General features: G+C 46.2%; 1 protein-coding gene and 2 long non-coding RNA genes across 3 annotated transcripts; 2 read left to right on the forward strand and 1 right to left on the reverse strand.

Annotated features, from left to right (window-relative positions):
* Window positions 1-31323: 31323 nt before the first annotated feature.
* On the reverse strand, window positions 31324-60411 carry VANGL2 (VANGL planar cell polarity protein 2). The gene is made up of 8 exons (XM_081486168.1): window positions 59990-60411; window positions 44051-44311; window positions 43792-43912; window positions 41327-41934; window positions 40452-40588; window positions 39802-39937; window positions 35640-35871; window positions 31324-34849 (listed from the first exon to the last, which is right to left on the reverse strand). Exons 2-8 carry the CDS (start codon window positions 44119-44121, stop codon window positions 34589-34591), a joined length of 1566 nt encoding a protein of 521 aa, XP_081342294.1. The 5' UTR covers window positions 44122-44311; window positions 59990-60411; the 3' UTR covers window positions 31324-34588.
* Window positions 33183-39646, forward strand: LOC145504844 (uncharacterized). Its single transcript, XR_014052551.1, has 2 exons — window positions 33183-33231; window positions 37621-39646. It is a non-coding gene; the product is annotated as an uncharacterized LOC145504844 (long non-coding RNA).
* On the forward strand, window positions 48943-52929 carry LOC145505449 (uncharacterized). Its single transcript, XR_014053051.1, has 3 exons — window positions 48943-50415; window positions 52211-52269; window positions 52737-52929. It is a non-coding gene; the product is annotated as an uncharacterized LOC145505449 (long non-coding RNA).
* Window positions 60412-62866: the final 2455 nt, after the last annotated feature.

Below are 62866 nucleotides of genomic sequence, written 5' to 3' on the forward strand. Positions count from 1 at the left end.
AATTTCCAAAATATACAAACAGCTCATACAGTTCAGTATCAAGAGAGAAAAAAAATAAGCAAAAGACTTAAACAGACATTTCTCCAAAGAAGAACATACAGATAGCTAACAGGCACATGAAATGATGTTCAACGTTGCTAATTGCTAGAGAAATGCAAATCAAAACTACAATGAGATATCACCTCACACCAGTTAGAATGGCCATCATCAAAAAGTCAACAAATAATAAATGTTGAAGAGGGTATGAAGAGGGAACTGTCCTAGACTGTTGGTGGGAATGCAAATTGGTGTGACCACTAGGGGAAACAGTATGGAGCTTCCTTAAAGAACTAAAAATAGAGTAACCATATGATCCAGCAATCCCACTCCTGGGCATATATCTAGAAAAGATGAAAACACTAGTTCAAAAAGATATATGCACCCCAATGTTCATAGCAGAACTATTTACAATGGCCAAGACATGGAAGCAACATAAATATCCATCAACAGATGAATGGATAAAGAAGATGTGGTATATTCATATAGTGGAATATTACTCAGCCATTAAAAGGAATGAAATAATGTCATTTGCAGCAACATGAATGAACCTAGAGATTATCATACTAAGAGAAGTCAGAGAAAGATATCATATGCTATGATTTATATGTAGAATCTAAAAAAGATTATATAAATGAACCTATTTACAAAGCAGAAATATACTCATAGACATAAAAACAAACTTATGATTACCAAGTGGGGAGGGATAAATTAGGAATTTGGTATCAACAGATACATTCTACTATATATAAAATGAATAACCAGAAAAGACCTGTTGGTAGCACAGGGAATTATATTCAATTTCTTGTAATAGCTTATGATGGAAGAGAATCTGAATTATATAAATATATGTAACTTTGCTGTATGCTTGAAAAACTGTAAGTCAACTATACTTCAATTTTTTTAATTAAATTTTTAAAAAAAGAAAGAAACTGAGTGCCAGGTTTATGTTACAGCTAGTTACACAAATTTGAAATTTTTCTTTTCTGGATCTGTTTCTTCATATTTAAAATTAGGATTTTGTCTAAATGTCTCTAAAACTCCTTCCAGTTCTAACTGCATGTGAATCTATGCATACAGCTGAACTCAGGCTAACCTCATCCTGTCTGTGACTATCTTGGCCTTCTCAGTCTGACTCGTTATCAGTAGGGAAATTCCCACAACCCCAAAATAGCCATTATTTTTTTAATTCAAAAATTAAAATTCAACAACCTAGATGGACCTTAAGGGCTCTATGCTGAGTGAAATAAATCAGACAAATATCATATGATTTCACTTACATGTGGAATCTAAACCTTCCCCTCACCCTGCTCCAAAGAACAAAAACAAAAAACAAGCTTACAGATACAGAAGAGAGATTTGATGGTGTCATTTGATGGGAGTGCTGCAAAATAGGTGAAGGGGGTCAAAAAATAAACACTTACAGTTGTAAAATAAATAAGTCATCAGGAGGCAATGTACAGCATGGTGACTATAATTCATAATACTTTATTGTATATTTGAAAGCTGCTAAAACTGTAGTTCTTGTTCAATGCATGATACAGGGCACTCGGGGCTGGTGCACCGGGATGACCCGGAGGGATGGGATGGGGTGGGAAGTGGGAGGGGGGTTCTGGAAGGGGAAAACATGTACACCCATGGTGGATTCATGTCAATGTATGGCAAAACAAATACAATATGGTAAAGTTAAAAAAAAAAAAAAGAAGCTAAACGCTTAGGTTGGGTTGAAATCCACACTCCCACAATACTTTATAACTGCCTCACTTTTAATGTTTATCACACATTATGTTGAACTTCTGTTGTGTTGTCTCCTTCTAAGCTGTTAGCCCCTCAAGGTAGAGGACTTTGTCTTATTCATTTGTGTATCATTGATGTCTAGCATAGTGTTGGCCACATGGTGCAGCCACAAAATATTATTTGTTGACTTATATTGAACATATATCAGTGTCCAGCTAGACTTAAATGTCTGTTTTTCAATCCAACCACAAATGTTCAATGATTACTGCTATAGATTGAATGTCTGTGTGCCCCCCAAAATTGTATATTCAAAATCTAACCCACAATAAACAAATTTATAAAAAAATAAAAATAAATAAATAAAATTTATTTTAAATATAAAAAATAAAAATAAAACTAGTTCTTAAAAGTTCACGTCATGAGAAAAAAAAAATCTGTAACTACTTTTTTTGTATGGTGACAGATGTTAACTAGACATAGTGTAGTGATCATTTCACAATACAAACAAATATTGAATCATTATTTTGTACACCTGGAACTAATATAATGTTATATGTCAATTATGTCTCAGTTTAAAATTAAAATTAGCAATTGTTAAGTTTGAAAATCTTTTCAAAATTTATATATCACTTAATATCCTTGAAAAGGCAAAACTGTAAGGACAGAGAAGAGCTCAGTGGTTGCCAGGGTTTGCGAGTGGGAGACAGGCACATATGGACAGCACAAGGGGATTTTTGAATATGATGGAACTGTTTCATATCTTGAGTGTGGTAGTGGTTATATGACTATGTGCATTTGAAAAGACCCACACAAAGATTGGATTTTACCATATGTAAATTTAAAACTAATTAAATAATTCTTTAAAGAATGAGTGAATAATTTCAGTGGTGATTCACTTTCTTTCTTTTAAAGTTTACATCATTTTAACATATTCCAGGTAACTATCCAGGTATTAGATTTAACTTCTTATTTGAAAATCTAGTCTCTTTAAAATATTCTAGCATATACTTCACACATATATAATGTGTAATTTAAAATAAATACATTTTTTTAAATATGACAGTGTATGTACTCAAGAAACTTTTAAAAAACATTTATTGAGGTAAGTTACACATCATAGATACATCTGTTTCAAGTGTATACACTTCAATAATTTTTAGTAAATTTAAAAACTTGTGTAATCATCAGTATAATCTAATTTTAAAACATTCCACCATCCCAAAAAGATCCCTTATGCCCATCTTCAGTTTAACGGATTTTCAAGAAAGTAAAGGAGGAGGAGTCAACCTGATAACAACTTTGCTAACACAGAATCACCAGACTCTCAGCATTGTAAAGCTCTTAAGACCATCTTGCTCACACTTCCTCCACATGATCAAATGCCTCTATAGTTACTGAGCCTAGCTGGACAACCTTCAGTGAGAAGTGATTGTCTTACTTAACAACCCATTTCATTCTTGGGCAAGTCGATTTATTGCAGTTATTTTTTAAAGCTTTGAAGCCTCACATGGGCCACCTCCCATAAGCCCTAAACCTCAGCTCAAAAACCTCAATAAGTCCTAACTCCTGAAAAATTAAGACTGTAAAAATCAAAACTATCTCTATTCTAGGAAAATCATTGGGATCTCTGGAGCTGAGCATTAAACTACTATCCAAGGGAAGTACCAGGGAAGGTTTCAGTCAGTTCAGTTTAGTCACTCAGTCATGTCCAACTCTTTGCGACCCCATGGACTGCAGCACGCCAGGACTCCCTGTCCATCACCAACTCCTGGAGTCTACTCAAACTCATGTCCGTTGAGTCAGTGATGCCATCCAACCATCTCATCCTCTGACATCCCCTTCTCCACCTGCCCTCAATCCTTCCCAGCATCAGGGTCTTTTCAAATGAGTCAATTCTTCCCATCAGATGGCCAAAGTATTGGAGTTTCAGCCTCAACATCAGTTCTTCCAAAGAACACCCAGGACTGATCTCCTTTAGGATGGACTGGTTGGATCTTCTTGCAGTCCAAGGGACTCTCAAGAGTCTTCTCCAACACCACAGTTCAAAAGCATCAATTCTTCAGCCCTCAGCTTTCTTTATAGTCCAACTCTCACATCCATACATGACTCCTGGAAAAACCATAGTCTTGACTACATGGACCTTTGTTGGCAAAGTAATGTCTCTCCTTTTTAATATGCTGTCTAAGTTTGTCATAGCTTCTCTTCCAAGGAGCAAGCATCTTTTAATTTCATGGCTGCAGTCACCATCTGCAGTGATTTTGGAGCCTGAGAAAATAAAGTCTGTAACTGTTTCCACTGTTTCCCCATCTATTTGCCATAAAGTGATGGGACCGGGTGCCATGATCTTAGTTTTCTGAATGCTGAGTTTTAAGCCAACTTTTTCACTCTCCTCTTTCACTTTCATCAAGAGGCTCTTTCGTTCTTCTTCACTTTCTGCCATAAGGGTGGTGTCATCTGCATATCTGAAGTTATTGATATTTCTCCCGGCAAACTTGATTCCAGCTTGTGCTTCCTCCAGCCCAGCATTTCTCATGATATACTCTGCATATAAGTTAAATAAGCTGGGTGACAATATACAGCCTTCTCCTTTTCCTATTTGGAACCAGTCTGTTGCTCCATGTCCAGTTCTAACTGTTGCTTCCTGATCTGCATACAGGTTTCTCAAGAGGCAGGTCAGGTGGTCTGGTATTCCCATCTCCTTCAGAATTTTCTACAGTTTATTGTGATCCACACAGTCAAAGGCTTTGGCATAGTCAAGAAAGCAGAAATAGATGTTTTTCTGGAACTCTCTTGCTTTTTCGATGATCCAGCAGATGTTGGCAATTTGATCTCTGGTTCCTCTGCCTTTTCTAAATCCAGCCTGAACATCTGGAAGTTCACGGTTCACGTATTGTTAAAGCCTGGCTTGGAGAATTTTGAGCATCACTTTACTAGTGTGTGAGATGAGTGGAATTGTGCGGTAGTTTGAATATTCTTTAGCATTACCTTTCTTTGGGATTGGAATGAAAAGTGACCTTTTCCAGTCCTGTGGCCACTGCTGAGTTTTCCAAATTTGCTGGCATATTGAGTGCAGCACTTTCACAGCATCATCTTTCAGGATTTGAGGTAGTTCAACTGGAATTCCATCACCTCCACTAGCTTTGTTCATAGTGATGCTTCCTAAGGCCAACTTGACTTCACATTCCAGGACGTCTGGCTCTAGATGAGTGATCACACCATTGTGATTATCTGGGTCTTGAAGATCTTTTTTGTACAGTTCTTCTGTGTATTCTTGCCACCTCTTCTTCATATCTTCTGCTTCTGTTAGGTCCATACCATTTCTGTCCTTTATCGAGCCCATCTTTGCATGCAGTGTTCCCTTGGTATCTCTAATTTTCTTGAAGAGATCTCTAGTCTTTCCCATTGTATTATTTTCTTCTATTTCTTTGCATTGATCACTGAGGAAGGCTTTCTTATCTCTCCTTGCTATTCTTTGGAACTCTGCATTCAAATGGGTATATCTTTCCTTTTCTCCTTTGCTTTTCACTTCTATTCTTTTCAGAGCTATTTGTAAGGCCTCCTCAGACAGCCATTTTGCTTTTATGCATTTCTTTTTCTTGGGGATGGTCATGATTCCTGTCTTCTGTACAATCAACCCAACCCTTTACCAAAGCCACCAAGAGTGAGGATGAGCTGCCTTCTTTCCTTTGAGGCCTGACAGAGCATAATTTGTACAATACCACTGGACACTGTGGACCCATGGAGCAAACCAGCCTTGCCCGATCATTCCTAGAGCCCTTCTGTTAATGTGTGCCATGTGATAGGCTATACAAGCCTGGTGCCACCCAGCACCCATCTAAGAAACCCTGAAGATGATCTGGTATCAAAAGAAAAAGAACACAAAGCACCGTAGGAGTCTCTAAGAATTCAGAACATGGGATCTTACTTTGGAGCAGAGCAATATGTGAGAGATTTGTTAGGAGAATACAGTCTGTTGATAAAGATAAAAACAAAGATACCAGGACTTCTCTGGTGGTCCAGTGGTTAAGAATCCGCCTTGTAGAGCAAGTGACACAGGTTCCATCCCCGGTTGGGGAAATAAGATCCCACATGCTGCGGGGCACCTAAGCCCGTGTGCCACAACTAGAGAGTCTGCACCCCACAATGAAACATCCCACATGCCACAACTAAAACACAAGGCAGCCAAATAAATAAATATATATATATATATATATTTTAAAGAACAAAGATAACTATGAATAGAAAATGACCACAGCCCTGGTTGTGTTATTAACCAAAGAAACCATTTCATAATAATCAAAACAAAGTTAGAAAAGAACTTGAGAAATGTTTTTTTGTCCAGAAGCGAGAAACCCCTGTTTTTACAATTAATGCAATGCCCAAAAGCATAGGCAAAGTCAGTCTAAAAGTTAATTTTGAGAAGAGTACCCACTTTGTTAAGACAATATTTTGCCACCTGACAGAATATGCAGAAACAAAAAGACTCTTCGTCTCCCCTATAGAATGCTTTCACTTCAATTTTACACTTTTTTAAAACTCAAAATACCTTTGTAAAGAAAAACCATACTTGTGTGTTTCTCTTTTACTCTCACACTATTACACTCACAACACTACACTTCTGACACACCAGAGTATGGATTTCCTGCATGTCAAACAATTCTCTATGACACCAGCTGGTATCCTGCAGTCCTTTCAGTCCTGACACTATCTACCTGGAGTCAGCATTAGATCCCACCAATGAAGGGCTCAGTCCCATGAAACTACCCCCACTTTACAAGTCTCAGGTTATCACCTGTACTTCTGAACAACCAGCCATAAACCAGGGTTCCTATGACCCTTTTCTTGGGTTCAATACCTTGCTAAAACATCTCACAGAACTCAGTGAAACACTTATGTTTATCCGTTTATTATATAATAAAGAATATTAAAAAAGACACAGATGAACAGTTAGATGAAGACATAAGGTGAGGTCTGGGAAAGTCCCATGGAATTGGGGTGGCCCCCTTTCCCAACTGGTGAATGTGTTCACCAACTCGGATGCTCTCTGAACCCCATATTTTGGAGCAAGTGGTGGACAAGAACTGAAGAGTAAGAAGCTACCTGTTCATGCAGCTGAGATGTGCCAGTTAAGATTGAGGCAAGCTGTTCAAACAGTGTTTGGCTATTCCTTTTCTGCTGAGAGAGAGGAGGAAGGGATGTTATTGCAACAGTGTAACAGCAAGCCCCACAAGTATCAGCCAAAAAGCTATAAGGAAGTGTTCACTTAATCAAAGTATCCCCAAAGTTGAAATTAATGCTGTTAGTAGTGAGGAAATAAGAGTTTTTGGTAGACCAAAACCAAAGTTCAGTTCCTCAAGCCTGGGTCCATCACGTGAAAACAGTAACTGCAAAACCTCACATTCCTGACACAATGCATGCTAAGTCACGCCAGTCATGTCCGACTCTTTGTGACCCTATTGTCTGTAACCTGCCAGGCTCTGTCCATTGGATTCTTCAGGCAAGAATACTGGAGTGGGTTGCTGTCCTCTCCTTCAGGGGATCTTCCCAACCCAGGGGCTGAACCCACGCCTCTTATGTCTCCTGCATTGGCAGGCGAGTTCTTTACCACTGAGCCACCTAAGAAGCCCGACTGACACAGAGCCGCTCTCAAGAGTCTGGTTAAGTCATTGCCCTCTGCTCCGCAGAGAAACGTTAGGCTTGTCTTTCAAGGCTATTAGAGGTTGAGCTACTTTATATTAACTGTTTATAGAAAGCCTCTCTGGGAGGTGACATTAAGCTGACATTTGAATGACAAGAATCTGGCAAAGGAAAGTCAAGTGATCAACATTTCAGGCAGAGAATACCTAATACAAAGACCCTTCATTGAAAATGAGCAATATGTGTTCCAGGAACAGACAGAAGGACTGAATGTGGAGAATGAAAAAAAGATAAGCCATATGTTTTTTAGCTTGAGCATGTAAGTGGATAGTGGTGCTGTTTAATGACACATAATCACCAGTATGAAATAAAATTCAAATTTTATGGCAAGATGAGAAAAATACAAACATAAAAATTCTTCTCTGCCCTTTGGCCTCGCCTCTCCCAGCACTCAGCCTCAGACAAATGGTGGTGCCTCAGACAGTAAAGAATCTGCCTGCAATGCAAGAGACCCGGGTCAGGAAGACTCCCTGGAGAAGGAAATGGCAACCCAGTCCAGTATTCTTGCCTGGGAAATCCCATGGACAGAGAACCTAGCAGGCTACAGTACATGGGGCCTTGAAGAGTCAGAAAGGACTAAGTAACTAACACTAACTAACTCTCCGAGCACTATGCATTGTGTATCCACATAATGCATTGACCAAATCTCCCTCATCAGCAGGAATACTTGCTCAACCATAAAGAGCAGCATTTTTCTGGCATCAACAAGAGAACTCTTGAAAAGATACCTTTCCTTCTTGATCACTTATCTGTAAGAGAGAAAAAAGTGGCATCCACAGCCGTGGCTTCTTTCCACTGGAGGCGTCCCTCCCTGCTCCAGATGGGGGTGTAGACAGACTTTCCCCCAAAGTTTTCCTTCCCCAGCTGGACTTAGTCTGTCCCTTACCAACGCAGGCACCTTACTCGTCCCTCCTGGTTCTACCACTGAGGCGGGTGGATGCACCAGGAGTAGACCTGATGACATCTCAAATTGATTTCTAGTTCCTTAGCACCAAGACCTTTGTTTGATTTGCCCTTTTCCTCTGATGCCACCCAGGGTGGAGCAGACTAGCTTTTCTGGAAATGTTTTCCAAGCTGGGCCTACCAGGGAAAACATCCGTCTTCCACGTGCCCGTGCACATTCCTGAGTACAGTCCTTACCAGAGTAGAAGCAGTCAGTCATTAAGGGATGAACAACCAAGATGTCCTTTCTGAGTGTCACCACACCAGTATATGTGATAGCAAAAGGGACAGCCAGCGAGGAAAAAGTGATTTTTGTCCTCAAGCTACTAGGGCCGATCCTTCCAGTTCATTCCCACAGATTCCACAAAAGGAATATCTAAGGAGTTGAGACAAAAGCCACCAGAGAGCCTCCTCTGATCCACTAACAGCACTACCAAAGGAAGAAACCTGCCATACTTCCAATCTGGGATTCTCGACCTATATTCTTAGAAACCTCATGCTCGCTAGCAGCGTTTCCATCCATATCGTTTGAAGGCACAGCTATAACAAGGACTCCCTTTTAGAACTCTGGCCGCTGAGGCAGGCAGCCAAGAAAGTGACCTCTAGCCTGAGAGACATTCCTGGAGCTAGAGCTCCGCCTCACTCCCAAATGTGCTCTTGTAACTTTCGGCTCCTAGCAAGGCTAGGCACTTGGGGTCTAAGTAAAAGCACATGGTATGGATCACAATTCCCTTGAAAGTCTATAATCTGATAGATTAGGTTAGTAGTTTTAATTCCCCATGCAATTACAAAATGGTCAAAGAGACCAGGAAAATGTGACCAAGAAAAGAAAGTTCGGTCCACAAGCTTTGCCCATTTCTGGCTGCTCCCCTTGCAGGGATGTTAGGTGTCTCTTGGCACTGGTAGGTCAGTATAAACACCCAACAAGGCTCCCCTTTTGGGGGCTGCCTTCAGTCATTACCAGCACCGCGAAACTGCTGAGCAGAGCTCATCACTTGTTTCACGCAGGGCGTGTCATTCATTCACACAAGCACACAGTAGAGTTAGTAGAGTAAAAGGAGAAACATGTATACTGAGAAAGCAGAGAGGCTAGAGCTCTTGAGTGTTCTTACCTTGTCCTGAAGATCCCGGATGAGCCCTAAGATGATAGCTTACAGTGAACGATGTCAGATTCGTGATCTCCAGAGAAGATTTAGCTTCTGGACCAGGGACCAGTCTCGATCACTCAAGAGCTTTTGTGTAGCAGTTTTATTAAAGTGAAAAAGGAACAGAGAAAGCTTCTGACATAGACATCAGAAGGGAGATGGAGAGTGCCCCCCTTGCTAGTCTTAGAAAGGGAGTTATATAATTTTTCAGTTGGTAATTACGATAAATCAAAAGAATGTCTGAAGGTTGTAAAGGTCTTACCAGACTCACTCCCACAATATACATTTTAAGATAACAGGATTAGTCAGAAGGTTCTCAAGAAGGAGAAACATGTCCTCCAGCAGGATCCATTGTTGTGATATAATCCTTAGTAAAGAGTTTAAGCTGAGTTGTTTTGTTGTGTAATCATCAGCTCTGGACTTAAAAAAAGTTTGTCCTTTTCTCCTCTTTGAGAACTCTAGACTCCTCTCTCCTCCTCAGGGACTCCAGACTTCTTATTGGCTTACCTAGGAATTGACTCTCATCTATCCAGGAATTCTAGAAAATAGGATTTCCATGTGGCTTGTTAAAAATTCAGGGAAAATAAAATTCTAAACTAACAATTCTTAACTCAGGATTTCCTCAAACAGTACACACTGCTTTATCATCTGTTTATAAGATTTTGCAAGGCAAAAATCTTGCCCTCAGGAAGAACCGTGGAAGCTGAGGAAAAGCAAGTATGGATTCTGCGGTCTAAGCATGAGGGATTTCCATAGTCTCTCTTTCCTTTGCATGCATGCTAAGTGGCTTCAGTCATGTCCGACCCTTTGAAACTCTATGGACTGTAGCCTGCCAGGCTCCTCTGCCCTTGGGATTCTGCAGGCAAGAATTCATTTCAGTTCAGTCGCTCAGTTGTGTCCGACTCTTTGCGACCCCATGAATCACAGCACGCCAGGCCTCCCTGTCCATCACCAACTCCCGGAGTTTACCCAAACTCATGTCCATCGAGTCGGTGATGCCATCCAGCCATCTCATCCTCTGTTGTCCCCTTCTCCTCCTGCCCCCAATCTTTCCCAGCATTAGGGTCTTTTCCAATGAGTCAACTCTTCACATGAGGTGGCCAAAGTATTGGAGTTTCAGCTTCAACATCAGTTCTTCCAATGAACACCCAGGACTGATCTCCTTTAGGATGGACTGATTGGATCTCCTGCAGTCCAAGGGACTCTCAAGAGTCTTCTCCAACACCACAGTTCAAAAGCATCAATTCTTTGGTGCTCAGCTTTCTTCACCGTCCAACTCTCACATCCATAAATGACTACTGGAAAAACCATAGTCTTGACTAGATGGACCTTTGTTGGCAAAGTAATGTCTCTGCTTTTAAATATGTTATCTAGGTTGGTCATAACTTTCCTTCCAAGGAGTAAGTGTCTTTTAATTTCATGGCTGCAATCCCATCAGCAGTGATTTTGGAGCCCAGAAAAATAAAGTCTGACACTGTTTCCACTGTTTCCCCAACTATTTCCCATGAAGTGATAGGACCAGATGCCATGATCTTAGTTTTCTGAACGTTGAGCTTTAAGCCAACTTTTTCACTCTCCTTTTTCACTTTGATCAAGAGGCTTTTTAGTTCCTCTTCACTTTCTGCCATAAGGGTGATGTCATCTGCATATCTGAGGTTATTGATATTTCTCCCAGCAATCTTGATTCCAGCTTGTGCTTCCTCCAGCCCAGCGTTTCTCATGATGTACCCTGCATATCAGTTAAATAAGTACGGTAACAATATACAGCCTTGACGTACTCCTTTTCCTATTTGGAACCAGTCTGTTGTTCCATGTCCAGTTCTTTTTTTTTTTTTTTTTTTTTTCTTATAAATTTATTTATTTTAGTTGGGGGCTAATTACTTTACAATATTGTAATAGTTTTTGCCATACATTGACATGAATCAGCCATGGGTTTACATGTGTTCCCCTTCCTGGACCCCCCACCCACCTCCCTCCCCATCCCATCCTTCTGGATCATCCCATTGCCCCGGCCCTGAGCCCTTGTCACATGCATCGAACATGGAATGGTGTTCTGTTTCACATATGATAATATACATGTTTCAATGCTATTCTCCCAGAACGTCCCACCCTCACCTTCTCCCTCAGAGTCCATCAAATTGTTCCATGCATCTGTGTCTCTTATTCTGTCTCGCATATAGGGTTATCGTTACCATCTTTCAAATTCCATATATATGCATTAGTATACTGTATTGTTGTTTTTCTTTCTGGCTTACTTCACTCTGTATAATGGGCTCCAGTTTCATCCATCTCAGTAGAACCGATTCAAATGTATTTTTTTTAATGGCTGAGTAATATTCCATTGTGTATATGTACCACAGCTTCCTTATCCATTCGTCTGCTGATGGACATCTAGGTTGCTTCCATGTCCTGGCTATTATAAACAGTGCTGCGATGAACATTGGGGTACACGCGTCTTTTTCAATTCTGGTTTCCTCGGTGTATATGCCCAGCAGTGGGATTGCTGGGTCATATGGCAGTTCTATTCCCAGTTTTTTAAGGAATCTCCACACTGTTCTCCATAGTGGCTGTACTAGTTTGCATTCCCACCAACAGTGTAAGAGGGTTCCCTTTTCTCCACACCCTCTCCAGCATTTATTGCTTGTAGACTTTTGGATAGCAGCCATTCTGACTGGTGTGAAATGATACCTCATTGTGGTTTTGATTTGCATTTCTCTAATAATGAGTGATGTTGAGCATCTTTTCATGTGTTTGTTAGCCATCTGTATGTCTTCTTTGGAGAAATGTCTGTTTAGTTCTTTGGCCCATTTTTTGATTGGGTCGTTTATTTTTCGGGAATTCAGCTGCAGAAGTTGCTTGTATATTTTTGATATTAATTGTCCATGTCCAGTTCTAATTGTTGCTTCCTGACCTGCATACAGGTTTCTCAAGAGGCAGGTCAGATGGTCTGGTATTCCCATCTCTTTCAGAATTTTCTACAGTTTATTGTGATCCACACAGTCAAAGGCTTTGGCATAGTCAATAAAGCAGGAATACTGGAGTGGATTGCCATGCTCTCCTCCAGGGGATCTTCCTGACCCAGAGATTGAACTCAGATTTCCTGCAGCTCCTTCATTGCAGGTGGATTCTTTACCACAGAGTCACAGGGGAAGCCTCTCTTTCTTTTAGTTTTGAGCAATTCTCCAAGCCAGGTTTCAGCAATGCACGAACCATGAACTTCCAGATGTTCAAGCTGGTTTTAGAAAAGGCAGAGAAACCAGAGATCAAATTGCCAACATCTGCTGGATCATCAAAAAAGCAAGAGAGTTCCAGAAAAACATCTATTTCTGCTTTATTGACTACACCAAAGCCTTTGACTGTGTGGATCACAATAAACTGTGGAAAATTCTGAAAGAGATGGGAATACCAGACCATCTGACCTGTCTCTTGAGAAACCTGTATGCAGGTCAGGAAGCAACAGTTAGAACTGGACATGGAACAACAGACTGGTTCCAAATAGGAGAAGGAGTACGTCAAGGCTGTATATTGTCACCCTGCTTATTTAACTTATATGCAGAGTACATCATGAGAAATGCTGGGCTGGAAGAAGCACAAGCTGGAATCAAGATTGCCGGGAGAAATATCAATAACCTCAGAAATGCAGATGACACCACCCTTATGGCAGAAAGTAAAGAAGAACGAAAGAGCCTCTTGATGAAAGTGAAAGAGGAGAGTGAAAAAGTTGGCTTAAAGCTCAACGTTCAGAAAACTAAGATCATGGCATCTGGTCCCATCACTTCATTGGAAATAGTTGGGGAAACAGGGGAAACAGTGTCAGACTTTATTTTTGAGGGCTCCAAAATCACTGCTGATGGTGACTGCAGCCATGAAATTAAAAGACGCTTACTCCTTGGAAGGGAGGTTATGACCAACCTAGATAACATATTTAAAAGCAGAGACATTACTTTGCCAACAAAGGTCCGTCTAGTCAAGGCTATGGTTTTTCCAGTGGTCATGTATGGATGTGAGAGTTGGACGATGAAGAAAGCTGAGCACCAAAGAATTGATGCTTTTGAACTGTGGTGTTGGAGAAGACTCTTGAGAGTCCCTTGGACTGCAAGGAGATCCAACCAGCCCATCCTAAGGGGATCAGTCCTGAGTGTTCATTGGAAGAATTGATGTTGAAGCTGAAACTCCAATACTTTGGCCACCTCATGTGAAGAGTTGACTCATTGGAAAAGACCCTAATGCTGGGAAGGTTTGGGGGCAGGAGGAGAAGGGGACGACAGAGGATGAGATGATTGGATGGCATCACCGACTCGATGGACATGAGTTTGGGTAAACTCCGGGAGTTGGTGATGGACAGGGAGGCCTGGCGTGCTGTGATTCATGGGGTCGCAAAGAGTCGGACACGACTGAGCGACTGAACTGAACTGAACTGAATTGTTATATAGATATATATATCAGCAGGGCACATTAGCTGCTCCAATTCTCTCTCACTTTAAATTTCCAAAGAGAGTGTTTATTCATTTATTTTTTTGATTTTGAGTTTGAGGTTTTATTAATTTTCACACAATTTTTAACAGTTTCCATTTACAGTCATTGCAAAATGTTGGTTATATTGCTACCCAATATATTGGTTATATTTGCAAATGGTGAAATTTCAGTCTCTTTCTCTTTTTTAATTGAATTTGTATGTAATATATGTTATGTATATAATATGTTTATATGTTTATGTATATGTTATGTATAGATATGTATATGTTATGTATATATGTTTATGTATATAATATAATTTGTGTATATAATATATACTATGTATGTATATAATATAATTTGTATATATATGTATATGTTATACTTACATATGTATATGTTATGTATATAATATGTTTACGTGTTTATGTATATAATACAATTTGTATATAATATGTTTCACAATGTTAGTGATTCACAATATTAAAGGTTATATTTCACATACAGTTGTTATAAAATTTTGGCTATATTCCTTGTGTTGTACAATATATCTTTGTAGCTTATTTATTTTATACATAGTAGTTTGTTCCTCTTAATCCCCTACCCCTATTTTGCCCCTCCTTCTTCCTTCTCCTCACTGGTAACCACTAGTTTGTTCTCTATGTCTGTGCATCTGTTTCTTTTTTATTATATTCACTAGCTTGTTCTATTTTTTAGATTCCACATATAAGTGATATCATACAGTATTTATCTTTCTCTGTCTGACTTATTTCACTTAGCATGATACCTTCCAAATCCACCCATGTTGTTGCAAATGGCAAATATTATTTTTTATGGCTGAGTAGAATTCCATTGTGTATGTGTGTGTGTGTGTGTGTGTGTATCTCACATCTTCTTTATCCATTCATCTGTTGATAGACACTTAGGTCACTTTCATATTTGGAAATTGTAAATAATACTGCTAAGAACTGAGTTTGATCCCTGGGTCAGGAAGGTCCCCTGGAGAAGAGAGTGTCTCCCCACTCCAGTATACTTGCCTGGAGAATTTTATGGACAGAGGAGCCTGGTGGGCTACAGTCAATGGGGTTGCAAAGAGTTGGATATGACTGAGTAGCTGACACTTTCACTTTCTCAGACTTTCAGAAGAACATTGGGGTGCATGTATCTTTTCAAACTAGTGTTTTCATTTTTGGGGGGTATATGTTTAGGAATGGAATTGCTGGTAGTTCTCTTTTTTGAGGAACCTCCATACTGATCTCTACAATGGCGGCACCAATTTATACTCCCACAGTGTACAGGAGTTATTTTTTATCCACACCCCTGCCAACATTTATCACTTGTGTTCTCTTTGATGATGATCATTCTGACTGATTTGAGGTGATATTTCATTGTGATTTTAATTCGCATTTCTCTGATGATTAATGATGATGAGCATCATTTCATGTGCCTGTAGATCATTTGTATGTTTTCTTTGGAAAAATGCCTATTCAGGTCCTCTATTTTTTAACTGAGTTTTTTATATTGAGTTGTATTAGTTCTTTATGTATTTTAGATATTAACCCCTTATCAAACATATCACTTGCAAACGTCTTCTCCCATTCAGTAGACTGCTTTTTCATTTTGTTAACAGTTTTCTTTGCTATGCTAAAGCTTTTAAGTTTGGTTAGATCCCATTTATTTATTTTTGCTTTTGTTTCCCTTGCCTGAGAGGCAGACCCAAAAAGATACTGTTAAGACCTTTGTCAAAAACCGTACTGTTTTTTTCTAGGAGTTCTATGGTTTCTGTTTCTACGTTTAGGTCTTTATTCCATTTTGAGTTTATTTTTGTACATGGTGTAAGTGTTCTAATTCCATTCTTTTACATGTAGCTAATATTCCTAACACTACATAGTGAAGAGGTTGTCTTTTCCCCTTACTTCCTTTATCATAAATTAATTGCCCATAAGTGCATGAGTTAATATCTATGATCTCTATTCTATGCCTGTTTTTATTACCATACCAGACCCATGCTATCTTGATTATTGTAGCTTTGTAGTCATAGTCTGAAGTAAAGGAGTATGATACCTCCAGCTTTGTTCTTTTTTTCCCAAGATTGATTTGGCTACTCAGGGTATTTTGTAGTTGCATACATATTTCAGGATTATTTTTCTAGTTCTGTGAAAAATGTCATGTCTATTTTGATAGGGATTGCATTAAATCTGTAGACTGTTGTGAGTTGTATGGACATTTTAACAACATTAATTATTCCATTCTTTTGGATTCAGTGGGAGAAGGCAAAGGTGGGGTGATTTGAGAGAATAGCTTTGAAGCATGTACATTACCATATGTAAAACAAATGGCCAGTGCAAGTTCCATGCATGAAGCAGGACAACCAAAGCCAGTGCTCTGGGACAACCCAGAGGGATAGGGTGGGGAGGGAGGTGGGTTAGGATGAGGGGGGCACATGTATACCTGTGGCCAATTCATGTTGATGTATGGCAGAAGCCATCAAAATGTTGTAAAGTAATTATCCTACAATTAAAATTAATTAATTAATTTTTAAGAAGTCTTCCATTCTATGAACATGGAATAACTTTCCATTTATTTGTACTATCTTCAATTTCCTTCATCAGTGTTTTATGGTTTTCAGAGTATATGTCTTTCACTTCCTTGGATAAGTTTATTCCTAGGTATTCTCTTATTTCCCTCTCTCTTTTTTATTTTGTTCTTAAAACAAAAGGTTTATTTGTTTAAAACTTTTATTTCAGTTACCATTGCTGACCTGAGTAAAGCAACTCCCTGATTTCTCAAGGAAACCTATTGACAAAGTCCCATGATTTTAACACTCACTTTTTAGCGATTATTTGGACCCAGTTTCCTTATTGAAGAGGAAGAGAGGCTCTTCCTGGTCAAAAAGTTTTTGTGTCCCATGTTTTCAAGCAGAAGTTTTTCCATGGAGCTAAAATGACATTTTTATCAAAGGAAACCTTCCAAGTTGGCTCCTCTTGGTTAGGTTACTATTATAAGGTCCCATTACTCCTTCATTACATTCACTATTTTGTGATCAATATCTGTGAACAAAGACCACATCTGTAGTGTTCATTGCCATATCACCAATACCTAGCATAGTTCCTGACACATAGAAGATACTCAACAAATATTTGTTGAGTGATTAAGTGAGTGGAAAACATTGGACACACATAAGGAAGCTCCCAGCAGCATCAACCACAAGATCATTATGATCTCAAAGACTGCATAGTAATTGCGATGACTTTCATAAAGATACTTGAGAAGGCATTTATTGGTATATTCAAATTCTTGGTATGTGGTGGCAGTTTACTTTCATTCTATACACATGTTACTCAGTCACTAAGTTGTCTCTGACTCTTTGAAACCCCATGGACTGTAGCATGCCAGGCTTCTCTGTCCTCCAGTGTCTCCCAGAATTTACTCAAATTCATGTCCATTGAGTCAGTGATACTATCTAACCATCTCATCCTCTGCTGCCCCTTTCTCCTTTGCCTTCAGTCTTTCCCAGCATCAGGATCTTTTCCAATGAATCATCTCTTCACATTAGTTGGGCAAAGCATTGGAATTTCAGCTTCCAGCATCAGCCTTTCCAATGAATATTCAAGGTTGATTTCCTTTAGGGTTGACTTGTTTGATCTTCTTACACTCCAAGATACTTTCCAGAGTCTTCTCCAGCACCACAATTTTAAAGCATCAATTCTTTGGCACTCAGTCTTCTTTATGATCCAACTTTCACATCTGTACATGACTACTGGAAAACTTTACGGACTTTCTCAGCAAAGTGGTGATATCTCTGCTTATATATATATATATATATATATATATATAGTAATTCAGTCACTCAGTCGTGTCTGACTCTTTGAGATCCCATGCACTGCAGCATGCCAGGCTTCCCTGTCCATCACCAACTCCCAGAGCTTGCTCAAACTCATGTCCATCGAGTTGGATCTCCTTGCAGTCCAAGGGACTCTTAAGAGTCTTCTCCAACATCACAGTTCAAAAGCATCAATTCTTCGGTTCTCAGCTTTCTTTATAGTCCAACTCTCACATCCATACATGACTACTGGAAAAACCATAATTTGACTAGACAGACCTTTGCTGGCAAAGTAATGTCTCTGCTTTTTAATATGCTGTCTTGGTTGGTCATAGCTTTTCTTCCAAAGAGTAAGCGTCTTTTAATTTCAGGGCTCCAGTCACCATCTGCAGCGATTTTGCAGTGATTTTGGAGCCCCCAAAAATAGTCTTTCACTAGTTCCACTATTTCCCCATCTATTTGCCATGAAGTGATGGGACCAGATGCCATGATCTTAGTTTTTTGAATGTTGAGTTTTAAGCCAGCTTTTTCACTCTCCTCTTTCGTTTTCATCAAGAGGCTCTTTAGTTCTTCTTCACTTTCTGCCATAAGGGTGACGTCATCTGCATATCTGAGGTTATTGATATTTCTGTAGGCAAACTTGATTCCAGTTTGTGCTTCATCCAGCCTGGCATTTCGCATGATGTACTCTGCATGTAAGTTAAATAAGCAGGGTGACAATATACAGCCTTGATGTACTCCTTTCCCAATTTGGAACCAGTCTGTTGTTCCATGTCCAGGTCTAACTGTTGCTTATTGACTTGCATACAGATTTCTCAGGAGGCAGGTAAGGTGGTCTGGTATTCCCATCTCTTGAAGAATTTTCCACAGTTTATTGTGATCTACACAGTCAAAGGCTTTGGCATAGTCAATAAAGCAGAAATAGATGTTTTTCTGGAACTCTCTTGCTTTTTCGATGATCCAGTGAATATTGGCAGTTTGATCTCTGATTCCTTTGCCTTTTCTAAAACCAGCTTGAAAATCTGGAAGTTCACGTATTTTTGAAGCCTGGCTTCGAGAATTCTGAGCATTACTTTGCTAGCGTGTGAGATGAGTGCAACTGTGCGGTAGTTTAAACATTTTTGGCATTGTCTTTCTTTGGAATTGGAATGAAAATTGACATTTTCAAGTCCTGTGGGCACTGCTGTTTTCCAAATTTGCTCGCATATTGAGTGCAGCACTTTCACCACATCATCTTTTAGGTTTTGAAATAACTCAGCTGGAATTTCATCACCTCCACTAGCTGTGTTCATAGTGATTCTTCCTAAGGCCCACTTGACTTCACAGTCCAGGATGTCTGGCTCTAGGTGGGTGATCACACCATTGTGGTTATCTGGGTCATGAAGATCTTTTTTTGTAGAGTTCTTCTGTGTATTCTTGCCACCTTTTCTTAATATCTTCTGTTTCTGTTAGGTCCATACCACTTCTGTCCTTTATTGTGTCCATCTTTGCCTGAAATACTCCCTTGGTATCTCTAATTTTCTTGAAGAGATCTCCAGTCTTCCCCATACTATTGTTTTCTTCTATTTCTTTGCACTGGTCACTGAGGAAGTCTTTCTTATCTCTTCTTACTATTCTTTGGAACTCTGCATTCAAATGGGTCTGTCTTTCCTTTTCTCCTTGGCCTTTCACTTCTCTTCTTTTCTCAGCAATTTGTAAGTCCTCCTCAGACAATCATTTTGCCTTTTTGCATTTATTTTTCTTGGGGATGGTCTTGATCCCTGCCTCCTGTACAATGTCATGAACTTCCATCCATAGATCTTCAGGCACTCCATCTATCAGATCTAATCCTTTGAATCTATTTCTCACTTTCACTATATAATCATAAGGGATTTGATTTAGGTCATACTTGAATGGTCTAGTGGTTTTCCCTACTTTCTTCAATTTAAGTCTGAATTTTGCAATAAGGAGTTCATGATCTGAGCCACAGTCAGCTCCCAGTCTTGCTTTTGCTGACTGTATATAGCTTCTCCATCTTTGGCTACAAAGAATATAATCAATCTGATTTCAGTATTGGCCATCTGGTGATGTCCATATGTAGAATCTTCTCTTGTGTTGTTGGAAGGGGTTGTTTGTTATGACCAGTGTGTCCTCTTGGCAAAACTCTGTTAGCCTTTGCCTTGCTTCATTTTGTACTCTAAGGCTAAATTTTCCTGTTACTCCAGGTATCTCTTGACTTCTTACTTTTGCATTCCAGTCCCTTATAATGAAAAGGACATCTTTTGGGGGTGTTAGTTCTAGAAGGTTCTAGAAGGTCTTCATAGAATCATTCAACTTCAGCTTATTCAGCATTATTGGTCAGGGCTTAGATTTGGATTACTGTGATATTGAGTGGTTTGCCTTGGAAACGAACAGAGATCTTTCTGTCATTTTTGGAGACTGCATCCAAGAACTGCATTTCAGACTCTTTTGTTGACTATGAGGGCTTATCCATTTTTTTCTAAGGGATTCTTGCCCATAGTATTAAATATAATGGTAATCTGAGTTAAATTCGCCCATTCCAGTCCATTTTAGTTCACTGATTCCTAAAACGTCGATCTTCACTCTTGCCATCTCCTGTTTGACCACTTCCAGTTTACCTTGATTCATGGACCTAACATTCCAGGTTCCTATGCAATATTGTTCTTTACAGCATCGGACTTTACTTCGATTACCAGTCACATCCACAACTGGGCATTGTTTTTGCTTTGGCTGTCTCTTTTTTATTTCTGGAGTTATTTCTCCACTCTTCTTCAGTAACATATTGGGCACCACCGACCTGGAGAGTTCACCTTTCAGTGTCAAATCTTTTTGCCTTTTCATACTGTTCATGGGGTTCTCAAGGCAAGAATACTGAAGTGGTTTGCCATTCCCTTCTCCAATGGACCACATTTTGTCAGAACTCTCCACCATGACCCATCCATCTTGGGTGGCCCTACATGGCATGGCTCATAGTTTCATTGAGTTAGACAAGGCTGTGGTCCATGTGATCAGTTTGATTAGTTTTCTGGGATTATGGTTTTCATTCTGTCTGCCCTCTGATGGAGAAGGATAAGAGGCTTGTGGAAGCCCCCTGATGGGAGAGACTGACTGTGGGAGAAACTGGATCTTGTTCTGATGGGCGGGGCCATGCTCAGTAAATCTTTAATCCAATTTTCTGTTGAAGAGTGGGGATGTGTTCCCTCCCTGTTGTTTGACCTGAGACCAAACTATGGTGATATCATATATAAATATACTTAGTTATTTAATTAGTAAGTTTTGGCTGTACCAGGTATTTCCTGATGATTTGGCTTTCCTCTAGTTGCAGCAAGCAGGGACTACTCTCTAGTAGTCGTGAGAAGTTGTGCAGTGCACAGGCTTCTCATTGTGGTGGTCTCTCTTGTTGTGGAATACTGGCTTTAGAGCACTGCAGGCTTTAGAGTTGTGGCTCTGGGGTCTAGAACACAGGCTCAATAGTTGTGGTGTATGGGCTTAGTTGCTCCATGGCATGTGGAATCTTCCTGGATCAGGGATCAAACTCGTGTTTTCTACATTGGCAGGAAGATTCTTTACCACCAAGGAAGCCCTGGTATCTCTGCTTTTGAATATGCTGTCTTAGGTTTGTCATAGCTTTCCTTCCAGGGAGCAAGTGTCTTTTAATTCCAAGGCTGCAGTCACCATATGCAACGATTTTGGAGCCCAAGAAAATAAAATCTGGCACTGCTTCCACTTTTCCCCCTTCTATTTGCCATGAAATGATGGGGCCAGATGACATGACCTTAGCTAGTTTTTTTTTAATATTGAGTTTCAAGCCAACTTTTTCACTCTCCTCTTGCACCTTCATCAAGAAGCTCTTTAGTTCCTCTTCACTTTCTGCCATTAAAGCAGTATTACCCACATTTCTGAGGTAGTTGATATTTCTCCAGGTAATCTTGATTCCAGCTTGTGATTTACCCACCTCAGCATTTCACATAATATACTCTGCCTTTAAGTTAAATAAGCAGGGTGACAATATACAGCCATGATGCACTCCTTTCCCAATTTTGAATCAGTCTGTTGTTCCATGCCCTGTTTCTTCTTGACTCACATACAGGCTCCTCAGGAGACAGGTAAAGTGGTCTAGTATTCCCATCTCTTTAAGAATTTTCCACAGTTTGTTGTGATCCACAAAAAAACGAAGATCATGGCATCTGGTCCCATTACTTCATGGCAAATCGCTGGGGAAACTATGGAAACAGTGACAGACTTTATTTTCTTGGGCTCCAAAATCACTGCAGATGGTGACTGCAGCCATGAAATTAAAGGACACTTTCTCCTTGGAAGAAAAGTTATGACAAATCTAGACAGCATATTAAAAAGCAGAGATATTACTTTGCCAACAAAGTAATAAAAAACTGTATAGTCAAAGCTATGGTTTTTCCAGCAGTCATGTATGGATGTGAAAGTTGGACCATAAAGAAGGTTGAGCACTGAAGAACTGATGCTTTTGAAATGTGATGTTGGAGAAGACTCTTGACAGTCCCTTGGATTGCAAGGGGATCAGACCAGTCAATCCTAACAGAAATCAATTCTGAATGTTCATTAGAAGGACTGATGCTGAAACTGAAGCTCCAATACTTTGGCCACCTGATGCAAAGAGCTGACTCAGAAAACACCCTGATGCTGGGAAAGATTGAGTCAGGAGGAGAAGGGGACAACAGAGGAGGAGATGGTTGGATGGCATCACTGACTCAATGGACATGAGTTTGAGCAAAATCTGGGAGATGGTGAAGGACAGGGAAGCCTGGCGTGCTGCAGTTCATGGGGTCACAAAGAGCTAGATATGACTGAGTGACTGAACAACACAGTCAAAGGCTTTAGCATAGTCAGTGAAGCAGAAGTAGATGTTTTTCTAGAACTCCCTTGCTTTCTCCATGATTCAGTAAATGTTAGCAATTTGATCTCTGGTTCAGTGAATGTTAGCAATCTGACCTCTGGTTCCTCTGCCTCTTTGAAATCCAGCTTGTGATCTGGAAATTCTTGGTTCACATACTACTTAAGTCTAGCTTGAAGGATTTAAAGCATAACCTTGGTATCATGTGAAATGAGCACAGTTGTACTGTAATTTGAACATTCTTTGGCATGGTTCCTCCCTATAGCTCAGATGGTAAAGAATCTGCCTGCAATGTGGGAGACCTGGGTTAGATCCCTGCATTGGGAAGATCCCCTGGAGAAGGGAATGGTAACCCACTCCAGTATTCTTGCCTGGAGAATTCCATGGACAGAGGAGCCTGGCGGGCTACAGTCCATGGGATCACAGAGAGTTGGACACAACTGAGCAACTAACACTTCCTTACTTGCTTGCTTCTTTGGGATTGGAATAAAAACTGACCCTATCTAGTCCTGTAGCCACTGCTGAGTTTTCCAAATTTGCTCACACACTGAGTGCAGCACTTTAACTTTTAGGATTTTTAAATAGCTCAGCTGGAATTCTGTCACCTCCACTAGATTTGATAATGATAGTAATTCTTCCTAAGGCCCACCTGACTTCACACTCCAGAATGTCCAGCTCTAGGTGAATGACCACACCATCGTGGTTATCCAGGTCATTAAGACCTTTTTTGTGTAGTTCTTCTGTGTATTCTTGATACCTCTTCTTAATCTCTCCTGCTTCTGCTTAGGTCCTTACCATTTCTGTCCTTTATTGTGTCCTTCCTTACATGAAATATTCCCTTCATATCTCCAATTTTCTTGAAGAGAGCTCTTGTCTTTCCCATCGTATTGCTTTCCTCTATTTCTTTGCATTGGCCATTGAAGAAGGCTTTCTTATCTCTCCTTGCTATTCTCTGGAACTCTGCATTCAGTTGGGTGTATCTTTCCCTTTCTCCCTTGCCTTTTACTTCTTTTCTCAGCTCTTTGTAAAGCCGACTCAGACAACCACTTTGCCTTCTTGAGAGGCAAATTTCTCACTGCACTCACTGCACTCAGTGTGTGAGCAAATTTCTTTTTCTTTGAGATGGTTTTGGTCACTGCCTCCATTATAGTGTTTTGAAACTCTGTCCATAGTTCTTCAGGCATTCTGTCTACCAGATCAAATCCCTTGACCATCTGGTGATGTCCATATGTAGAGTCTCTTGGGTTGTTGGAAAAGGGTGATTGCTATGACCAGCGTGTTCTCTTGACAGAACTCTGTTAGCCTTTGCCCTGTTTACTTGCCTGTTACTCTGGGTATCCCTTGACTTTCTACTTTTGCATTCCAATCCCCTATAATGAAAGGACATCATTTTTTGGTGTTAGTTTTAGAAGGTCCTGTAGGTCTTCATAGAACCAGTCAACTTCAGCTTCTTCAGCATTAGTGGTTGAACATAGACTTGGATTACTGTGATATTGAATGGTCTGCCTTGGAAAAGAACAGAGATCATTCTGTTGTTTTTTAGACTGTACCCAAGTACTGCATTTTGGACCCTTCTGTTGACTATATGGGCTACTCCATTTCTTCTATGGGATTCTTGCCCACAATAGTAGATATAATGGTCATCTGAATTAAATTCTCCCACTCCTATCCATTTTAGTTCACTGATTCCTAAGATGTTGATGTTCACTCTTGCCATCTCCTACTTGACCACATCAAATTTGCCTTAATTCATGGACCTAACATTCCAGGTTCCTATGCAATATTGTTTTTTACAGCTTTGGAGTTTACTTTCACCACGAGACACATCTACAATTGAGCAATGTTTCCACTTTGGCCCAGCCACTTCATTCTTCCTGGATTTATTAGTAATTCCCCTCAGCTCTTCTCTAGTAGCATGTTGCATACCTTCCAACTTGGGGGGCTCATCTTCCAGTGTCATATCTTTTTGCCTTTTCATATTGTTCATCAGGTTCTATCAGCAAGAATACTGAAGTGGTTTTCCGTTTCCCTCTCTAGTGGGCCACATTTTCTCAGAACTCTTCACTATGACTCGTCCAGCTTGGGTAGCATGGCTCATAGCTTTGTTGGGTTATGCAAGCCCCTTTACAACAACAAGGCTGTGACCCATGAAGAAGGCTATGATTTTTGTGTGAGTGCTCGGTTATGGCTGACTCTTTGTGACCCCGTGGACTGTAGCCAGCCAGGCTCTTCTGTCATGGAATTTTCCAGGCAAGAATGTGGAGTGGGCTGCCATTTCCTCCTCCAGGGAATCTTCTCAACCCAGGGATTGAACCAGCAACTCCTGCATCTCCTGCATTGACAGGTAGAATCATTACCACTGAGCCACCTGGGAAGCCCAAAGGGGACTACACCATAGCAATTAATATAAGTATTGAAGTTCTAATACATTAAGGAAGCTCATCTGAGCCTCTCCACACTTGGTAAAACTCTTGAATTTCCTCTGTTCTATTGATTATATTGGCAAGAATTTATGGTCAGATATTTTATATTGTAAACTGTTCCTTTAATTTCTATGGCCTCTAGTGATAAAGTCTAATCAGCTTGGCTCTTTTTAGGTCATAATAAATGTCTCTCCGGGTCAGTTATGTGGTCCATTGAATTGGTTTGCATAAACTCTACACATAAGGCTATACCACAAATGTCATTTAAGAGTCCCATAAATGACAATTTGATGTAGATGGTGCAGTTCTATAATATAAATAACAATGAGTTTCCCAAGCTATTTATTAAAAAAATTTTTTTTAACTTATATTTTTTAATTTTATTTATTTTCTTTTTGTCTGTGTTGGATCTTCGTTGCTGTGTGCTGGCTTTCTCTCTTTGCGACCAGTGGGGGTTACTCTCTAGTTGTGATGCAAGAGCTTCTCGATGGGGTGACTTCTCTTCCTGTGAAGTACAAGCTCTGGAATACAAGGGCTTCAGTAGTTGCCACGTGGAGGCTCAATAGTTGTGGTGAGGGCTTAGTTGCCAGGTAGCATTTGGGATCTTCCTGGGCCCATGATCAAATCCATGTCTCCTGCAATGGCAGGCAGATCCTGCCTGCCACTGGGCCACCTGGGAAGCCCCAACCTTTCTTACTATATTCATGAAATTTAGATCTCAACAAATCTCCTGGACCAAGTATCTTAGTGTTAAGTAAGGCATATTTGGGCCCTTGAAGCTGTCATAGAAACACAAAGCTTCTTTTAGGCTCTTGTTCTATAGAACAACAGCAGCAACACCTGGCACTGTGGACTGAATTGTGTTCTCCCCCAAACTGATATATATTGATACCCTGACTCCTAAGGTGATGGTTTTGGAGTTGGGCCTCTTAGAGTTAATTGGGTTCAGATGAGGTCTTGAGGGTAGAAACCCCATCATGAAATTATTCTTTGTATAAGAAGAGGAAGAGTCCAGACCTCACTCGCTCTCTACCAAAGCCCTCACCAGAATCTGACCACACGAGTATCCTGCTCACAGACTTTCAGCCTTAAGAACTGTGAGAAAATAAATTTCTGTTGTTTAAGCTATCCAGTCTAAGGTAATTCTATGACAAACCGAGCTGACACTTGGGAGCTTGTTAGAACTACTGAATTTTAAACCCTATCTCAGACCAATCGAATCAGAATCTGCATTTTTATTAAACTGCAAGTTATTTTCATCCTTGCTACACGGCACAATTAAAGTTTGAGCAGCTCTATTTTCGGGACCTCCCTCAAGATAGAATAAAAACCATCTTAACATTTCGATTCCAGGAAGTAGGTTCTGGGGTGTCAAATTCTTCAGTATTGTCCCAACCAGAAGAACCAAACCACAGACAGGTCCTTGAAAATGAAATCTCCAGAATTAGTTTTTCCTGCTTCTTTTTAAACCGGATTTCATCTTTGGGGTCAGAAGTAAAGTGTTAAGATAGATGTAGGTAAACAGGCAGAAGACAAGTAGGTTTTCAACAACTGTTTTTTCGGATTTATTGAAGTATAATTGACAAGTAAAATGTTATATATTTAAAGTGTACAATGTGGTGATTTGACATATCTACTTTGTGAAATGATTATCACAATCAGGTTCACACAACCAATATCCAACATAGTTACTTTTTTTAATGTGTGTGATGATAAAGCTTAAGATCTACTCTCTTCACAAGTTTCAAGTACACAACACACAGTCACCATGCTGTAGATTAGACTCCCAGAGCTTCTTTGTCTCATAACAGAAACAACATATCCTCCAACAACAATTCTCCATTGCATATCCTCCAACAACAACTCTTTACTACAGTAAAAACTATCCCAGTTGTCTCGCCCTAAAGTCACACCTTCTTATGAAAAAGAACAAGCATTAACAGGAACTTGAAAGGAGTCAAAACTGTAACTAAGTTAAACCGCTGTGGACTCATGCAAATGATCAACTGTCATCCTGCTAATGGGTCACCAGACCCTCCTCTTCCTTTAGCTTTATCAGATTTCCAAACTTCATGGAAACACCTTGAGGAATCCAGGCGAAATAGTACAGACTTTCTTCTGAATCACAAGTGCCTATATTATTTCTTTTATTGCTAGGTCTGTGTCTAGAACTAAGATTGTGCTTGGTTTTGCTTTGTTTTTAATAGGCTTTATTTTTCCTCCTAGTTTTATTGAGATATAATTAACATACAACACTGTATAAGTTCAAGGTATACAGCATAATGAGTTGACTAACATGTATTCAGACATGATTACCACAATAAGTTTAGTTAACATGCTTCATCTCATGTAGATATAAAAACAAAAAAAGAGAAAATCCCTTTTTTTTCATTGTGATGAGAACTTTTAGGATCTACTCTCTAAGCAACTTTCAAGAATACCGCCCAGCAATACGAACTATTGTCACCATGTTGTTTATTAATACATTCCCAGCACTTATTTATCTTTTAACAGAAGTTCATACCTTTTGGTCAGACTTTATTTTTCAGAGCAGTTTTAGGTTCATGGCAAGATTGAGCAGAAGGTACATAAAGTTCTCATACAGACCCTACTCCCACCTATATATTGCCTCCCATCAGAGTGGTCCATTTGTTACAACTGATGAACCTACACTGACCACCCAAAGTCAATAGGTTACATTAGGGGGGTTTTTTGTTTTAACCATAGCTTTATTTTTTTATTTATTTGACTATTCTGTGTCTTCGTTGCTGAGTGCGGGGTTTGTCTAGTTGCAGCAATTGGGGGCTACTCTCCAGTTGCAGTGCAAGGCCTTCTAACTGCGGTGACTTCTCTTGTTGCAGAGCAGGGGCTCTAGACTCAGTAGTTGTGGCCCACTGGCTTAGCTGCCCCTTGGCATGTGGAATCTCCCCAGATCAGGGATCAAAGTCAGGTCCCCTGCATTGGTAGGCAGATGCTTTACCACTGGAACACCAGGGAAGTCCAGTTACACTAGGCTTTACTCTTGGTGGTGTACAATCAATAAGTCTGGGCAAATTTATAATGACATGTATCCACCATTACAGTGTCATACAAAGTATTTTCACTGCCACCCAAATCCACATTTTTAACCACATATTTATCCCTGGTGAAGCAGCTGCACTGGCAAACTGTACCCAAAAGAAAGCAGAAGGGACAGGACACAACTGAAAATCTCATATTCCTTTTTTCCACCAAAGTGATCCTCTTTCAGGATATCAGAACATCTCGATGTCTCTTTTTTGAGTAGTGACATCAAATTGTTTGCCTATCAAGCTCAATAGACTCCCCAAGTATTGACTTCAATCTGTCCTTGCTAATGATACTGACCACCTCTAGGGAATAGTTTACTTTCTTGGGTGCCAACAGTAAGGAACAAAATAATAAAATTTCCCGATTTTACTGGCCCAAGTTCCATGAACTCCTAGAAGATAGGGACAATGTTTCATCTTTGTATCTGCCTCCATAGCTCACAAGTATCCTTGTATCCTCCTAAAAATACTAGGATGAAATGAGAGGTCAATGCCTTGCCCGACTTTCTCAAATCTCAATCAATATCCTCTCCCAATTTTCCATACATACTTGAATTTGGCATTTGTTGTGAGCTCCTGGGATGACATGTCTGCTATGTCGTTTTTAACAAGGGAAATGGACCCCATTCTCAGCCTACAGAGAAACTGGAGAGCTGTACACGGATGACTGTTTCCCAAGATCTTTCCACTCCGTGGATGGTCCTATACTATCTCTCTAGCATCCGCCATGACCATTTGTCCAGTGATAGCATAATGGTTTTCCAAAGGCAGACTTTCTCTCCTCATAACCTTCTCAGCAGTTGGAATAGTATTTCTATCACTGGCTTAAACTAACAAATAAAAAGCCAGGGGCTATTTTAAGCAACTGGTTTTCAGTTCTGTAGAAGCCATTAAACTGATCTAAATCAAAAAAATTAATACAGAATTGTTAAGAAATGGGTCTAATGATTCATATGGAAAACCACCTCTGAGCAGCTATGGAAAGGAGAAGTCCCAGCCAAGATCCTGACTATCCACCAAGGTGAGTTCCTAACTTCAGTGATAGATGTAGTACTTCCTTAAAAAAAAGAATGTGTCTCTTCAGCTAAGTTACAAATACTCTTTGTTACATGATCAATAAATGGGATTATCTGAAAGCACCTTTGCTTTCAGAAAACCCCATAAGAAAATACAATTCCATAGATTAAATATTGCAATCCAGTCTTAAATCTGTTAACTCCTAGGGCTGGCATTAGAGAAAGAGGTTCATGAGGTTAAGTAGACTCCTCCAGGGTCCACAAAGATGGATTCAGCGAAGCCAGGAACATATCCACTCTTACCAACCTTTAGTCCCAGGCTGGGAATGTCATAGTCATTGAATAGACATTTACTAAAAAATATTTAAAAACAAGAATAATTTCAGAGGCATGGTAAGGTAGAAATTTGGTCACAGTAAGTCAAAAGCTGGCTTTGAGATGAAAACAGAATGTGAAATTAAAAGCCTAGTTACAGAAGGGACAGAGCTATGAGAATGGGGGGATATAGTTTCAAGGGAAGTTTTTTAAAATTTTTTTTACATTTATTTTTGCTGTTTTGGCTGTGTCGGGTCTTCATTGCTGCACACAGGCTCTAGAGCACATGGGTTTCACTAGGTGTGGCACACAGGCTTAGCTGCATGTGGAATTTTTCCAGACCAGGAATCAAATAATGTCTCCTACATTGGCAGGATTCTTGACCACTGAACCACTAGGGAAGTCCAGAAATTTTTTTAACTCATTCTCACATGAGACCTGACTGCAATTTTAAAGGGAGAAGTAAATATATGATCCTTTTTATATATCCCTATTCCCTGGTGGTTCAGTGGTAAAGAATCTCCCTGCAATGTGGGAGATGCAGGATATGGGGGTTCAATCCCTGGGTCGGGAAGATACCCTGGAGGAGGAAATGGCTACCCACTCCAGTAATCTTGCCTGGAAAATTCCATGGACACAAGAGCTGGGTGAGCTACATGAGTCCCAAGAGTCCATGGGGTGGCACAAGAGTCAGACACAACTGAGTGAGCCCACAGCACACACACTGTATCATTAGTTCTTTATAATTCATTATTCACTCAATACACTTTTTAATTGAACACTGACTGTACGTGAAGAACTGAAATAGACGCTAGGAATATGGACAAAGTAGAGAAAGTCCCTCCCCTCAAGAAAGTAGTGTTACTGGTGTTGGTTCTTAAACAAATTACTTAAGTTTCTTAACAGTAGGCTCTCTGAGCTCCTTGGAAACCTGCTAGGGCTAACCTGTGCTCTGCTTGTGAACAGGCCACACAGTCTTGCATTAGGTTATCTGGCTTGTCATCTCCCTGTAGCTTGGATCTTCCTCCAGGACAAGGACAAGACTCTGGTCTTTGCATCCTCAGAGCATGGCAAAGGATGGGGCAGGGGAGAAGAGGACAAAATCTAGTAGTAAATGGGTTAACTTCACACAGGAAAGTTTACATTTGTTGGTCTGTTTATTGTTAACCTTAGAAAGAATGTTCTGTGCTAAGTATTTTGCCCAAAGTCACACAGAAGCTTAGGTCTGGGTAGAGCTGAGAGAAAGCCCCTCATCTCTCAACCATAATTCCAGGGCTTGATTACAAGCACAGGCTCAACTGAACATCCCCACTTTAAATAAATGACTCCTGCTAGAATATTCTTTTGTACAGTATCTGAAAGATTAGAGAGATACTGGTAGAAATAAGGTGATACTTAGAAACATGAGATACACTTCAGGAATGTTTCTTAATAACATGTGAGGAGCTGTCACTATTACATGAAATCATCAACTGTTCTCTGAAATTCCTGTGAATCTACCCAGAAAGGAATCTTTCCCTCCTCATTATCTTGACAACCACCTCAGAAAACAGCTAAGTCTTCCCATTCCCAAGTGTTTCTCTTCTCAGAATCAGAGTTCAGAATAAGCAGCTTCCTTTTTCATTCATCCTGAGACGGGCGGAGCAGTGATGAGCTCACACTGCCCCCTCCTGGCCCACCCATTCCCTAACCAAGAACATACATTCACTCCTTCCTGACCTTCTCAGGCTCTTTTCACTCCTGTTAAAAAAAATGAAAAGAGAGAGAGAAAAAAAAAAACAGAATACCCCCACAAAAGTCAAATGTCTTTATTTTATATATAAAAAAAAATTTGTACAGTTTTAATTCCTATGTTTAAGAAAAAAAAATCTCTAAAATTGCCATAATGTTTAGATCCACTGCAAACTGTAAAAACAAGCTTTTTATATATTAAAAAAAAAAAAAAGAATTTACATTTTACAACTTTCTACATGCATGCACAAGGTCTCAGCTCTGTAACCCAAAAAAAGGGGGGAAAAAAATCTAGATCCAACAATGGAAAATTCTACATTTACAGTCTCACTTGGAAGGAACTCAAAAAGCCCCCTTCCTTGCACACACAAAAGAACAAATCACAACAATCACACACCGGGACCAACTCCATCAGCAGATGCTGCCCCGTGGGGAAGGCAGAGGAAAGAGCAGACAGACTGACAGACACCACAGAGCGGCAAAAGGAGCTCATCCAGGCCCAGAAGAGAAGGAGAGAAGCTTCAACTCTGGGAAACAGCTGTTTCAGATGAGAAGGGATCCCAATGTCTCATCACAGGTATTGCAACAGGGGGAAGTGAAAAGGAAAGGGCTGAAATGGGGGGTGGAGTGGGAAGAAAAAAGAAGAGGCCAAAGGGAAATAAACAAAAACAGAAATAGAGAGCACAAAGGGTAGTGTAAGAGACAGGGGCCAGTGGGACAGCAGCAGAGTGCCGAGGTAGGTGAAGCACCGAGGCACAGCATCCTGGTGTAGAGGGAAGGAGGACCAGCCTTCCCAGGTGGTGAAAAGGAAGGCCGGGCAGGTGTGGCAGGGATGAGCTAGGATGCCATGGGGTCAGAGAAAAGAGCACTGGAGAGACGCAGCCACAGCATCCTTGATGACGGTATGCAAGGTGGGGGTGGTAATGGGTGGGCACACCCCCACAAGGGAAGGATGAGAAAATCCAGCCTGTGATGGGACAGACAGAGTGGGGGACACTGCTCAGAGGGACTGAGGCAGCTACAAACCCTACCTCAGTTCACAGTATGGAGACAACTTCCCATACAGGAGAAGCAAAAGACAAACACAGCCATACACGTGACAATTCATCCTGACATTTTAAAAAATAACAATAAGAGTAATCAAAGAAGACAAAGATACCACAGTTCTGACGCAAAGGACCAAAACACTACCAGTCTCAGTCACAGCCCTTAGTGCTTAGAGAGAGAGTTGGGGGGAAAATGTCTTTTCGTTTTAGTTAAAAGGAATGAAATAATCACAGTGATTAAAAAACATGGCAGGTTCTTAAAATAAACACTCCCCCACCCCTCATCTAGGGCAGCAACTATGATCACAAATACTTTCCCTGTCCCCACCCAACTCTTCCCCAAACCACACCACATCCCACTCCTGCCCACAATGGCAGTGACCCCAGTCACCATCCAGGCCCCGTTTTCCAGGATAGTGAGGTATTTAGAAATGTGACCCAGAAGGGATTCCTCTGAAACCAGGTCTTTGAAGAGAAGAAAAAAAATACCTTCCCAGGACCCCCAGGACAGGATGTGTATCACTCAGGCTTATCCTCAAACCCACAGCCCCAGCCCAAGGCTGCCCTCTAGGCCCTGCCTAAGTCAGCCGTGTAACCCACCCATGTGCAGACAAGGTAAGCACTGGCTGAAGAGCCCTTCTCGAGGAAGTGGTGTGTGGACAGATGTGCTTTTTCAGAAAGGACGGCAGGAGAAGCAATCCCCAGGCTCCGTCATGCCCAGTGTTGCCAATACAGAGAGGAAGCCTCCCTGGTAAGAGTTCAATGGGGATCTTATCTCAGGGTGCCCTCTGCAAGGCAAGAACCAATGAGTTTTCCAGGGGAGAGATGGGCCTACAAAGGGGCATTGTGAGTTATTCTGAGGACTGGCCCAGGGGACTGCTCCAGCTGGGCCATGAGGACACTCCCCAACATGGGTGCTGGCTGGAGGTATGTGAGTACTCCTTAGTTCTATTCCCCTTGGCTAAAACTACATAATTTAGGGATGTCTGATTTCAAGGCTCAGATTTACAGTGAAATTAAGTACTAGAAGGCCAGCAACTTTTGCTCAAAATGAGAGTGAAACTCTCAAGAATTCAGATTGGGTGCAAAGGCTATGGAAGCTAAATGGGGTGAGGGGCTAAGTACCCAACAAAGGCAGCAATCTTGGTCCCTCATCCCATTACAGAGGAAGACCAGAGCCCAGAAAACCAGGCAGAGAGGGAACGGTGGGGGGTGGGGGGGACCCTGGCCAGCCAAGGAGAAGAGACCCCTGAGGCAAAGAAGTGGACTTAAGGCAGGGGATGAGGAGGAGCTGCTGGCTACCCCCCCAAAAAGAGATGAGGCAACAGGTCTCTGGAGCTGAGAGAAGAGACAGCAAAATGGGGGGTGGCTGGTGAAGAAAAGAAAAACGTTTGTCTGAGACCACTGGGGTGGGTCAGGGTCCAGCCAAGCCACTAATTCTGTACAGAAGTCTACGTGGCATCCTTCACCAGGAAGGGGGAGACCCACCCCAGCAGGGTTGGAGCAAAGGTGTGGGCAGTTCAGAGGGTAGTGGTCAGCGATGTTCACGGGGCTCTCTCCCGACCTTCCCCAAGGGGCTGCGTAGGAAAGACCCTGCGGAAGAAAGGTACTGCCCCCCAGGGCCCATGATCTTCCCCTGCTCTGAATATGTGGATGGGGAAGAGGTTTGAAGAGCTGGAAGCAAACAACCCTGGTGGGGAGGCCCCAACTCGGGTTGTGTGGGAGGACACAGGGGGATCCCTGCTTAAGAATTCCGGGTTTGCTCAGGTGGGGTGAGCGAACAGGGAAGCAGGTCCATCTGCCGCCAGGAGGCTGCGGGCAGCGCTGCCCGGGGGTTTGGCACTGTGGCTCTCTGGAGTCAGATCTGCGCCCCCCACCTCCCAGAGAAATCCTTTGGGGAACCACTGGAGAGAACTGCTATAAGAACCTGGGTCCGAGTGGGGCTCTGCCGGGCCCTTCCAGAAGAGACTGCTGGCAGGGAAAGGAGAGGGAGAGAGGCACTGATTCCTGCAGGGCCCGGAGTGATACAAAAGTGAGGGGGTGGGAGAAGAGAGGGGAAACTTCCCAGGTACTGTTGACAGCAGGATGGTCTCTCCAGGTTCACATGGGGTAAATAAGGAAGAGGGAGGAGGCAGGTGGGGGAGGGGGGTAATTCAAGTAAAAAAAAAAAAAACTAGAGCAAGAGGAAGAAGGGCAGCAGGAATGTGGCAGGGCCTGAGAACCATGCCCCCACTGCCACCCTCAGGAGCCCCCCACGTCTCCCAGTCCCCCTGCTGTTGCACAGTCACACTGAGGTCTCAGACTGCAGCCTCATGACAAACTTGTGTGACTTGGGGTCCACAAATTCCTCGGAGAGTTTGAAGAATGGGACCTTCTTGGTGCTGACCACCAGGCTGAAGTCCTGGCGTTTCAAGAGGAAAACAATGCCATCCTTGAGCCCGTTGGTTACCGGCTCCTCGCTCACAAGTGTCCACTGTTTGGCCAGCCATCGTTCCTTGTGATACTGGATGGTGGGTCCAGCCGCCAGGTACCGCTCCAGGAAGGCCTGAGGAAGCGAGAGGGGACTTCTCAGGAAGTTTTCCCTCCCACCTTGCCACCTCCCCTTTACCCCTCTGGGGGTAAAGCTTCCAAAGACCACCAAGATGTCCCAAGCTCACTCTATGCAAATGATCTCAGAATGTTAGAGCAGGAAAGGGCCTGAGATCATCTGCCTGGGACCCTGGTTTATCAATGCAGGAGCGGGAGGCCACAGAGGTGGTGTGGCTCAGCAGGGTCAGGTCTGGGACCAGCTCTCCTGACCCCCACATCCCCTGAGCTTCCCAGGTACCTGCTATGACCCGGGAAAGCCCTCCCTTGTACTCTTTCCTCTCCCTTCTGCTCGAATGAGTAGCACTCAGCAGGGCTGCACCAGCAGAAAGCTAGAGGCATCACAGTTGAAGTGCAACATCTGTAGTGACCTGTTCCCCAAAGATGGCTCAGGGGAGGCAATTCTAGGAAGCTGGCCATAAAACTGAATGGTGGAACTGGCTCAAAAAGAGCATAGAGCAAACAACGTCTGGTGGGAGTTTGGATCTGAAAATTCTGGAACCTCTATAGAGATGAGAAACAGATCTCAGTTATTCCCAAATGGTCCCCCAACTCCCTCTTCTCAGCACCTAAGAATGCTACCCCATTCAGAGATGGAGCAGATGGAGTAGAGATGAGAGACTGTAAGGAGGTAGGGACAGGAGACGGATGGAGGATAGGGAAGGAAGTGAAAGAATAAGGGAGAGGAAGCAAAAGGGAAGGGGCTAGAGTCAGGGAGAGAGAAAGGATGCTGGGGCAGGTGGGCCTACCTTGGGCGTCATGTCGTGCGTGATGCAGAACTCAAGGTGCTGTAGGATGCTCTCCATGGTGTGGTAAGGCTGCTGCTTGGTGGTGCGAAGGTACTTCTGCATGGCACGGGCCATGGATGCGAAGATGGCCTGGGCTGCCTCCCGGGGATCCATCACCTCCCTGGGGTTCTTCTGCTCCTCTTCCTGCAGCCGCTTAATGTGAGTGAAGGCCTCCTCCACTGCCACCACAAGCCTGGGGGAGACAAGGGGTATGGACCAGACTCCCACCTCTCATCTTCCCCCCAGCTTCAGCCCTCCAGCAGCCTGAAAGAGGTCAGGCCTTTGTGCTCTGCCTGAAGCTATAGGCTCTCATCTGGACTCAAGAACCAGGCTTTGGAGGCTGTCTGTGTGCATATGAGAATGCATGTGTATGGGTGGGAGGCAGAGGGTCTTCACCCCTTTAGAAATAGGAAACAGCTGTAGAGCTCAGTGAGCCCAGCCCAGGACCCATAGAGGACAATCCAGTGTCAAAGAGAGAGACAACTATGGATCGAACCCTAGAAAAAGCCTTCTTAAATAAGAGCTCCCCTGAATTGCACTTCAGTGGGTGAAACATTATTAGATATAACTACATCAAAATCACACATGTCTATTCAACCGTGATAGCATGAGCAACATTAACTAATACCTGGGGTGGGCAAAGGTAAGGCAAAACAATGTGCTCTACAAATCATGAAGGAAAAGGTAAGAACAGAATAGAAAATGGGCAAAGAAGTGAACAAACAATTCATAAGAGACCTGAAAGGCTGAAAAAGATGAAGTTGTTACTAGACAGTACTAAGAAAATTAAATGTTAATAGGATACTACTTATTCATAAAATGGAAAAAAATTAGGCAAATGACTATCATCCAAATAGTGGTCAGGATGTTGAAAGTATTCTCTGAGTACTAGGCAGCAATAAGATGCAACAAATCAGATACACAGACAGGGTGAATCTCAAAAATATGTTAGTAAGAGGGAAGCAGGAAAAAGAAGCCCATTTACATTAAAAGTACAGAGACATGCAAATGAACACCAGTATCAGGGAGACCCAGGAACCTGGGGACTTCAAGGAGCTTGGGATAGGATTCTGGGCCAAGGAAACATGTGGATCTGAGTAATTCTGCTGTATCTCTGTTTATTCTTTTGCCTCCCTGAGTGTCTCAGTAAAGTTCCTTTAGAAAAGATCCCTTTGTCTTAGGTGGACCAAGGGGAAAAGTTTTCTCTTGGTTACAACCAAGGTAATGGAGATGGTAGCAGCAGCCCAGGAGATCCAGAGATCACGGTCAAAGCAGAAGGCAGAGGAGGCAGGGAACTTTTCCCGTTTCCTTCCCACGGCAACTGAAGACTTGCTGCAATGTCACAGAAATGGGGCTGCTAATCTTCCATCTACTGCAGCCTCATGTAAAAACAGGATCAGATGCTGGAGAAAAAGGAACCCTCTTGCACTACTGGTGGGAATGTAAAGTGATACAGCCACTACAGAGAACTATATGGAGATTCCTTAAAAAAATTAGGGATAAAACTACCATATGATCCAGCAATCCCACTACTGGGTGAATACCCTGAGAAAACCGTAATTCAAAAAGACCCATCATGTGCTCGCTTCGGCAGCACATATACAAAAAGACCCATCACCCCAGTGTTCACAGTACATACTAGTACATACAATAACAGGACATGGAAGCCACCTATCTGTCCATCAACAGATGAATGGATAAAGAAGATGTGGTATGTATGTGTGTGTGTGTGTGTGTGTGTGTGTGTGTGTGTATATATAAATATATATAATGGAATATTACTCAGCCATATAATAGAATGAATTTGAGTCAGTTCTAGTGAGGTGGATGAACCTAGAGCCTGTTATACAGAGTGAAGTAAGTCAGGAAGAGAAAAACAAATAAAGTATATTAATGTATATATATGGAGTCTAGAAAATGGTATTGATGAATCTATTTGCAGGGAAGGAATGAAGACGCAGATATAGAGAATGAACTTATGGACACACTGGAGAAAGGAAAGAGTGGGATGAACAGAAAAAGTAGCACTGACATATATGTACTACCATGAGTAAGACAGATAGCTGGTGAGAAGCTGCTGTATAACACAGGAAATCCAGCCTGGTGCTCCCTGATGACTTACAGGGGTGGGCTAGGGGGAGAGAAGGGAGGTGATATATGCATAATTATGGCTGATCTCTGCCACTTCCTGCACTTTCTGACAGAAATCAGAAATCACTTTATGGCAGAAAGTGAAGAGGAACTAAAGAGCCTCGATGAAAGTGAAAGCAGAGAGTGAAAAAGCTGGCTTAAAACTCAACATTAAAAAAACTAAGATCATGGCATCTGGTCCCATCACTTCATGGCAAATAGATGGGGAAACAATGAAAACAGTGACAAATTTTATTTTGGGCTCTAAAATCATTGCAGATGGTAACTGCAGCCATGAAATTAAAGGACACTTGCTCCTTGGAAGAAAAGCTATGACCAACCTCAGTTCAGCTCAGTTCAGTCGCTCAGTCGTGTCCGACTCTTTGTGACCCCATGAACCGCAGCATGCCAGGCCTCCCTGTCCATCACCAACTCCCAGAGTCCACCCAAACCCATGTCCATATGACCAACCTAGACAGCATATTAAAAAGCAGAGACATTACCTTTGCCAACTAAGGTCCGTATAAGTCAAAGCTATGGTTTTTCCAGTAGTCATGTATGGATGTGAAAGTTGAACTATAAAGCTGAGCACTGAAGAATTGATGCTTCTGAACTGTGGTGTTGGAGAAGACTCTTGAAAGTCCCTCAAAGAGATCACACCAGTCAATCGTAAAGGAAATCAGTCCTGAATATTCACTGGAAGGACTGATGCTGAAGCTGAAATTCCAGTACACCTGAAATTCCAATACTTTGGCCACCTGACTCATTGGAAAAGACCCTGATGCTGGGAAAGATTGAAGGCAGGAGGAGAAGGGGACAACAGAGATGGCTGGATGGCATCACCGACTCAATGGACATGAGTTTGAGCAAGCTCCGGGAGTTGGTGATGGATAGGGAAGCCTGGTGTGCTGCAGTGCATGGGGTCGCAAAGAGTCGGACACGGCTGAGCGATTGAACTGAACTGATGACTGATTTGCACTGTTGTACAGCAGACACCAACACAACTTATAAAGCAATTTTCCTCCAATTAAAACTTCTTAAAAAACTAAAATAAAAATAAAAGGAACAGGGTCAGGGCTACCTTCCTCCTTCGAAGCCTGGAGATCATGTGTGAGGAAGGGCAGAGTCCCAAGACCCTCTGTTCCTCCCCTGTAGAAATACCAACAGATGAAGGTGGGCCCTGGCAAGCAGTCGACACCAAGAAAGAATCTTCAGGCGTGAACAGCGTTCACATAACAATGTGAACAGGAAAAAAGGAAGCATGAGGACAGTGTTTAAGAATTTACTGAGATATGGGCACTAGAACCTCATTTTTTGCAGGTAAAAATGTACCATCTGCTGAGCAAGCCTCCAAGATCTACTGGAAAGAGGGCTGGTCTAGCCTTGGTCCCTGCCATTGCCAGGGAGGCTGATGGGCTTTAATGGTCCCTGCCCCACTGTGCAGGCAGAATTCAAAGGCCCCTCCACCTCCACCAGATCCCCGTCCCCTGGTTATCCAATAATCTTGGTATGTTTTGCAGAGGTAATGAAAGTGCCAAGTCGGCTAACTTTAAAATAAGGAGATTACCCTGCAGGCCTAATTTCATCACGAGCCTTTTGAAGTGAAGTTCTCTCCAGCTGGTGGCAGAAGTCAGAGACCTGGTCTTGCTGGCCTCAAGGAAAAACTGCCTATGGGCCCAGGTGACCAGGAATTGATTCTGCCAGCAACCAGTGAGCTTGGAGGGGACTCGGGCGAAAATTGGATTTGTTCTGATTTCAGCCCATGAACCCTGAGCGGAGGGTTCAGCTCACCTACGTCTGACTCTCATAATTGCAAGACAATAAATGTGAGTTGTTTCACAGCAACCAGTTCATGGTGACTTATTAAGGCAGCAACAGAAAACGAACACACACATCCCATCCACATCATCATCAGTTACAGAAGCCAGGTGGTCTTCCTCTCCCCAGCCTCCCCAACAGCCCCCCAGTGGCCCCACTCCTCCCCGAGACCCACCTGGCCCTCCGCTTGCGCACCCTCCGCTCATGCTCAGCCTCCTCGTAGTAGTACTCATTGTGGCTGTTGTCCCGCCTGCGGGCCGCCGCTGCGATCACAGCTCGGGACTGACCCGTGGAGTTGTTGGTACTGTTTTCTGTGCAGAAGCAGGAGAGAGAGAAGTTGGTCACTTCAGAGCGCTGCCTTGATTCCCACTCCAGGAAGTCTGGGGCCAGCTCCCCGACATGTCCAAAGGAAGCTGTGTCCACCCCCCAGTAACACCTCCCGTTCCCATCCCTCCTGGCCATGACGTCTGCGAGAGGCCCACAGGAAGGCAGCAAGGACGGCACCAGAGAGCAGGAGTCCCGCACAGGTTCCTCCCCAGTGCTGGAGGTTCGGGACTCCGAGAGCGAGGGCTTAGGACCAGGGCTGAGGAGCAGACACAGCTGAGCCAGAGTAAGGGGACACACCGTAGCGTAAAGGGAAAGGGAGCAGGATCAGCAGCTAAAACCAGCCACCTGCTGTGGAGGGAGATGACAGAACAGGAGGGGCTGGGACACAGTCTGAGGAAGGAGAAAGCACGGGAAGAAGGGTGAAAGAGAAATGGGAGGCAGGAACTCGGGAGTCCTGCTTGGGAGGAGACCAGGAGGCCAAGGAGCAGGGCTGCTCACCCTCTCCGAGGGAATACACCTTGAAGCCAGACACTTTCTTGGCCAGGACGGACTTGGGCAGGTTGAGGAGGGCAGGGTTGTAGACAGGGAAGTCATGGTAATACTTCTCCAGGATCCACACTGCCACACGCTGAATGCTGTGGGGGAGACAGCAGGAGGGGGAGGGAGAAAAGACAGACAAGGGGCGCAGGGGAGGGACACATCAGGGCAGGTCGGCAGGGCAGGAGAGGACAGAGGGCAGGGACAAGCTGCTTCCAAGAAGCCTGGCTCCTAAGCCTTCCCCAGGGCTGGCCTGCTAGTCCTTCCCTGCCGTGCTGAAGCCCAGGGGAGAAAGGGCACTGGGCCAGGATCCCCAGGCAGGGGTCATCTCCTCCCCTCCAGCATTCCCCTCAAGATTCCCTGCAGGACTAATGATAATCTGGGTGGCCAGGGGGGCATCCTGCCCACAAGTTTAGGGGGCTGAAGAACCTCCCTCGTTATCTTTTCCCAGGGGGGCCCTTCCTCTGGCCAGCTCATCTCACTGACCTCTCACTGAGTGCCCTCAAGAAGCTGTGCCTCCAAGAGCTAGAAACGTGATTGCAAAGAATCACACCTTTCTCCTCTTTGGTCCATCCCTCTATAAGATCCCCAATCTCTGTTCATCTATTCACTCCCAACTCCTAACTCCCACCCTATCTGCTCCAGGACCCTCAGTATGATCCCACCATCAAGCAGCAAACACTGCTGAAAACCTAGAATGTGCAGAGTACACAGCTTCCCACCTAGCCCTCCGAGCACATCACCTCCAGCCCCACCATCACACCCCGCTGCCCTATGCCCTATAGTCCCCTCCGCCTCCGCCCCAGGCCCGGCTGCCTGTCGCCACGCGCCTGTACCTGAGATGGCCCACGTTGTAGAAGCGGCTGGCCCCGTCAGTGGAGCGCACGACCTTCAGGGTGAACTGCGGCTGGAGCTGGCGCAGCTCCAGCAGGACCACGGCCAGGTAGTGCACAAAGAGCAGGGCATCCACCAGTGACACGGCAAACTGCACCACGCCCTGGTAGCTGCGCTCGCGGGCGTCCAGAATGCGAACTCCGTAGAAGAGCCAGTAGGACACGACGAGCAGGAAGACGAGCACCATGAGCAGGGCGCGCAGCACGAAGACGCGGGGCAGAGAGGCCTTGGGCCGGCGGAAGAAGAGGGCCCAGCTGCCCAGCAGCAGGATGAGCAGCTTGAAGGCCACAGAGATGAAGAGGCCTTCGCAGGCCGTCCCGCACGGCTCTAGCTCCTCCCGCCACAGCAGTGGGGGCAGCAGCAGGAAAGCCAGAGGTGTGAGGAAAGAGAGCAGGGCCAGCGTAGCCCCCGCCGCCACACCCAGGTGCCGGGAGCAGTCCAGTGGGACGCTGTCTTCCATGTCCTTGGCGATGCGCGTGAGGTCATCGTGGGAGATGCTGTGCTCCGAGGTGCCCGTTACCACTGTGGTCGTCTCCCCCCAGTTGTCGTCCTAGGAGCAGCCATGGTGATGGGGAAGAAGAGGAGGAGGCAGGGACATAGGAGAAGAGGTGAGTGGGAAGAAGACAGAGAGCAAAGCAGGGAGAGGAGAAAAGAGGGTAATCAACACACACGCAGCTATCCAAGTATTTACTGAGTTCCACTGTCAGAGGAGCCTGGCAGGCTACAGTCCATGGAGTCACAAAGAGTCGGACCCAGCTGAGAGACTAACACTTTCCCTGTATACCCAAGTCTGGCCTCTGCAGGGATGGCACATCTGAGACCTGGGCCCTCCGGGAGCTTCATGCTGTCAGCCAACCAGGAAAATCCTGCACATGCACCCTCAGAACAGAGGGTCCAAGAGAGATGCCAGGGAGCTGCTCAGTCAGAGAATGGGATCTGACGTCAGACTCTCCAGGCAAAGCAGGCAGGCTTGAGCAACCCACTTGCAAGGCCAGGATGTACCATGCTGTGCTGTGCTAAGTCGCTTCAGCCATGTCCATCTCCTTGCGACCCTATGGACTGTAGCCCATCAGGCTCCTCTGTCCATGGGGTTCTCCAGGCAAGAATACTGGAATGGGTTGCCATGCCCTCCTCCAGGGAATCTTCCCAACCTAGGGATCAAAGCTGAGTCTCTTACATCTCCTGCATTGGCAAGTAGGTTCTTTACCACTAGCACTACCTGGGAAGCCCAAGGCCAGGGTAGGCAATAGGTACTTATCCTCAGAGTATGGAGAGCCACTCAAGTATCTGGTTAAGGGAGTGACCTGACCAAGGCAGCATGGGGAAGAGGACACCGAGAGGAAGGGATGGGTAAGGTGAGAGACTAGTGCAGGGCATACAAGACATGGTGCAGACTCAGGGCCTCTCTGGGTCTCTGGTCTGCCTGGCTGGCTCTTCTGGCCCATCTGAATGCCCACCACATGGGCATTTCCCCAAGGAAAGGGGAGTCTGAACAGAAGGTGGAAAGTGGAGGCACTGCCTGTCTCAGCTCAGGGAACCCGTGAGTAACCACAACCACTATACCTACACATGTGCTCAAAGTTTCAAGAGCCTGGGCACACCCCCCAACAACAGAAGAGCTGATCAGGGTCACTTCAAGAACTCAGGAGGCCAGGTCTCTGGGAGAAGACGGGATTGGGAAAGAGGGAGAAAGATCATTTCCCTCAGGTACTGATCTGCTTCCAAGCCCCAGGAATCCCCAGGGTTGGTCACAGAGATGTCTTGTGAGGTCTCCAGCTCCCTACAATGCTCCCATGAAGAAAGGAGGAATGATACATGGACCACCTCAGTCATCCCAAATCCTGCCTCTTCCCTCTTCTAGCACTGGGCTCTGCCTCCTGCCCTCCCTGCCAGAGGCACACAGTGGGCCAGAGAGGCCAGTCCCGCTCCCATCTCCCCAAGCTCACTTCCACCCCTTTCTCCATCAAGTCCTCCCTCTGACCAGAGGGTGCTATTCTTCAGTCCAACACCAGAGGGCACCTGAATGCCCAAGGGAAACTTTGGGCTGCCACACCTCCAGCCCCCACCCACCACCATCCTCCCACTCCAGATTCTCAGTCCCCTAACTGGCTGGCATGAGCCCAGAGGAGAGGCAATTCCCATTACACAGCCCAGGTCACATGGGTCATAAAAGATGAAAGAGGCTGCTGCTTCCAAAGGGATCTCTGAATTCTACCAAGATTCTACAGAATTCTACTGAGACAAGGTCCTACCTTGGGACCCTTAGCAGAAGTATGACCCAAAATGCCCTCCTCTCTCTGTCAAAAGAGGCCAGGTTTCCATTCCCTTCCCCTTTTGGATGGACCTCCAGCTTCTGCAAGGATCTGAGTGGAAACACCTGGTCCAGACCTCATCGCCTGACACTCACCCGCTCATCCCCTCTTGTGGACTCGTTGTCCAGCAGGGGCTCCCCTGGAGCCTGGATTGTCACTGACTTGTCCCCCCGGCTCCCGTCTCGGCTCTTAGAGCGGTGTCGGTCCCGACGGTCCCTGCAGTAGAAGGCCAGGGGAACAGGCACAGAAGGTCAAGGGGAGGACCTGTGTTTCTCAGCAGCCAGCTTCAGCCTGCCACCCCTGTGGTGCTCCCACCCCGCTCCCCGACCTGTGTCACCCCTCATGCACACCCACCTGTGCTTGCGGGAGCTCCGGGAGTGGCCAGACTTGTAGGAATAGCCCGAGTACTGGGACTCGGTGTCCATGGCGTCTGAACGCCGTGCCTTGTAGCGCTCCAGGGCCACAGGCTGGGGCCTTCTGGGGGGCCCCACTGCCACCTCCTTCAGCACCGGCTTCTTCAGGCCAAGGGGCACCTTCAGGAAATCAACCGTCACCCTGAGGGACTCTATTTTGCTGGACAGGTGGGCTTGCCTCAGAGAAAATCAAGCGGCGCTCCTGAGGAAAGGAAGCAGCTGGTCAGGGTGGGGCTGGAGCTCTCTGTGGGCTCAGAGCAGAGAGGGAGGCCATGCCCAGGAAGCAGGCACAGGAAGCTCAGGGGAGCCTCGTTACCACCTGAGAATATCCCACCCAGGCTCCTGCTCTGTCCAGGGGGCCCAGTTCCTCCTGCCCTGCCTCCTAGAAAGGGCACCCCCAGACTGTGCCCTGGGGTAGGGAAAGATGACAGCAAAGGCCACCCAGAATGACCCAACTCTGGACCCCCTGCAGGGGAGAACTGGGCAGCACTTTCCTATTCTCAGCCAGGAACACTGGAGAATGTGGGTTCTGGCCAAGCCAACTGGCTGGCCCAGTGTAGACCACAGCAGGAGGCAGCTAGCTTCAGTCCAGAGGCTACCCCAGGCCTCTCATCTCCTCCCATTCTTAATTTCTGAGTGCCCACAGGGGGCTGCCTACGGCTGCTTCTCTTGGCGTTGTCTCCCCAGCATGTACGTACCCATAGTTACTGTGAGGTTAAGCTGGCTGCTCCCCTTAAGGCTGTGTGTGTGTGTGTGTGTGTGTGTGTGTGTGAGTGTGTGAGTGGCCTGACTTGTGTGCATGCACAAATTTGCTCACATGGCCAGGGTGAAGAATGGAAACTACAAATCACGTGGTGAGGGGCAGGAGGGGAAGGTAAGCAGAAACCATTCTCTAAAAACCTAACATCCTGAATCAGGCAATGTCATGAGCTTATCTCACCGTTGTGGACTGAGGGGCAGCGTCTTTCTTCTACACTTTCACTTTCCAGTTCAGCAGAGGAGAAAGACCTCTCCTTCTCCCGTCCTCCCTAACTCTCACCCAATCCTGCTTACCACCTCACAACCCAGCCCCTACCCCTTCACAAAAGCCCCCTTCACCCCCAGCACCCAATGTTACATCCCTGGGCACTGAGCAGTTATTTCCCACCTTCACTCATTGAGTCATCACGTCTTGCTTAGGCCCCATCTAGAAACCATATCCCCTGCCAAGCCCTGAGTACAGTGGGGAAGAAACCCCAGATTCACAGCCCAGCAGGGTTGGTGCATGTAAACAGGTGTATATAAACAACTAACTACATCAGTGATGAAAGGAGAAGGACGAGGACAGTACGACAGACAAGTCTGGGGAACAGGGCTCCTTTAAACTGAATGGTTCTGGAAAATCTGAGAAAACAACAACCAAGCCTGAAGGAGCACAGGGGCTAAGCAGGTAGAGTGGAGGGGAAAGCCTGCAGAGCAGACAACCACCCACAGGAAGGCCAAAGCAGCAGAGAGTCGGGTGACCCAGTGGAGCCGGGTGTGAGGACGGGAGAGGCAATGGAAGGTGAGGCTGAAGAGGTGGCAGGGGTCGGGGTACTGCAAACCCCATGGGTCAGGAAAAGTGTGCATGCATGTTAAGTTGCTCAGTCAGGTCAGACTCTTTGCAACCCCATGGACTATAACCCACCAGGCTCCTCTGTCCATGGAATTCTCCAGGCAAGAATACTGGAGTGGGTTGTCATGCCCTCCTCCAGGGCATCTTCCCGATCCAGGGATCAAACTCGCATCTCCTATGACTCCTGCACTGCAGGTGGATTCTTCACTGCTGAGCTACCGGGGAAGCCCCGGGTTGGGGGAAGAGCTGGATTAATTCAGTGGGAAGCCTGGGAAGGGTTTTAGCTCTCCAGACAGAGACTGGAAAGAAGGGAAGGCAGAAGTAGGGAGACGAGGAAGGAGGTAACTGCAGTGATGGGGCAGAGAAGCAGAGGAGGTGTGAAATGGTCACATTCATGACATATGTTGGGTAGGACCAGCAGGACTTAATTGGACTGGCTGAAGGGGTGGGGAGCATCAAGATCTCTGGCCTGAGCATGAGAGGAGGTGGTAGTGCCATTATCAGGTGGGAAGACTGGGGAGGAATTGGTGAGTTCAGTTTCCAGCATGCTGAGTTCATGGCTGTGAGACAGGCAGTTAAACAGGCAGCTGAGTGTCAGAGGAGCTAGACTCAGAAAAGAGTCTGAGCTGGAGGTATGGATGGTGTGCAAGGTCAAGGGAATGGATGGGATCACCCAGTGAGAAGGTTAAATAGGGGGTCCCTTAGAACCCCAACATGTAAACATGTCCGAGCACACAGAACAGGCAAAGGGGCTGAGGACATGAGGCCAAAGGAGCAAGGAGACCAGAAGAGTGGGCTCTCATGCAGCCAAGAATTACTGTTTCAAGGTAGGAATAAAATCAGCCAGGTCAAGTGCTGCCACGAGGTCAATTACGCTAAGAACTAAATAAATTTGCTTTATGTAGTTGTTAACTTTTCTCCAACTGAACTGAACCATCAGTAACTTGAGAATAAGAACTATGATTGATACGGACTTGTATCCACCACCTTTCCATTGGCACACCGCTAGTAACTGATACCACCTGACTCTCGGGCAAACTGAAAACACTGCAGGGAGATGAAATAAATGCCACCTCCATTCACTTATGTGTCAGGATGGCCAAGCGGTCTAAGGTGCTGCTTTCAGGTCGCAGTCTCCCCTGGAGGCATGGGTTCGAAACCCACTTTTGACAACGTCAAATTATTTGGGCTTTCCTGGTGGCTCAGAGGTTAAAGCGTCTGCCTGCAATGCGGGAGACCCGGGTTCAATCCCTGGGTCGGGAAGATCCCCTGGAGAAGGAAATGGCAACCCACTCCAGTATTCTTGCCTGGAGAGTTCCATAGAGAGAGGAGCCTGGTAGGCTACAGTCCACGGGGTCCCAAAGAGTTGGACACGACTGAGCAACTTCACTTTCACTTTCTTTCCATTCATTTATCTTCCTCACAGAGGTATGTGGAGACACTCCATGGCCTGGTGATGTTTCTCCATAGCCCCATATCACGACAAGTATGTAACAAAGATACACTCAGGCAATGGAGACAACAATATCTTAACCCACCCACCCTAAACCCTTCTAGAAACCTTTGCCACAAACAAGGCCCTATTCACCTTCTTATCTGCAAATTATGTTGGACTCCTCTACCCCATCTCCCAAGAACCCATTCTACTGGTCTAGTCCCTGATATAGTTCAGACACATTGCCTGTATCTCTCCTGTTGTGGTTCAGCTCATTCTTTCTAGTCATCCTCCTACAAACTCAATTCCACCAGGAGGTTCAAAGAGAACAAGTGGGTGACAGGGTGAGGGAGGTGGAGGAAAGAGGAAAAGGACTGCCACGGACTCGAGTTTAGACAGACACAATAATCCAGACTCTCCATCTCCCGAGCCTGAATTCTCACATCTGCCAGAGGAGTCAACAGCAAAAAGAGCCTGGGATTTGCACCCGAGTATCTGAGTTTAAAACCTAACTCTCCCACTGGGGAGCTGTGTGATCAGGCGCAAGTTACTTAACTTCACTGTGTTTGGCAGCCTGGTAGGCTCATTGGTAAAACAGGGGAAATGATGTTTTACATCAACACCTCATGGGGTTGTTGTTAAGTATACTGGGGATAAAAGAAGTACTTTAACAAACTGCTCAGCAAGTAATAAGTTAAGCAATTAATACACTCTGACTTCAGGGTCACTCCTGCTTCAATCTCCAGACACTTCCTCTGAGACTTGGGAAAGAGGTGGTATAAATAAATCTTGCTGTTTGTACAACTAAAGTCACACACACAAACACTCTCACACACACACACAGCAGATCAGAACCACCACTTCAAACACACCCAGGAGGGAAGCTGATGCCATTGTGCTTCCCCTACAGATAAATTTCAAACCAGACAGGGTGCCAGTCCCCTCCCAACCCTTTGTTCTAAACTGTTCCAGCCTAGAGCTCCCTACTTTCCTCCCAGCTGCTGATTAAAGACCCAACATAAACCTGGCTTCCCTGGCCTGCTTCTCCCACCCCTACCAACCCAACTCAAGGTACTCAGAAAGCATCCAAACATGCTGCTCCCTCCCCTGCCAAACAGAGTGGCCAAAAATGAACCCAGTTTCTGAGACCTTTGCCTGCTGTCTCCTGGAGTACCTCAGGAATCTAACCCAAGCACTGGAGAGGCTATGGGGAGGGACTTAAGGTGAGAAACAAGAAGGGCAGAAGTTCCCCTTGTTTAATCAGACCCAGGAATCAGGGGTTTGGAGGGTCTGCCGGGTGGGCAGCATTCCCAGGGAAGAGAGTGGGGGAGGGGATCACTGGATGGGATCAACAAGTGGAAATACATGACGGGAGGCATGACGGACCAGAAGGGACGTCCGGACTTCGTCCAGGGCAGGGAGCACTCTGGTTTAAAGGTGGGAGGCTGTAAAAGGGAATTTGTTCCATTGCTTTTCAGAATGCCCCCAACCCCACCTCAGACACAAAAACACAGTGACTCGGTTCCCTGCTCAAGCCAACCATGGATTATCTGGGGTTAAAAACAGGCCAGAGAGGAGTGAGGGAGGGAAGAGAAAGTCTGTCACAAAAAGGAGACCCTTCTCCCCTCCAAAGGCCTTTCAGAAATAAAATTAATGGAATGTGTCTCAGTATCATCCCATGAGGATTGGGGTGAGGACCAGGGGGGAAATGTGGGGGCTTTTGTCCCCGCTGCCCAGCGTCTCCCACATTGATCACCATGGCAACCAAAGCCCCCTGTTGCCTAGGTGATGGCAGCCAGGTCCTGGAACCCATACCCAGCATCCAAAGCGAGAGAGGTTATGGAGGTGGGGGGGTAGGGACAGAGCGGGAGAGAATGGGGTTTCTCCTCTGGCGGCCCCAGCTTTTGTATAAGCTCTGGGATCAGGTTTCTTCAGGAAACAATCAGAGGCCTTTGGAAAAATACACTCAGAACCTGGCAACAGGCAGAGGGAGTAAGGCCCTGGGTAGACTGGGAGGCACGGGAGGGCTTGGTGTTGGCCAAAAGGCAGACCAAGACTAGACCCTTCCCCATTGCCCCGCTAGGAGGAGCAGCCTAGGTGGATGAGATCTTGGACACAGACTCGGGCATCCTCTAGCAAGACGTGGGCTGAGGACCAGAAGGCAGGCGGCTATGGTCACCACCTCTTCCCACTACTCTAGGCCACCATACCACCCGGTCCCAGCTCCTTTCAGGAGTGGGGAAAGGAGGCAGTGAGGAGGACCCGGATGGGGCTGGGGCAAAGCACTGTGGGGGCAGGGCAACCAAGCAGAGAGGACGGTGAGGAGGGGACAGAACACAGACATGCACTCAGAAGACAGGGCTGGGAGTTCCAGACAAGGGCTGCAGCGGAAGGCACTTGCAGAGGATTTCAGAATGAACTTCCAGCTGGAGTGGGCAAGAGGAAGAGAAAGAGGACAGGAAGCCAAAAGTTCTCCTCTGACAGGGGCAGCACTCTTTTAAACAAATGGCCTTCCTCTCCTCAGCCCAGGACAGGCGAAGGGTGGTCCTGCCTGGATGCAAGGAAATGGATGTGATCACCCCTTCAGACCCCTCCTGCAGAGGAGTCTGGGGACCCTTGCCCACGAAAGGTCTCTGGTGCCTATAGCCTTCAAAAAGACTGAATCACTGTGCTGCACATGTGACACTAACACAACAGTGTAGATCAACTATACTTCAATTTTTTTTTGAAGTGTCTTATTCCTACACAAGAACCTAGGTCTTATTGCATATACCGTGCACCTCCTTCCCCACTAAAACCCATGGGAGGTGTGGCCATGTGGGCCCCCAGCCTCATGGTTCCCTAAGCGTCACGTACCACAGCCTCAGTGATATCAATGTCAGTTCCACCCCAAATGCTGGATGCCCACCCTCCAGAAGTCCTGCCTCCCAGCCCAGTATCCAAGGAGCTAGATGTCTGTCCACAGAGAACAAGCCCCTTGCCAAGACATCAGCTAGTGTGAGGCAGGACAGATTCCAAGTCACAACTTACTGTCCAGCTTGGTTCCTCCCCTTTGCCACATCCCTTCGAGTCTCACGGGCATGCTCAATCCAGGCCGCCCTGTCAGACAGTGGTGGAGACAGGAGGTGTCTGATGTTGGGATGGGGGGAGGCAGCCCCTAACACACTCCCATGGAGGAGAGGGAAGTGCCAGAGCCTCTGACTGTGCCCACATCATTCCCCATGCTCACCCCCACCCACCACAGGAGGAAACAGTGGACTGACCCACCCAACTCTTGGTAAGCTCCAGCACTAACACAGAAGAGGCCTTCCAAGGTACAACCCCAAGTTTTACAGATAAAAAGGTAGGGCCTAGAGAAAAAAGGGTGTTAGCTCCTGGTACTACATCTGACGCAGCCCTTTCTGGCCTCTTTGTTAGAAAGACCTCACCGACACTGCGACTCGGGTGTGCTCCTCTCAGAGTGAGACCAGGTCCCTCCATGGCACTCCTTCCAGACTCTGGTGCTTAAAACAGCCAAGACTAGAAGATGGCCAGGACAGGAGAAAATTCTCTGGCTCCTGCCCTGTCCCTTCTTCTCTCTAGTGACACAGGGACAGAGACTGGACAGGCCTCAGCTTGTTGAGACAGTTGAGACTGAAGAGCGCCTTGCCCTAAAGAGGTAGTTCCCTTCCCCATCCACCAACCACTCCTGACTGAGGGTCTCCATGTTTCCTCATCATCCCCATCTAGCCGTGCACCGTGGACAAACCCACCATCCCAGAAGGCCCATGCTGGGTTGTCTCTATCACAAAAACAACTAAGGCCAGAGTGGGCCAGGACCAGCCCCAAGCCCTAGACCCAAAAGGGGGTTTCGCCCCCACCCTCATTTCTGTACCCCGAAAAAAACACCAATGTCCTTAAGTGACAATACTGTCCAGGAGGCCAGAAAGAACAGCTGGATCTCAGTGGGCCAAGGGGTAAGAAAGAGCTGGACCCAGGAGTCCAAAGGCTGGCACCAAGCCCCGCCCCCGCCCTATAAACCCGGCACTCTCCCAGGACAGCCCCAGACGTGAGCTCACCATCCTGAGAGCCCTGGGGCAGGGGGCAGGATCCCTCTCCTCCCTGGGATGAGTAGCAGGGGAAGGCCCATGCTTGGATCACCCAGACAGCCCATGCGGCTGTTCACCACCAGACCCCAGTGCAAGGAGCATGCTGGGGAGGGGGCGGGGGAGCCTCAGACTGGGCTCCCGATCAGGATACCTGAGCTGCTGTTCTAACTGAAAAGGAGCTGGGGGAGCCAGAGCCAGGCCTTTCTCCACCTATTTCCCTCAGTTCCCTCTATCTAAAGCAAGGGGCAGGCTGCTGCTGCTGCTGCTGCTAAGTCGCTTCAGTCATGTCTGACTCTGTGCGACCCCATAGTCGGCAGCCCAGCAGGCTCCCCCGTCCCTGGGATTCTCCAGGCAAGAACACTGGGTTGCCATTTCCTTCTCCAATGCATGAAAGTGAAAAGTGAAAGTGAAGTCGCTCAGTTGTGTCCGACTCCCTGCGACCCCATAGACTGTAGCCTACCAGGCTCCTCTGTTCATGGGATTTTCCAGGCAAGAGTACTGAATACCCTCCAAATCCACAAACACACTTGAACACAGATACACGCACGTGCCCCCCCAAACTCATATTCCCCCTCGGAAACCTGGAATGGCTCCTGACTGCCCCACCCAGCTCCACCCACCCTGGCCAGGCAGGTTCTGTAGAGACCTGCTCCGCTTTCTCGCCAGCACCCCCACCCCCACCCTAGCACTCAAAGCCCCTGCTCCCAACTCACTGCACACAAGTACACACATGTCGCACACACACCACAGCAGTCCATTCCCTGACTCCCCCAGACCCATTCCCAGTCAATCTGGAAGGGAACACTGGGTGGGAGGATGCAGCATGGGGCAGAAAGGGTGAGTAATCCCTTTGGCATTTCTCCCAGGGGCAGGCCAGAAGGGAGTCGGATGCCGAGCTGGTGAGAAGGGAACCAGGGCTTCTAGGTAGCTGGGTCCTCTGTTTAATTCTCACCCATGACCAGCCCCCTAATTCCCACCCCCCAGGCTCTGAACTTCTTTGTCCCTCAGCTGGAGCAAAGGACCAGCCCCTGCGTGCCCACCAGGTAAGCTGTGGAAGAGTCAGGCAGGAAAGCGGGTACCGTGAGGTGTCCGCAGGGACAGGAGAAGGTGGACAATGGGAGGCAGACAAGCTGGGCTGACCCAGAGGCCGACTTTCTGGACACTCCCTGCACCCACCCTCACGGGAAAACTAAAATGCCTCGCCCTCTTCTCAGCCTACTCTCCGAGGTGGGCCCCAACTGTCCCTGACCCTGAGACCTACAAAGCCTGCTCACCCAGCTGCTGCCTTGGGGCGGGCTCAGGGGGAGTGGAAAGCAGTGTCTCAGGATGGGAAGTCAGCCACCCTTAGGTCTTCATGTGGATGGGAAGAGCTGTGACGTGGGCACACGGGCAACAAAGGCCGGTTTGTACGGCAAAAGCAGTAGGGTGCGAGACTCAGGGTGACTAGGGGCAGGGGTGGCAGACCAGGGTCTCCCCATCCTGAAAACCCTTTCCTCCTGCTTCATTCCAGGGCCTCTGACCTGCTGAATCAGCCTGTTCTTATCTAGGAAAACCGAGCCAGCTGAAAGGCCCAAGCACCAACCAACCTCCTCCCTCTTGACAAACCCACAACCTGAGGTTTCCACTCTTTCTGAGGAGCCTCAACATGCCCCAACCCTTGTATCTGCCACCCCAATCCTGGAGTAAAGCAGGTGACAAAGTAAGTGTTTCTGTTCATACCTCGGTTGCTTTTTAAGTTACTGCAGTCACACCTCCTAGGGCTCAGCACCTGCTTCTGTGCACCCCCACTCACCTTAAAAGGCCAGAGCCCCTCCCCAGACTCCCTACACAGACACAACACCCTGTCTTCTAACCAGAGTGGGGAAGCCAGGAACTCTCTGGTGAAACTCTCTGGGGTCTGAGGGATACTGTTAGGGGGTTGCTAGAAAACCCTACAGTGAGAGCCAGGCCCTTCCAAACGAAACAAGACTCCATGGGTCATGGCGCTGGAGCCCCCACATGTGAAATTACCCAGCAGAGAGGAAGAGGCCACCCCCCGAGGATATTCTGTCCAGGCGGCAGGCCTGCCCCAGGCTGTGCCAACAAGGTGCTCTACCCAGAAGACCTCATTCTTCCAGCAGACTGACACCCTCTCTAATGACAGACTTCTTTTACATCTCAGGCTGACATCTGGACTCATGTCTGCTTTTCAGGAGACAGGGAAATTATTCAAGTTCAAGAATAAAGGCAATAATGAGCAAACCTGAACAAATGAAATGAGAGGATGGAAAGGTGGAAAGAGCACTTTGGGAAATGGAAGAGCAATGACATCAGACAGACCTGGCACAGCCTCTGACGAGCTATGTAATCTTAGATGAGTCCCTGGCCCTTGCTAAACCTCAGTTTTCTCATCTGCAAAATAAACCTCAGTTTTCTCATCTGCAAAATGGGGATAATGGTGACAACTTCAGAAGGTTGAGGATTCAACGAAATAATGTATATAGAATGTCACAGAGTCAAGCACATAATAGATGCTCAATAAAATGTTAGTTCCCACCTCTTTCTCCAATAGAGGGTGAGCAGCCAATTCCTTTCACTCACTCCCTGTTCCCGAAACCTCACTATGAGAAGTAAGACCCCACCCAGAATAAGACGGAACCAACACTTTGGCTACCGTGTTGGCCTCAGCCCCTGTATGATGGCCGCTGTCTAACCTAGACCACACCCAGATCTGAGAGAGCAGCCAAAACCCCTCATCCCACTCTCTGCGTCTTTCCTCGAGGCTCCTGGACCCCCCAGCCTCCCTCCTTTCACATTTAGAGTGAGGCACAGCCTGGGCTCTAATCACCTCCTTCTCTCCTGCAGGTGCTAAGCCCAGCTGCGTGTGGAGCGGTAGAAGAAGGGGCCCCCAAGCCTCCCGCGCCACTCAAGCCCCCAGTTTCTTCCCACTCTCCCCTCTCACTGCCCCACCCTGATTACCAGGATATCCTCAGCTCTGCTGATTCTAAGCTGCTTCTCCCAAACCCGTTCCCAGCTGTCATGTCTGTAATTACCAGCCTTGCCAGAGGCATCAGACAGGCACAGCAACACCTAATTTCCAAAGTGCTCTTGGAAATTAAGTAGAGGCCATGCAAGGCCTCTACTCTGTACCAAGCAGGGTGGAGAGAAGCATGGAGAGATTCTTCCTGACCCACCTCATTTCCCTCCAGATCACAGGAGAAAAGGTGACAGAAGGATGCCCAAGTCAGATCAGCAAAAGACAGGATTAAAAAAAGGGAAGGCTTCTGGCGAATGGGTGTGAGTAGGATTTACTCCCAGGCCTTTTCCTTCATCTCTGCTATCAAAATCTCCCCATGAACAGGGTTACCCACCTGGAGGGAGTGAGAGAAATTTCAGGTCAATTCAGAGAGAGGGGAAGTCAATGCTCAGTAAAACAAGAAGATGGGTACCCACAGGGATGACAGCAGATGCATACAGGAGGGAGCTGCCCAGGAAGGAGGAAAGAAAGCAAGTTTTAAAAAGTCCCATCTGCGACCCAGACTCTGAGAACAGGCAATAACACCCCAGCCTCTCCTCTCCCGGTATTAGTCGGAGGTATTATCCGACTCCACCCACCATACAAGACTTCGTTTCATAGGCAGGAAAACTGAGGCCAAATCCCCAGTTAATACTTCAAGATCCAGTAACACCAGCTGCATGTGGCTCAGTGGCACCCCTGCTCCTTCTTGCTCATACTCAGCCTCTACCTGCAGCGCCTTCCCAAGTCCCTCCCTGCTTGCCTAACTCATCCTTTAAATCCAGCTAAGGTTGATCCTCAAGGCTAACCCTGAATTTTCACTGGAAGGACTGATGTTGAAGATGAAGCCCCAGTACTGTGGCCACCTGACTTAAAGAGCCAACTCAGTGGAAACGACCCTGATGCTGGGAAAGATTGAGGGCAGGAGCAGAAGAAGGCAATAGAGGCTGAGATGGTTGGATAGCATCAACGACTCAATGGACATGAGTTTGAGCAAACTCTGAGAGATAGTGAAGGACAGGGAAGTCTGGCATGCTGCATTCCACAGAGTTGCAAAGAGTCGGACATGACTTAACCACTGAATAACAAAGTTTGATCCACACAGTGGAATATGATTCAACCACAAAAAGGAGTGGAGTTATGATGCTATAATGTGGAGGAACCATGAAAAAATTATGTTAAGTGAAGAAAGTCAGACACAAAGGGTCACACATTGTACCATTCCATTTACATGAAATATCCTGAATAGGTAAATCCATAGAGATAGAATGCAGATTGGTATTTGCCAAGGGCTGGGAAAAGGGGAGCAGCGAGCAACCTCTTAATGCGCACAGGTTTCCTTTGGGGATAATGAAAGCGTTTTCAGATAGAAGCAGTGATTGCACAACACTATAGGTATATGAAGTGCCACTGTTCACTTTAAAACAGCAAATTTTAGGGAATCCCCTGCTGGTCCAGTGGTTAGGACTCCATGCTTTCACTGCTGAGGATGCAGGTTCAATCCCTGATGGGGGAACTAAGATCCCACAGGTTGCATGGTGCAGCCAAAATAAATAAATAAACTGTCTAATTTTATGTTTTGTGAATTTCACCTCAGTTAAAAAATTTCCAGGGGTCACGTACAGTTATGTACAGTTGTAAGAGCTGGACCATAAGGAAGGCAGAATGCCAAAGAACTGGTGCCTTCAAACTGTGGTGCTGGAGAAGACTCCTGAAAGTCCCTTGGACAGCAAGGAGATCAAACCAGACAATCTTAAGGGAGATCAACCCCGAATAGTCACTGGAAGGACTGATGCTGAAGCTGAAGCTCCAGTATTTTGGTCATCTGATGTAAACAGACAACTCATTGGAAAAGTCCCTGATGCTGGGAAAGGTTAAAGGCAGAAGGAGAAGAGGGCATCAGAGGATGATATAGCTGGATGGCATCACTGATGCAAAGAAAATGAACTTGGGCAAACTCCAGGAGATGGTGAGGGACAGAGAAGCCTGGCGTGCCACAGTCCATGGAGTCACAAAGAGTCTGACACAACTGGGCGACAGAACAACAACAAAAACTTCCAATGAAGGGCACATCTCCTCTGGGAAGTCTCTCTGCCACCCACACCTGGACCAAGTACTTTTGCTCCATGCTCTGGTAGCCTCCTCAACACACCTCCATATACTACTCACAGGGTTACAGTGAATCGGCATGTTTATGCATGTCTCCTCTGTGAAAGCCCATCTTATTCACCCTTCCACGCCTGTACTTCACACAGCACCTGGCAGAGAGTAGGCAGTGCCCAATATGGTCTACCAGAAGAAGTGCAGAACCAAAGTCTAGTTTTCCCCCCAAACCCAGAACCCACTCCCTTACTAATCATTCATCAGAACCTGAACCGTTCCAGTTATCACTTGGTGAGGGCGTCCCAAGTGCCAGGCACTGTGCAAAGTGCTCTCTATTACTTCATTTAATCCCCATAAATGGGATTCCCTGGTGGCTCAGTGGTAAAGAATCCGCCTGCAGTGCAGTAGTCGCAGGAGCCACGGGTTCATTCCCTGGGTAGGGAAGATCCCCTGAAGGAGGGCATGGCAACCCACTCCAGTATCCTTGCCTAGAGAATCTCCATGGACAGAGGAGCCTGGTGGACTACAGTCCATGGGATCCCAAAGAGTCGGACATGACTGAAGCGACTTAGCACACACGCACAATCCTCATAAATCTAAGAGGTAGGGCCTATTATTAACTCCATTTTACAGGTGAGGCTTCAAAAGTTATCTACTCTATCCAAGGTCTCAGATCTAGGAAGTGGCAAAACCAGAATTTAACAGCAAGCTGACACCCAGGGAAGGAGGCCCAATCTGGGGTGGGAAGGTGGTGTCTTAAGACATGTAAGAAGCTAAGGAATGGGTTTTAAGAACTTGCCCAATGTCATAACACTTCTAAGTCCTAATTCCAGCCAACTCTGCTGGACTCTTCACTTTGGCCTCACAGTATGAGATGTTCGGGAACAACAGCAAAGAAGACTGGAGATCCTCAAACTCAGGGGATGGGGGTGGGGGTCCCAGATGTCGTCCCTGTTCTGCTGGAAGCTTCTATAAGTCAAGTTCTTGCCCCCCTGACTGGAAGGGGTGCTTGGAAACCAAATGAACAAACAAAAGTCTGCCCTGCTCTTGAGCCAGGGAAGGGTACCCTTCCTCAGATCTCAAAGGAGCAGAAGGAGCTGAGGGGGCATACCAGAGAGATCAGCCCCCAGAAGAATTAGGGGGAGAGAAGGAAGGAGCAAGACAATGGGAGAGGAGGGGCCTACTCGACCACTACTAGTTCCAATCTGAAGTACTTTCAAAGGTAGCCTTTCCTAAGGTCTGACCACAAGTTCTCCTCCATGGAAGAGCCCTGCCTCCCCTCAAACACACCAGTATAATATATCATGCATTCAATCAGAGGACAGAAGCAAACAAGGTACCCCAGAGCACATCATCCTAGATTCAAGTGCCTCACTCATCTCTGGGAACCTTACCCAACGGATAGGTGTCAGGTTTGGGGCAATCATGCATTTTTTTAATCCAGTCTTGTCCTTCTCTGCCCCACCTCTAGTCCCAATTTTCTAACTCTTACTGCTCTTATCACGGGGACTTAAGAAAGGTTGGGGAGCCCTGGGGGCTAAAATACAAACATTCCAACTGCACATGCCCCTTAAGGACTCCCATTAGGGAATTACCCAGAGACCCTAAACGGGCCTGTGCATTCACAGTCTCAGCTTCTAAAACTGGGTGCCTCAACCAGTTGGTCTGGCAGCAAGAGGAAAATGACTGAGAGTGAGATGTGCAAACAAGGCATGCATGCCCGCCCTTTCCCTTCCTCCCAAAAGAGAAATAATAACAGAGAGAGAGAACAGCCCTCGATGCGTGCCTGCCCCTTCCTCGACATAGGGACAACCACCCTCCTGCCAAGTTCAGCCCCCTATCCATCACCCTCAGACCTGGCCCCAGATCACATCTCCATCCCAATCATGCTTCTCACCAGGAAAAAGGGGAAAACTGTGAGATAGATCTGTACAAACTCCTGAAAAAACATCCCCCTCTGCTCTCCCCAGAGCTCCCATGCCACCTTCTCAACCCTGTGCAACAGAGACCTGAAGATGTCCAGACCAGGTCTTATCCCTCCAGGCGTGCTCCTTCCCCTGCCTCCATCCCACACCAGAATCCCCAGACTCCTCCGGAACGTAGGATCCCGGAGGCAGGGCAGAGTGAGTGGACTCTGAAGCAGCAAACGCCAAGGTGGCTTTACAAGACAAGTGGGGCCTGAGGGGGCTGAACATGGGCTGGGAAGCCAAGAATGTGGCCTCTCCAAGTACAAGAACCCAACCCATAAGGTGGGATAAGAGGATATCCCTCTGATTCTTTTCCCTGACTTCTCCAATCCCCTAGACTCCCCTTGGGCTACAACCCAAATCCCTATTCCCTATTCCCCACAACACACACAACCTTTATCTAGAAAAGCCCATTTCCCAAAACAGGTACCTCATAGGATGACCCACTCACTCTCACCCATAGGTCTCAGATACTTAAGGCACTACCCTCAAAACCAGGGCAGGGCATCCAAGAAGCCTCAGAACCCTCCAGACAGCCCTCCCTTTGGGCTCCCTGCCAAGAAAATCTGCCTGCAGAGGCAAGTGGCAGTACCCCCAACACACACTCAGAAATACACACACCACCTAAGGCAGGCACACGCTGGTACTTATCTATCAACACAGGTTGTACACGAGAACACAGATTCACTCACATCTCTTTCTAGTACACAGGTGTACACACACCTATCCAGGTACACCCTATTTTGCTCTTACACACCCACCTTCCTCAAAACCTCTTTCCCATAAACCCCTCCCCAGTTCACACACAGAGACACACACCCCTTCCCAAGAGTATACCCATAAATACATGTCCAAACACACCACACATGCATGGTCAGCTGCTCCTTGCGTGCAAACACACTCAGGCACAGAAAAACACCTTCATCTCCAAATCCAGGGGCCCACCTGCAGGGACACGCAGCAAGAGTACTGGTGTCAAGGCGCACACATACACAAAAACAAAAGAATCACGCACACTGATGCTTCACCAAGCCTCTAAAACTCACCAATGCAGAGCCCACAGCCCCTCAGACGGGTAAAGACAAGTGAAGAGGATGCCGGTGCCTGTCCTCTGGGCCCCGGGATACAGTGCCACAGTGCCAGGGTCTCCGGCCTCCAGCCCCATCCTCGAGCCGCACACACGCCCCCTCTACTCTCCTCGGGCGGCTCCCTGGACTCCACCTCACACCCTGAACGCATACCTGCCCGGGGTTCTCCCCACACTCCTGAGGTGTGTATGCACCCCTAAACATCCTCGCCTTCCAGTACCTCCAGACTGCGATCCTTTCACCGCCTCTCCCTCCACCTCCAACACACACACTCCCAAGTCTCCGGCTCCAACCGGCTCCCCTGGGAACACTGAGGCCCCCGCCCCGGCCCCGGGCCCAGGAAAGTCCCCGGTTCTCCAGGCCCGGGCTCCGCCCCCTCCCCAGGCGCCCCTTCCTCTCCCCAAAGTTGGGGGGCACTCCGTTGTGCAGTGGGGGGATGGACCGGAAGGGGGTTACCCCACGCCCCCTTTCCCCCATAAGCCACCCCGCTCGCTCCGGGGCTGGGCACCCCCTGGCCCCTTGCATGATTGTCCCTCTTTCTGTTTCTTTTTTTTTCTTCTTTTTTTTTTTTTTGCAAACTTTGCTCGCGCCCCCGCGGCCCGGCACTCACCCGCCGCTGCGAACTGCCGGGTGGGCTCGGCCGGCGCCCCGCTCGGCCCGGCGCCTTTGTATCCGCAGCGTTCGGGTCGCTCCGAACTCCGCGCTCGTAGACGGGCAGCGCGGACGTTTGTGGGGGGGGGGGGCGTGTAGAGGGGGGCTCCTGAGTCCGGTCGCCCCCTTTCCGTCCCAGACCGCTGTCTCTTCCCCCTCAGGGCCCCGGGGGCAGGGGGCCAGAGGGGAATGGGGGGCGCTCAAGCTCCCATGGCAGGACCGAGGATCAAGGAATCAGGGATCAGGAATCAGATAGGGAGCCCGCGGAGGAGGGGGAGGGGGCAGAGGGGGAGGGGACGAGAGCCGAGGGGGTGCAGGGGGCGGGGGAGCGCGCGCTCCCGGGTGCCGCCTCCCGGCTGTTCCCGCAGCCGCCGTCCCTCCCGCCTCCGCGTCCATTGTCTGCGGCCACGCTCTTCCCCGAGCCGCCGCCTCCCCCTCAGCCCTTCGCCTCCAGATGCCCGGCGGCCCCCCAGGATCCTGGGAATCGGTAGCGGGGCTGTGACCCCGGCCCAGGACGGCGGTCTGGGAGATGCCTCGATTCCTGGCCTGGGCCCAGCCGTTTCCCTCCACCCGCCTGCGGGAGACCGAGCCCCCAGACCCTCGGGGGTGGCGATGTTCAATTCTTTAGGGCCACAGACCCGGCTACACGAAATCCAATGGAATCTGGGACGTGGAAAGATTGAGTTTTACCCCCCGAGGGCTGCGAGAAGAGAAAGTCATCCTTGGTTTTAATTACTGGCGAGAAACGCTCCCTTCTTCCCATTCATACGGGAGTTTTTCTGACACTGTCACCACCATATCCCCCCACTTCCAAAAATAATTTAATTACTTGGTGTTCTAGCTGCGAGCGGCGACCGCCCAGTCAGTCTGGGATGCTCTCTCATTAACACTTTTTTCCTCCCCTCTGGTTTGAGCGTTGGGATTAATTACAAAGGGAACCCTGCCCTGCGGGAGTGGGGGAGGGAGGGACGACGAGGGCGCCCGGGAGTTTGGATGGCGGGGGAGAGAGGCCCTTCTCCCAGGAAACCTCCAAGTGTAAAAATGTGTTGGCCTGTCAGGTCCCTAACCCCAAGCAGGCAAGGCTCTCGTCTCCAGGGATTTCACATATCCTGGAGATCATAGCACTACATGAGGATTGTAGGGTACCACCAGTATCCGACATAGTCAGGCATTTCTGCCTTAGAGTATGCCAAGAAACCAGTTAGGTTCATGAAGTTGGATCATAATAGCTTTGAACCCAAAGAGATTGAATCCCATTATAAAAGTCTGGGTTTGTGAGAAGTCTATGTAGCCCCTTGGAGTGAGTGAAAGCAAAAGTATTATTATAATATCATTAGTATTATGGGCAATTCTCCACTTATTTAGAATAGTGATACTTCAAAAGCACCTTTGCACACTTCTCCTCCAGTAGGGCAAGGTCTCTCCACATTCTCAACATCCTCTGGCTTCCAATCCTGATACCTTCTCACCCAACCCTGTGATTAAAAGTCTCAGGGTAGGAGACTCCCAGACTCTGTTCCTGACTTGCTTGGGGATTTCTCTCCTCTCTGATGAAATTTTTTTTTTGAGACTTAATCTCATTCCCTTTGGCCATCTATTCTAACCTGACCAAAGATGAGAACAGAGTCATCTTTGTCCCCTGCACTGTGACCATTCCAATATGTCATTCTTTAGGTCTTAATTAAGAGAGCCTTAGGACACACTTCCCTTCTTCACCCAAACACTTGCCTTTCTTTATCCTCTTTCCCACATCACAGGTCAGCAAGTGACTCAGCACCAAGACTACATGAAATGTGCAGACTCATCATTTCAGGTACCCAAGTCCCTGCATGCATCTGAGTGCTCATGTACTGGGTGCCGATCACATGCCAGGCCCTGCACTGGGGGCCTTGGCAGTGCCCATGACCAGCTGTATGGGGGATAGGTGGCAGGAGAGCTGATGAAGGATAATGAGAGGTAGGCTTAGGGTACTACCGCTCTGCCCAGAGCAGCCTCCCACACCCCCGTGCCGGGTAGCAATTGTGTAGTTTGACAGAGTGTTGGGCCTGCCCTAGCTGCCACAGCCCTGGCTGACTATCCAGCAGGTTTACTGTGAACTGTATTCAACATGATGATAGCCTGTTGCACAGACCTCAAAAGGGCCCGAAGAATGGGAAACATGACTTCTGGTGCCAGAATTACAGAGAACTCTGTAGTTTCTCCCCATCTAAAGCTTGAAACCTAAGTCAGGATGTCAACAAATGAAGCTTCAGGATTAACAGAAATCAGGCATCAAACTGGAATAAGTTCCATCCCTCTTCTCTCTCTGAGGATGAGATTGGGGGCTTTCACTTTTATCTCTGTAACAAAACCATTGGATTACAGAGGAGAGGTCCAACATTAAATCTGATTGGTTTGTGTGTGTCCATGCGTCTATTCTCTGAACTGTCCTCCACCCTAAACCCTAGGATGGAAACCCATCTGGACTTCATATAACCTTAATTCACAGAATGAAGAAATTGAGACCCAAAGAAGAGGCCCATACACCTTGGGGCCCAAGGGAACTAGTCTAATTCTTTAGCAGGGAGGAGAATGTTGAGATGACATCCAACCAGGGTTTCCCAAAGAGGTCAACCTACAGTGACAGAGGGAGGTCAGGAGCCTGAAGGACAACAGAGTGGCACAGACTGAACTTCAAATGCACAGCTCCTAACCTGGAGCACATAGGCAAGTTTCTTAATTTCTTCAAGCCTCAACTTCTGCATATAAAATGGAACTAATAAGGTAACAGAAGGAACCCCCTCACAAAGCCATAGTGCCCCAGTCAATGCCCAACCAAACTTCCCCGTTCTGTTAT

This window comes from Giraffa tippelskirchi, chromosome 5, assembly GCF_054371585.1.
Source record: "Giraffa tippelskirchi isolate mGirTip1 chromosome 5, T2T-mGirTip1v1.2.pri, whole genome shotgun sequence".
In the NCBI taxonomy this organism is placed as follows: domain Eukaryota; kingdom Metazoa; phylum Chordata; class Mammalia; order Artiodactyla; family Giraffidae; genus Giraffa; species Giraffa tippelskirchi.

Bases quoted from the DNA above. Each gene is read 5' to 3' on its own strand.
- VANGL2 (XM_081486168.1), bottom strand. From the start codon at position 44,121: ATGGACACCGAGTCCCAGTACTCGGGCTATTCCTACAAGTCTGGCCAC. The intron at 43,913-44,050 runs GTGGGTGTGCAT...CTTCTACTGCAG, and splicing joins CGGAGCTCCCGCAAGCACAG to GGACCGTCGGGACCGACACC. The intron at 39,938-40,451 runs GTGAGCAGCCCT...GCTTCTGCACAG, and splicing joins GGTGTATTCCCTCGGAGAGG to AAAACAGTACCAACAACTCC.